This window comes from Mustelus asterias, chromosome 1 (genome assembly GCF_964213995.1).
Source record: "Mustelus asterias chromosome 1, sMusAst1.hap1.1, whole genome shotgun sequence".
NCBI lineage: Eukaryota > Metazoa > Chordata > Chondrichthyes > Carcharhiniformes > Triakidae > Mustelus > Mustelus asterias.
Genome location: NC_135801.1, coordinates 133,189,838 through 133,261,926, shown reverse-complemented (window position 1 = coordinate 133,261,926; position 72,089 = coordinate 133,189,838). Strand labels below are relative to the sequence as shown.

Genomic DNA, 72,089 nt, shown 5'->3' with positions numbered 1-72,089 from the left:
CTCAAACCACTGAACTCGATTACTCTCTCCACAATAGTGCCAGATGTGCTCGGTGGGATTTTATGGCATCGCTTGTCCCGAAACCGTAAAATCTCGCCCGAGGTCAATGGACCTTTCCATGGTCCGCCCCTCGCCCGCTCCGATTCTCGTGGCGGGCAAGGCGGTAAAATTCCAGCCGCTGAGTATTTCCAGCATTTTCTGTTTTTGTAACTATGTTATCATCATCCAACTCATAGCTTAAAGCTTAAAAATTTGATAAACTGGGTTGAAACTGAACACTCCAGCCCACAGTTAATGGAGGAGGCTGGCAACTAGCCCAGAGTCCAGAAGTGTAGCCATGCACTCCTTAGTGATTTTTTAACTGAGCCACGTTACTTGCATCTGATTTCTGGGTTGGAAACATGAATAGCATAGCATATTCAGGTAGAAATCCATCACTGTACCTTCCTCAACCGTCTCTCGCACATCACTCCTCAAACTAGCACATCTTGCAGGTGAACCCATCGCGCTCTTCCTAGCGACCTGTTCAAATCCCCATCTAATCAGCTATCACTGACACTCACCCATAACTTAATGCAATGTCACATCCATCCATCGCATTGAGCCTCCACAAGTATTGTCCTCCCGTCCTCTCAAAACATTCTACAACTCACACTCACACTTTTTTCACCCACTGCAGGAAAAAGACACCTTCGAACACCGGGGAGAAACAGAGAACCAGGGGTGGCCCTCCACTCAAATCCCCCCAGACAGCAACAGAGGAGGCAGCCAGCCTCTGCTGAAGCCTCAGAAACCATAGAAACCCTACATTGCAGAAAGAGGCCATTTGGTCCATCGAGTTGGCACCGACTCTCCGAAAGAGCATCTTACCCGGGCCCACACTGCACTCCCCCACCACACCACCACCCCCCCGCCCCCCACACCCCATCCCCGTAGCCCCGTGCATTTCCATCGCTAATCCACCTAACAAACACATCCTTGGACACTAAGAGATAAGTTAGCGTGGCCAATCCACCTAACCTGCACATCTTTGGACTGTAGGAGGAAACCGCAACACCCAGAGGAAACTCACGCAGACACGGGGAGAATGTGCAAACTCCACATAGTCATTCAAGGCTGGTATCGAACCTAGGTTCCCAGTGCTGTGAGGCAGCAGTGCTAACCACTGTGCTGATCCAATGAGAGGAAAAGAAAAAGGCTTTGTAATTGCACATGGGTATTCAGTTGAGTGTTTAAAACTGTTAAAATGACATATTTCTGTTCGAAGTGAACATAAGAACATAAGAACTAGGAGCAGGAGTAGGCCATTTAGCCCGTCAAGCCTGCTCTGCCATTCAATAAGATCATGGCAGATCTTTTCATGGACTCAGCTCCACTTACCCGTCCGCTCACCATAACCCTTAATTCCTTTATTGTTCAAAAATGTATCTATCCTTGCCTTAAAAACATTCAATGAGGTAGCCTCAACTGCTTCACTGGGGAGGGAATTCCACAGATTCACAACCATTTGTGTGAAGAAGTTCCTCCTCAACTCAGTCCTAAATCTGCTCCCTCTTATTTTGAGGCCATGGCTCCTAGTTCTGGTTTCATCTGCCAGTGGATCAACCTCCCTGCTTCTATCTGATCTATTCCCTTCATAATCTTATATGTTTCTATAAGATATCCCCTCATTCTTCTGAATTCCAATGAGTATAGCCCCAGGCTATTCAGTCTCTCCTCATAAGCTAACCCTCTCAACTCCGGAATCAACCTAGTGAATCTCTTCTGTACCTCCTCCAGTGCCAGTGTATCCTTTCTGAAGTAAGGAGACCAAAACTGTACACAATACTCTAGGTGTGGCCTCACCAGAATCTTATACAGCTGCAACATAACCTCACTGTTTTTAAACTCCATCCCTCTAGCAATGAAGGTCAACATTCCATTGCCTTCTTAATTACCTGCTGTATCTTCAAACCAACTTTTTGTGATTCATGCACAAGGACACCCAGGCCCCTCTGCACAGCATCATACTGCAATTTTTTATCATTTAAATAATAGTCCATTTTGCTGTTATTCCTACCAAAATGGATGACCTCACATTTATCAGCATTGTACTCCATCTGCCAGACCCTTGCCCACTCACTTAGACTATCTGTATCCCTTTGCAAACTTTCAGCGTCCTGAGCACACTTTGCTCTGCCACTCATCTTAGTGTCATCTGTGAATTTTGACATAGTACACTTGGTCCCCAACTCCAAATTATCGTTGTAAATGGTAAACAATTGCGGTCCCAACACTGATCCCTGAGGCACACCACAAGTCACTGATCGCCAGCCAGAAAAATACCCATGTTGCTCTTTGCTTTCTGTTAATTAACCTATCTCTATCCATGCTAATACATTACCCGTAACATGGGTTAAGTTAATCATGCATTGGCTTTATTTCAAAGCTTGATTGTTCCATCCCCGTCATTATTGTCTGCCAATTGCCAAGTGGACTTCTGCTTGTTGAAACGCAGACTAGAGTGAAAGATAAACAGCTGGGTGATTGTGAGAAGGGTGGGTTATTGATTGTGACACTGCTATGTGCTGGGGCAGGGGAAGCTCACTCAGTTCGGAACTGGTGTGCCTGGCGACTGCATTGCTGCAGACTATCTATCTGAGTCAGTTAGGTGTGTGGTTAGAGGTTCCCTCACCATATCAGGCTCCTCCTCCTGCTGCTCTCCCTGTTGATCTTCATCCTTTTTAAGATGCAGAGTACTGATCACTTTCCTCACCCTGCAGTTCCAGTCCACTCTGTTGTATAACACTTTGCAAAGTGCAACATGCCACTACCATTGCAGGCACCCTTCATGATACAAACTGAGGGGGATCTGTCCACAGGCAACTGCAGCCCCCATCCCTGTTGCAGCTTTGTGCAGACAGGTCACCTGCTCCTCTACACTTCCTATGAAGCTGCGGTAGCAATCCCTGCCAAATTCAGGAACTTACCACAACACGCCACTTGCAGAGACGTTACAATAACAGAAATGTTCTAAATTTTGCGACGTCAACAAAATGGTGTCTGGCCCTTTAAATGATGCTCATGCTGAGCTTCTCTTGCAGTTGAGCACATGCCCTTTGGTGAATGACATGCAAAGACATTGGATGAAACTTGTGTGATCTAAATTTGTCAGTTGAGTATTAGTTCAGCAGATACAGCTGTTTGATATCAAGGCAGCAGAGTTGGGCGGCTCCAGCATGGAGCACCCATTTGAGTGCCCTTCCAAGCAGGCTGATCTGGAATTGGCTGGAATTGCTGTGTGCCCGAAGCAGACATAGAAACATAGAAGATAGCAGCAGGAGGAAGCCATTCGGCCCTTCGTGCCCACTCCACCATTCATCGCGATCATGGCTGATCATCCAATTCAAAAGCCTCATCCTGCTTTCTCCCTATAACCTTTGATCCCATTCACCCCAAGTCTTGAATACATTCAATGTTTTGGCATCAACTACTTCTTGTGGTAATGAATTCCATAGGCTCACCACTCTTTGGGTGAAGAAATGTCTCCTCATCTCTGACCTAAATGGTCTATCCTGTATCCTCAGACTGTGATCCTTGATTCTGGACACCCCCACCATCGGGAACATTCTTCCTGCATCTACCCTGTCTAGTCTTGTTAGAAATTTATAAGTCTCAATGAGATCTCCCCTCATTCATCTGAACTCCAGTGAAAACAATCCTAACCTAGTCAATCCTCATACATCAGTCCCACCATCCCCGGAATCAGCCTGGTAAACCTTCGCTGCACTCCCTTGAGAGCAAGAATATCCTCAGGATATTCTAGGTGTGGCCTCACCAAGGCCCTGTATGATTGCAACGACACATCCCTGCTCCTGTACTCAAAACCTCTCACAATGAAGGCCAACATATCATTTGCCTTCTTTACTGTCTGCTGCACCTGTCTGCTTATCTTCAGTAATGCTATTAATCCAAATTCTGCACCCATAGAATCCTATCTTGTTTTTGTGCAAGATCTGGAAAGGTCTCAGTTAGAATATTGTGTCCAATTCTGGTCTCCTCATCTGCTGAGTGACAATTGGAAAGAATGCAGAGACAGGTCACTTGATGAATTCCCAGTTGAAGAACCTTAAATCAACAATATGAACTAAAAGATCTGGGACTCTACACTTTAGAGAAGTGTAACCTTCGAGGTAATCTGATTGCGGTTAATAAGAAATAAAGAGAGCAAGTGGTGTTCTAGTTGACAGGTTTGTTCCAGTTAAATAAGTTAGGGAGAACTAAGTTTTAAGTTGTTTGAGGCCGGTTCTAGGTTAGTTGTTAAAAGACGAACCTTTTCCCAGAGCATAATGGGCATTGGGAACAAGCTGCCAACTCAGGCGATGGACACTGATTTGCTAAATTCTTCCAACTGAGTGCTCAACCTGATTCCCGCTGCAACTGCTTCCTACACAAGATACGTGTGCAGAGAATTATTAAAGTCAGTGTGATCTCTTGGTCTTACTTTCATCTACTAGGGGAACTAAAAAGGAATTTCTTAACAGGATCCAAATCAATTGTGAAGCCAAGGTCAAGACACAGATCTTTATTGACTTGTCTCACAGCTCTCCTCTCTCACACACAGTGCCACAGCTGGTCCCTATTATTCTTTGAATTAAACAACTAACAAAAAAGGGGAACAAATGAACAAAAGGTGAAATGAACAAATTAAAGGGCCAACCCCTTAAAGGGAAACTGCAACCAAAAAGTAAAAACACAAAGGAAATGTATAAACATCAAATTAAAATGTGCTTGTGGGCTCAATAAAGCACCCAACCCCTGTGGTACCCATCAGGCATGGAAGGCCTTGATTGTGCCAGCGGATATTGGGTATAACGGAGTGTGATAGTCTAGTGGTATTATCGCTAGCTGAGTTTCTGGATTAATAGTCTAATGTTCTGGGGACATGGGTTCAAATCCAAAGCAGCTGGTGGAATTTGAATTCAATAAAAACAAATTGGTATTAGGAGTCTACTGATGACCGTGAAACCATTGTCGAATGTCGGAAAAACCCATCTGGTTCACGAATGTCCTTTAGGGAAGGAAATCTGCTGTCCTTACCTGGTCTGGCCTATGTGACTCCAGAGCCACAGCAATGTGGTTGACTGTCAACTAGGGATGGGCAATAAATGCTGGCCTGCCAGCAATGTTTATGTCCCATGAATGAATAAAAAAACTCACTCTCTAATGACACTCAGAAATGCACATAGCCACGGAAGAGGGGCAAACAATTAGGTCAGCAGAGCCCCTCAGTAGCCCAATCTCCTATTTATAGGTGCTGAAAGACAATTAATACCATCACCTGTTTCTCTTAACTATAACAATGTAATTGACAAGACTTAAGCAGAATTTCCTATTTATTCCCTATTTTGGCCTGAGTTTTTAATCTGTTTCCATCTCTTTCAGGTTTCAGGTGGAGTGAACAGTGCATATGTTGTGATTCATAGCCGTATTACAATTGTGTGGGATGGATCAGAGGGTCTTTATCTGTCCATTGTTGCTTATACTCTGCGCTGGCAGCTTTTTGACAAATCAATTCAGTAAGTATCCAGCCTCCCAGCAATGAGTCCAGCTGGAAATGATCCCAATCAACATGCTTGAACCCCAGCATCTACCCTCTCCTCCCCCATACACCGCTACCCAGTCTCAGAAACAAATACAAACAAGTTGCCAACTGGAAAAGCAAGTGATATGAGGTTTATGTTGCTGTTCTGTCTGCAAGTTATCTTCAGTGCTAAGGTCCAACCTTTGGCAGCATACTTCAATATTAAGTTCAGCCAGTGACATAAGAACTAGAGTTTTCCATAGCTTTGATGCTTTCATTAGGATTAGAATGCTATAGCAGTTTCTACAACCGCAACTTGTTTGTTGCTTCATTTTATTCTAAAACATTTTTTCTTTTATTTGTTCATGGTATATGAGCATCGCTGGCAAGGCCAACATTTGTTGCCCATTCCAAATTGCCCTCAAGAAGGTGGTGGTGAACTGTCTTCTAGCACCGCTGCAGTCGGTGTTGCGTAGGTGCACCCAGAGCACTGTTCAGAAAGGATTTTGGCCTAGTAAAATGGAAGGAACAGCAATACAGTTCCAAGTAAGAATGCTTGTGGTTTTATAAGTGTCAATATGTGTCTGCTACTTGTGCTTCTAGGTGATAAAGTTGTGGGGTTTGGAAGGTGGCCTGACAAGTTGCTGCAAACACTGTGTACCAGTGTTGGAGAGAGTGAATGTTTAAGTGCACGGTGTGTCAATCTAGTAGGTTGCTGATAACATTTGGAAGGTATAGTCAGTTACTGCATTTACTAATGACACAAAGTGCTATCTCAGGCTGCAGGTGTGAAAGTTATGTTTTCTTTACTTGAGTGTTGCTCCCCTTTAATTTGTGTTTTGGTATAAACTGTGAAAAGAAGTGTTAAATGAAAAAGTTTCTCAAACGCACATAAAGGATCTCACATGACTTCCACATCATTCTGTAAGAACTTGTTTTTACATTTATCCCGAATGCTAAAAATATTAAGCTTCTGGACCAGGGGTTGGAATTCTCCAGTCTAGTGCATGGCAGGCACGCTGCGAGCGAGAACGGAAAATTTGATGTTCCCGCAAAAACCCCATTAACTTTCATTGGCACCGGAAAATCCCAACCGTGAACGAGGACAGAGAATTTTGGCCAGAAAACAACAATTTTCTGCAAGCATTAGTTAATGTATTTCTAATCCTTTTCTTAAATCCATCAATTAGTAAGTATATAAGTGATCTCTTTTATCCATGAGGTTAACAGTTCCTAACAAAAGTTTGAATTCTTTATTTTCTGTTACAATTGTCTGACTGAAAATAAACTGGGTCAAGATATTAAACCTCATTAGAGATCTTACATGGTGTCTGTTGTAATATGTGTTTAAGGAATAGCAGCATCATTTTAAGAGAAGCATGTCATGTGGTCCAGCCTCAGTTTCATTTTGACCTGCAGCAGAGCACAGAACCACAGCTTTGCAACTCTGATGTCTTCAAATTTTCTGTCCATGTCTATCTGTCCGCATGTACCTAGAATTAATAATGAACCCATGACGTTCATTATGAGTGATTCGTGCCTTTATATCATTGCAACACACACAAAAGCCTTCCATCCATTGACTCTGTCTACATTTCCTGCTGCCTGGGAAAAGCTTGCAACATAACCAAGGACCCCCATGCACCCTGGACGTACTCTCATAGAACATAGAACATTACAGCACAGTACGGGCCCTTTGGCCCTCGATGTTGCGCCGACCAGTGGAACCAATCTAAAGCCCCTCTAATCTACACTATTCCAATATCATCCATATGTTTATCCAATAACCATTTGAATGCTCTTAATGTTGACGAGTCCACTACTGCTGCAGGTAGGGCATTCCACGCCCGTACTACTCTCTGAGTAAAGAAACTACCTCTGACATCAGTCCTATATCTATCACCCCTCAATTTAAAACTATGTCCCCTCATGCTAGCCATCACCATCTGAGGAAAAAGGCTCTCACTATCCACCCTATCTAATCCTCTGATCATCTTGTATGCCTCTATTAAGTCACCTCTTAATCTTCTTCTCTCTAACGAAAACAACCTCAAGCCCCTCAGCCTTTCCTCATACAATTTTCCCACCATACCAGGCAACATCCTGGTAAATCTCCTCTGCACCCTTTCCAACACTTCCACGTCTTTCCTATAATACGGTGACTAGAACTGTACGCAATACTCCAAATGCGGCCGCACCAGAGTTTTGAACAGTTGCAGCATGACCTCCTGGCTCCGAAACTCAATCCCTCTACCAATAAAAGCTAACACACCGTACACTTTCTTAACAACCCTATCAACCTGGGTGCCAACTTTCAGGGATCTATGCACATGGACACCCAGATCCCTCTGTTCATCCACACTACCAAGTACCTTACCATTAGCCCAGTACTCTGTATTCCTGTTACTCCTTCCAAAGTGAATCACCTCACACTTTTCCGCACTAAACTCCATTTGCCACCTCTCAGCCCAGCTCTGCAGCTTATCTATGTCCCTCTGTAACCTGCCACTTCCCTCCGCACTGTCTACAACTCCACCGACTTTAGTGTCATCCGCAAATTTACTAATCCATCCTTCCACGCCCTCATCCAGGTCATTAATGAAAATGACAAATAGCAGTGGCCCCAAAACAGATCCTTGTGGTACACCACTAGTAACTGAACTCCAGGATGAATATTTCCCATCAACCACGACCCTCTGTTTTCTTACAGCTAGCCAATTCCTCATCCAAACCACTAAATCACCTTCAATCCCATGCGTCCGTATTTTCTGCAAAAGCTTACCATGGGGAACCTTATCAAATGCTTTGCTGAAATCCATATACACCACATCAACCGCTTTACCCTCATCCACCTCTTTGGTCACCTTCTCAAAGAACTCAATAAGGTTTGTGAGGCACGACCTACCCTTCACAAAACTGTGCTGACTACCCCTAATCAAATTATTCCTTTCTAGGTGATTATAAATCCTATCTCTTATAATTCTTTCCAATACTTTGCCTACAACAGAAGTAAGACTCACCGGTCTATAATTACCAGGGTTGTCCCTACTCCCCTTCTTGAACAAAGTGACAACATTTGCTATCCTCCAGTCTTCTGGCACTGTTCCTGTAGACAATGATGACACAAAGATCAAAGCCAAAGGCTCTGCAATCTGCTCTCTAGCCTCCCAGAGAATCCTAGGATAAATCCCATCAGGCCCAGGAGACTTATCTATTTTTACCCTTTCCAGAATTGCTAACACCTCCTCCTTATGAACATCAATCCCATCCAGTCCAACAGCCTGCATCTCAGTACTCCCCTCGACAACACTGTCCCTCTCCAGTATGAATACCGACGAAAAATATTCATTTAGTGCCTCTCCTATCTCTTCAGACTCCACGCACAATTTCCCACTACTGTCCTTGACTGGCCCTAATCTTACCCTCGTCATTCTTTTACTCCTGACATACTTATAGAAAGCTTCAGGGTTTTCCTTGATCCGACCTGCCAAAGACTTCTCATGTCCCCTCCTGGCTCTTCTTAACTCTTTCTTTAGGTCCTTCCTGGCTAACTTGTAACTCTCAAGTGCCCTAACTGAGCCTTCATGTTTCATCTTAACATAAGTCGTCTCCTTCCTCTTCACAAGAGATTCAACCTCCTTAGTAAACCACGGTTCCCTCACATGTCTGCTTCCTCCCTGCCTGACAGGTACATATTTATCAAGGACGCGTAGTAGCTGTTCCTTGAACAAGTTCCACATTACAATTGTGTCCATCCCCTGCAGTTTCCTTCCCCAACCTATGCCAGCTAAATCTCGCCTCATCGCATCATAATTTCCTTTCCCCCAGCTATAACTCTTGCCCTTTGGTATATACCTATCCTTTTCCATTGCGAATTGTGGTCACTGTCACCAAAGTGCTCACTTACCTCCAAATCTAACACCTGGCCTGGTTCATTACCCAGTACCAAATCCAATGTGGCCTCGCCTCTTGTTGGTCTATCTACATACTGCGTCAGGAAGCCTTCCTGCACACATTGGACAAAAACCGACCCCTCTAAAGTACTCGAACTATAGCTTTTCCAGTCAATATTTGTAAAGTTAAAGTCCCCCAGTACAAAGAACAGTACAGCACAGGAAACAGGCCCTTCGGCCCTCCAAAACTACCCTGTTACTTTCGCTCCTATCCAGAATCACCTTTGCAATCTTTTCCTCTACATCTCTGGAACTTTTCGGAGGTCTATAAAAAACTCCCAACAGGGTGACCTCTCCTTTCCTGTTTCTAACCTCAGCCCAAACTACCTCAGTAGATGAGTCCTCATCAAATGTCCTTTCTGCCACCATAATACTGTCCTTGACTAACAATGCCACACCTCCCCCTCTTTTACCACCTTCCCTGCACTTACTGAAACATCTAAACCCTGGAACCTGCAACAACCATTCCTGTCCCTGCTCTATCCATGTCTCCGAGATGGCCACAACATCAAAATCCCAGGTACCAACCCATGCTGCAAGCTCATCTACCTTATTCCGGATGCTCCTGGCATTGAAGTATACACACTTCAAACCGCCTTCCTGCCTGCCAGTACACTCCTGCGACTCTGAAACGTCATCCATGACCTCACTACTCTCAACCTCCTGTACACCGGAGCTACAATTCAGGTACCCACCCCGCTGCTGAATTAGTTTAAACCCTCCCGAAGAACATTAGCAAATTTCCCCCCCAAGATATTGGTACCCCTCTGGTTCAAGTGCAGACCATCCTGTTTGTAAAGGTCCCACCTACCCCAGAAAGAGCCCCAATTGTCCAGGTATCTGAATCCCTCCCTCCTGCACCACCTCTGTAACCACGTGTTCAACTGCTCTCTCTCCCTATTCCTCTCCTCACTATCACGTGGCACGGGTAACAAACCAGAGATAACAACTTTGTTTGTTCTAGCCCTAAGCTTCCACCCTAACTCCCTGACTTTCTGCCTTACATCCCCATCCCTTTTCCTACCTATGTCACATTCTTTCTTCACACTCTTCCACATTCTTTCGTCGGGAAAAAAATACAAAAGTTTGAAGACACATACCAGCCAACACAAAAACAGCTTCTTCCCTGCTGCCATCAGACTCTTATTGGACCGACCATATATAAGTTCTTTACACCCTATCTGTAGCTGCAACACTATATTCTGCACCCTCTCTTTTCCTGGAATGTGCTGCCTAGGAGGGTGGCAGAGATGGGTTGCCTCTCATCCTTTAAAAAGTATCTGGATGAGCACTTGGCAGAGCACAACATTCAGGGCTATGGGCCAAGTGCTGGCAGATGAGATTAGGTGGGAGTTCAGGCGTTTCTAAGGTGTCAGTGCAGACTTGATGAGCCGAAGAGCCTCTTCTGCTCTGTATGATTCTATGATTTTATGATCCTTCTCCGCTATGAACTCTATGAACGGTATGCTTTATCTATATAGTGCACAAGAAACAATACTTTTCACTGTATCCCAATACATGTGACAATAATAAATCAAATCAAACATGGTGTACAGCAGTGATCCCTTCTAAACAACATAGTGCACAGCCTGGCAGCAAGATTCAGTACAGATGCGACATGGTGAGCAGTTTTAGGTCATGCTATGTGGCACGAGATGACCTTCTGCTCAGACTGCAACAGAGTCACAGTGTTGGAAATTGTTGAAACTGCAGCATTTGTAACTGCATAGAAAAGCTTTGAAGACACAGTGCAGAGATAGTGCTGTAATAAAAAAGTGGTGAGCAAACAGATCCCTGGTGATGAGTAGGATAGAATGTCATGAGGACCAGCACTGGGTTAGCTCAGTCAGGAAAGGCGAGTGACCAGGGTGTGGGCTGAATCGATAGTGAGAGAGGGAGAGACAAACAAAACAAAAAAAAAATCAGAGAAAGTCATCATAAAGCCGGAGTAGAGAAGGTTGCGATTATCACAGAAAGGGCTTCAGAAAAGCACATGAAAGTGGCCACAGCAAAACTCATCCCAAGTCAAAAGGATAATGTCAAATTGTCCACAGAATCACATAACTCCCTAGTTTGAACTAGGTTGCAACTGACCTACCATCCAAATTCAGCATCTTTAAATGGTGCACAGAGCTATAGTTGCTTGACCCCGATGCATCTGAATCAGAAAAGCAAGGCATAAACATTCACCTCGCTCCTGGGAATAAAGGCCCATGCAGGAGGAACAGGTCAAGATTAACAACAGAACAATGAAAGGGTCCCCAAAAGATATGGACTACATTTGAAGATAGGTTCAGAATCAGGTTAAACCTCTGTATTCATTGACTCGTGTCCATGTCACTTCTATAAGAGCCTACAGAATCCATAGACCACTTTGTCAGCTGATACAGAGAAAAGGGTGATTTTTCAAACATAGAACTAGCAGACGGAATTATTAAGTTGGTGATCGCATCCTCTCCCATGGAAGAATTCCAGAAAGACCTGCCAAACAAACCCAAAGCATAAAGCATCAGAGAACTACTCAAGGAGAGACATAAGCACAAAGTGATCCTCACAGATTGATGAAGCTTACATGCCCAAAGCACAACCTCAATTATTGAAGCATTCACTAAAACATCTAACCTAGTAAACCGTGTGGAAGGTGCGGCCTTCTGCATGCAGCAAGGAAATGCCCAGCTTTCCAACAATTACGCAAAACATTGGCGATGGCAGTGAGCAAAAGCTGGTGTAGCTACAAAGAGCCATGCACAAATCAAAACATATGCAACAAGTACCTTCAAGCAATAAGAAACAGTATCTCATATCTGGTATCCCATCAGAAACATGTACACAAGGTGACTGACAAACTAGAAAATGACAACGATGTGCACGCTGAGATGAAGAAGGGCTAACACAGATTTCACACCATCAATCTCATGGAAAACATAAACACTCTCATCTTATCCAAAGTGTTTGTCAAGATTCAAATTATTTTTCCTAAGAAAGTTGGTAACTACTGGTTATTGGCCAAGATTCACACAGGGCAAGTGCTAACATACTACCCCTGTGAATTCTAAGACATGTATCCACAGATGTGAAAGACCATAATGAAATCTACTGCCGTGAAACTTGCACCGTACAATGGTTCACAAATACCATGCACAGAATCCTTAATCTTAGGGTGCAAGTACAATCAATCCTCCTGGGTGCCTCAGATGTTCTACATTATGGAAGCTAAAGGCCCAACGAATGTAGGTCTACTGGCAGGCCAATACCTCATTCTACTGACAATCCATGGAATTAGTTAGCCATTATAATTATACCTCAGTTCATGACCTAACGTAGAAATATCCAAGATGCTTCAACAAAATTGACAATTAAAGGGAGCTGCAACATTACGCTGGCAGGAGAATGCAAGTCCGTCAACTGATCTGGCACGTTTTGTCCAATGCAAACGCCAACAGCTACAAAAAAGAAATGGCCAAAAGATTCTACACGACTGAAACAGTGGAAAACCAGCATTGAAAGATGATCTGATTCAATTTAGCATGTCCCTGAACAAATGAGAACATTTCAGTCTTACCATTTTGATTTTATTTGATTTATTATTGTCACGTGTATTAACATACAGTGAAAAGTATTGTTTCTTGCGCGCTATACAGATAAAGCATACCATTCATAGAGAAGGAAATGAGAGAGTGCAGAATGTAGTGTTACAGTCACAGCTAGGGTATAGAGAAAGATCAACTTAATGCAAGGTAAATCCATTCAAAAGTCTGATAGCAGCAGGGAAGAAGATGTTCTTGAGTCAGTTGGTACGTGACCTCAGACCTTTGTATCTTTTTCCTGACGGAGGAAAGTGGGAGAGAGAATGTCCGGGGTGCATGGGATCCTTAATTAAGCTGGCTACTTTGCCGAGGCAGCGGGAAGTGTAGACAGAGTCAATGGATGGGAGGTTGGTTTGCGTGATGGGTCGGACTACATTCACGACCTTTTGTAGTTCCTTGCGGTCTTGGGCAGAGCAGGAGTCATACCAAGCTGTGATATGACCAGAAAGAATGCCTTCTATGGTGTGTCTGTAAAGGTTGGTGAGAGTTGTAGCCGACATGCCAAATTTTATTCATCTTTTGAGAAAGTAGAGGTGTTGGTGGGCTTTAGCGTTGGCAAGGGGGGCGGGGGTGGGAGGGCGGGGGGGGAGGCTGGTGCTAGGAATCTGGACACCTAAAAACGTGAACCAAGATGGGCTAGGCATCTCCCAGGGAGTTATTTTTGCTTGCCTCCTGGACTTGCAGAATCTCACTGGCTGTCCCATCTGGAGACAATACACATCGCTTTAACCTGTGCTTCATGCTCCCTCCACTCACATTGTCTGTATCTTTAAGACCTGGTTGGCTGTAGAGATTCGCATTCTAATCAGTATTCTGTAACTTGATTTTGTGTATCTGTGTGCCCTGTTTGAGAGCAGATATCCAATCCATCTGACGAAGGAGCAGCGCTCCAAAAGCTAATGGCATTTGCTACCAAATAAACCTGTTGGACTTTAACCTGGTGTTGTTAAAATTCTTACTGTGTTATTTTTAAAGACAGGCATTTCCTCATACTGGAGTCTTTGTGAGCTGATATTCTTCAGCAATTTTGTCACTCACACATGGGCATAGATTAGACGAGAAGACTCACAAGAGAAACAGTTTCCTGGCCGAGTATGAACACTAACATTAAAGTTGTTGTCAAAAACATGTCAAGGAATATGCCATGTCAGAACAAAGAACCACTGGTTCCAGATGAAGCTCCTACCCATCCTTGATTCAAAATTGTATCTAACTGTTTTCATGTTCATGGGATTGACGCCATCACCATCGTCAACTACTTTACCCTCATACCCCATTTTTCAACCATTGCACAATACATCAAGCACAACTGTCTCATACACGCTAAGTGTTATTTTCAATTTATCTGATGTACCTCAAGAGATCATTAAAGGTAATGGTCCATAATGTACTGGCAACTCATTTCAGGACATGTGTGAGAAGTGGAATTTCAATCATACTATGTCTTCTCCTAAATCTAATGGCTTGCTGAACAAAGATGGGCAGGTGGATTGGCCATGCAAAATTGATCCTTAGTGTCCCAAGATAAGGGAATTAGCAGGGTAAATATGTGGGGTTACGGGGATAGGGCCTGGGTCTGATGGGCCTCTTTCCACACTGTAGAGATTCTTTGATTTTATGATTCTATATGATTTGCATGGTAAAATTCGTCATTCTCAAATGTAGACAATTGAGCAAGATATACACATTGCAATGTTACATTTGAGAGCGATACTTTAAGTGCAACTGTTTCATCACCAGCAAAGCTAATGTGGGGTAGACCACTGTGTACCAATTTACTTATTCTCTCAAAATTGGAGTGCAATTTTTGAAACAAGAGAGGATGACCAAGGTGTATGATAAAAAAATGAGTACAGAATTGTTTACAGTTTACAGTTGGGAAAACAAGCTTACATCCAGTGTAGAGGGAAAAATACAAGAGAGCACACTTTAAAATGGCTGTTTGGCACATAAAGGGTTAACTGGGAAAGAAGCCAAAAGGCAGACCGACCCCCACTGTTCAGAAATCACTTTAAATCAAAACCTAACAGACAAGCCATTTCCAAATCACAGACAGTGACTCATAGCAAACAAACACCTCAGGAAGCCAAACCAAGGGTCAAGACATATTTTAAGATAAGGAAAACCCAAAACAAAGAGGATAGATTAACCTTAAGGAAGGCGGGAAAATATGAATGCGAGGAAACCAATTAACACCTGAATGAGCCGAAACTAACCATTGATAGATACAGACATGAGGAAATGTACCCATTTATATAAGAACAATACCATGTTAAATGTCTATATCTGTTTGTACTTGCTTAAACGATGTGATAATGTTTGAATCATCGGTTTACCCATTCTGTAAAGGGTATAAAAATGGACCGCTCCCGACATTCTAGTGAGAAAAGGTGTTCTACGAACTTGTGCCTTATCTCCCGGAGCTCCGTTTAATAAATCGTATTTTCTGAATCTCGAAGTCTGACTACTAGTGGATTTTCCCCACAACATCCAGGATCCTACAGAAGTTACCAGCCAAGGTGACAAGGATTTGTTCAGAACTAAGGTCCAATTGAGTTATTACACACAAAGGTGCAACAGTGAGGGTAACCAAGACCAAATCAGATCCATTCCAGCTCCTCAACCTCTGTACAGTCCTATTGCATCAAGGACTAGATCCCAAATACAACCAGGAGCAACAGTCACAATGACAATGAAACAGATCATTGTGAGCAATTAAAGACACCTCTGGACAAGGTTACCATCATAAAATCTGAGTGTACCAGCAGATTCCCTCTACACTTTAGCGGCTCATAGACTGACCAGGAGTATACACTAATGTAACCTAGCTCAACATGGACATGTATTGTAAATAGTTATACTTGCACATTAGCTTTGCTGGTGATGAAACAGTTGCACTTAAAGTATCGCTCTCAAATGTAACATTGCAATGTGTATATCTTGCTCAATTGTCTACATTTGAGAATTACGTATTTTACCATGCAAATCATTTAGAATCATAAAATCATAGATACCCTACAGTGTGGAAAGAGGCCCATCAGACCCAGGCCCTATCCCTGTAGCCCCACATATTTACCCTGCTAATTCTCTTATCATTAAAAAGAAAGAGGGTTGTTGTAATGTGCCTTTAAGAGGTAGAAGCATGTCATCACTCTTCTGGAAAGTATGTCATGCGATCCAGTCTCAGCTTCATTTTGGCCTGGAGCAGAAAACAGATCCACAGCTCTACAACTCAAGTTTTCTGCCCATGTCTATCTGTTCACATGTACCGAGAATTAATAAATGAACCCATGGCATGTTTGCACAATCCCTAATGTGTGATTGGTGCCTGTTTTCATTACAACACACATGGCATTATCTATTCAGATTAATGACTAGCCTCTGTGCATAAGAGCTTAATTAATTTGGGTCTTCATTGAAAGACACACAAACAAAATATTGCATCCACTTAACTTCATCCGAGCAAAGGACTCTTTTCCATATTTGGTCTGAAGTTTTTTTTGAGGTTTTGAAAACCAATGAATGCTTCTTTGAAATAACCATGAGCTGCAAAGCAAGAGTTGACAATTGAACAGGGTGCATGGCATAATACTGAGTAATAAAGACCAAAAATGTCTCAGAGCCAGTCTCAGCTTTGTACTGAGCTGGTAGGCCTCAACCAGGTGTTGGCATTGTCCTCTGTACCCTATGTTAGAAAGAGGGAAAACGGCCCAGCTTTCCACACCCAATGATTCCTCCAGTGTGTGTGCATTTAGATCTTTATTTAAGACAGGATAGGGCTCAGCTGAGATGCCTCGTGGGTGAATAACCTGCTTAACAATTTCCTCTCTAACAGCACTGTGGGTGTACCAACACCACATGGACTGCAGCAGTTCAAGAAAGCAGCTCATCACTACCTTCTCAAGGACAATAAATGCTGGCCTAGCCAGTGACGCCCATGTTTTGTGAAAGAATATAAAACAATTCCTGACCTCAGGTTACACACAAAGGATGTTCACTTGGGTGTGGCAACAAATAGCTGATGGTATTTGTTCTACTGTCTCATAGCAAGGAGAAGGAAACCAATCCCCAAAACCTATTAACAAATAAAAAAACCTGATAAAACTCTGGAAGTATTTTTTTATTTATTCTGAAAGAGGCCACGTTTGGTGAGGTATGTACTGGTATGTGAATGTAACGCTCCGAACCTGTGAAGTAACAAAGATGCTGAAGGTGCTGCAAGAAATACTGCAAAGCTAGTAGTGATCCATTAGAGGTATATATGTGTTTGTGTACCAGTGAAGGGAGTACGGTATTTGTTAAAAGTGACTGGCAAAACTATAGTTGTTTCTTTTAAAATCAAAATATAATCACCTTAAATGAGGCACCGAGTCTCACTCTGCAAATCAACTAAATTATCATCAGTGGAGACACAGTCATTAATATACATTGTGTACTTCAGCAAACTTGTGAGTTCAGCTGTTTGTGTTCATTTGTCTTCTCTCCACTAACATCATTTTGTAATTGCCTTTAATTTGGCCTTGTTTGTTTGAATTCCAGGAGTCTGGTATCCAGTAGCTGGTCCCTGACATTGCTAAATCTAACATTCCATCTTCAAGACTCTACTGCCAATGTATGGAAACAAAATTTAAGAATGGAACTGCCATGCCAAGAGCCATCCCAGCAATGCCAGACCCTCTATATTGGAATTGAAATAAGGCCAATACAAAAATAATCAGTTCTCTGATACAACTTCCCCTCAAGATGTCATCAACACTTCAAATTTAAATAAAATATTTTAACATAAATATACTCAAGAATGTTGAAGTGAATGATATTCCTCTGTTACTCTTTAAAGGGACCCTCTAGCTTACTGGAGAATGTTGGCACTCGCTTTTTAAAATAGAAGCTCTCTGATGGTGATCTGTTGGGATGGGACAAAGAAAATAGAGAAAGAGTCTGACTTGGGTCTGGAATAACACAACTTGTGATATCACATGGCCCTACCTGGCTACAGAGTACTACGCTCCTTCAATGACTTTTTATAAAGTAGAATACAGTAGGATAGTTATCTTCATCACTTTAAGTAAAATTCTAAATTATAGCGTCATTAAGTTCAGGTCAGGGTTGGGTGACAAGAATGTGTCTGTGGTTGGCAAAATATCAGTTGAAATTCGATGCAGATGTGGGTAAAGTAAGTTTCATGAGTGTGAAAGACTTTGAGGTTTAGATATGGAAAAACTGTGGCTTGAAACTGTGACACAAATACAGGTATACGTTGATCAGCTCCTTATGCAAAAATAAATGTAGCAAATGAAACAACACTTTAAGCAACTTATTGAAGAGAAGTGATAATTGTGTGACATCAATACGAAGTACTTTGCCTGTATCTACCCCTTCTTCAGCTCATCTGCTGCTGAAACCCTTATTCATGTCTTTGTTACTTGTAGATTCGCCTATTCCAATTTCTGCCGAATTCCACTTTGCACCATCAGTAACTTGACCCATCTAAGCTTTGTTGCCATTATTCTAAATTGCAGCAAACCCCTTTCACCCATCATCTTCCGTTACCACATCTCCAGTAGCACCCATCATCTCTGTGCTTGCTGTCATAGAGAATCACAGAATCACACAGTGCAGAAAAGGCCCTTTGGCCCATTGAGTCTGCATCGACACGAGAGGAACGCGGTTCCTGCTCCAGCAATGTCTTGATTTAAATTTTTTTCCCCTATTTTCAAATTTGTGTCTTAAGCTCCTGAGGCCCTGAGCTCTGGAATTCCCTTCCTAACCTTTTCTTCATCCTGACCTCTCTCTTTGTGTAATATGCTTCTTAAAACCCATTTTTTTTACCAGGGCTTTTGGTCAAATGTCTTAATGTCTTTTCCTGTGACTTGACGTCAAATTTTGTTTGTTAAGAATCCTGAAAAGCACCTTGGGACATTTTATATGACCAGATAGTTAAGATTGAAAGAAGTGGAATACAGTCCCATTCACATGGATGATAGCAGAGAGAAACAACCATGTCAAAGTTTGTAGTCAGTTCAGGGATAATTTACCACTGTCACAGTCACGTAAGATGCCATTTCTGTTCCTATAAAGGGGAAAAGGAAGAAACCCCAGTGAATATATTCAGACATGGGGCTCAATGCTATAGCTTCCATTAATCTGCACCAAAGTTACATCAGAAGGTCTGGAGGACTCCCCAGATATTTAAAACCAACAGTTTATTTTTTTTATTAGTGTCACAAGTAGGTTTGTATTCACACTGCAATGAAGTTATTGTGAAAATCCCCGAGTTGTCACACTCCAACACCAGTTCGGGTACATTGAGGGAAATATAACATGGCCAAGACACCTAACCAGCATGTCTTTCAGACTGTGGGAGGAAACAGGAGCACCCGGAGGAAACCCACGCAGACACAGGAAGAACATGCAAACTCTGCACAGACAGTGACCCAAGCCGGGAGTTGAACCCAGGTCCCTGGCACTGTGAGGCAGCAGTGCTAACCACTGTGCCACCATGCCGCCAGCAAATACTTCAGATGCTGGAATCTGGAACAAAAACAGAAAATGCTGGAAAATCACAGCAGCACTGACAGCATCTGCGGAGAGAATATAGTCGTCCAGACTTGAAACATTGGCCGCAATTCTCCCAAAAGTGCTGAATTGGTGGGAGAACTGTTCTAAATCCCGACTGTTCTGTCAATTCAGCTTCTCACCTTAATCTTCCCACTCTGTGCACTGCAGAGGTCCCAGTCGTGAATCTCATTAAAAACCCAGGGGGGGTGGGGCCTATTCGTGCCGGACTTTGACAGTTCTGGAACTCTGCACATGCGCAGTGGCCCCAAACTGTCAACCTCCCGTTTGCTGGCCAGCCCGGGACCCCCGCAGTGCACCCCCTCCAGCTCCCCCCACAGCCTGATCGCAGCCCCCACAGCAATTCCCGGGCCAGCCCTGACCCCCCACCCCCATCCCAGAGCGCCCCGATGCCCAGGCCCCACCCCCCAGCAGTGGCGATCCCGTCACCCCCCTCACCCCGGCAGACTGCCCCCCGCTGACCCCCCCCCCCGGGGTCAGACCCCCTCCCAGAGGCAGCCCTCCCCGGCAGACCCCCCACCCCCCTCCCCACCCTGCTTCATTCACTGCCCTCCCTCCAGCCCAGGTGCAGAGTGGCAGTGGGAGCTCCTACCCCTGCCGATTGCCCCAGGCCCCACCCACAATAGGCCCTGTCTCCTTGGCACTGCCCGATGCCCAATGGGCAGTGCCAAGGTGCTTCCTGGGCATGGGCACTTTGCCCCTTGGACAGTGCTGGGGGCACAGGCTGGCACTGCCATGGGTACCCATGCCCAGGGGGCACCACCCCCCGCTGCCCGACCCCCTGGGGGGCCCTGATTGCCCCTCCCTTCATTCCGGCGGGGTCTCCCGCTAGTTCCCCGAACTTGGGGAGCTAGTCTGAATGCTGTCGGAATGAAGTACTCCTGGCAGGGTGGGAGATTCAATTGGGACCTTAAAGATCCCGATAATTAACTCATATACATATTTAAAATAATGCAGGAAAGATTTAAATTACTTACCTGCCTTCCCGCCGGTTTCCAGCGTGATCTGGCCGGCGACCGTTCGCCGGGCTCTGGGAGATGCACATGCGTTCCAGCACATGCGCCAATCCCTGTTGAAGGCCGGAGACGCGCGTCTTCCACCACGACCCGACAGAAAAGTTGCAATGGGAGAATCGTGGCCGTTAACTCTGTTCTCTCTCCACAAATACTGTCAGACTTGCTGAGATTTTCCAGCATTTTCTGATGAAAGTGATGTTGACGGAGGGATACGCTCAGGAAGAAGAGTAGTCCAGAAGACCCAGTAGGGGACACCTTGGGGGAGAGCAACCTTTTTCCCCGTCCAACATACCCTCCACTCGACCCAAGTAAGCACAGCTGCTGTTGCCCTGACCTCCTCTGCAACACACCATAATAAGGGCTAACAATCCAAGAACGTTCACATCACTCTTTCAAGTCAACTCTCTAGGTACCCCAAGAGCGTCACCTAGGGCCCACAATCAACGAGATTAAATGCATTACCCCTCATCAGAGAACCCTCAACAACAGGTTAAAATTCCCACCGTACATTCCATGGGTGAAATAATCAAATAACCACTACTATTGCCTGTGCAGCAAATTCAAATAGAACCTGACAAGACTAGATATTCAAAGATTAGTCAGATATGCTCGGGCATGCACCAAAACATAACTCCCCCACTCCAAAACCACCAGAGACATCAATGACAGAGAAAATAAAAAGACCCAGGGCAGGATTTTCCAGCTGTGTTCGCACCTAAACCGGATTTTTTTGACTTAACTTGGGTCCCATTGCCAAAATCTAGCCAGGATCTTCTAGGAACGTAGTACAAATTATACACATCAGGATCAGATTATCATGGGTTGTGCATCAGGATAAAAAAGTGGATTAAATGATGAATAGTGCCAGAGCTCACGAAAACGCAGCCGCTCCTGAGCTTACATCATGTGATCCCCATAATTGAGTACTTAAAATGACAAACATGAGAATTACAGACCAATTGGCTTCAATCAATAGTGGGGAAGATGCTAGATTCTATTATAAAAGACATGATAAGAGAACATTATGGGATTGGACAAGGCCAGCATGAGTTTATGAAAGTCAAATGATGTTTAACAATCTACTTGCATTTTTTGAGTATGTAACCACTAGAATAGATAGAAGAGAGACAGTGGATGTGGTGTATTTGGACTTTCTGGAGGCATTTGATAAGGTCCCTCATAAGAGGTTAGTGGGCAATTTTAAAGCAAATGGAATAAGGGGTAATATATTTGCATGGATCAAGGATTGGTTAACAGACAGAAAACAGAGAGTGGGAATAAATAGATCTTTTTACAAGTGGCAGACAGTGACCTATGGGGTTCAGTGCCTGGCCCCAGCTGTTCATGATATATATAAATGACCTGGATGAGAGAATCATAATGTATCATTTCCAAGTTTGCTTACAACACAAAACTGGGTGAAATTGTGAGTTGTGAGGAGGATGCCAGGAGGCTTCAAGGTGATGTAGACCAGTTGAGTAAGTTGGCAAACACATAGCAGATGCAGGACAACATGGCTAAATGTGAAGTTATACATTTCAGTTTGAAAAACAGAAAGGAACAGTATTATATATTGGGAAGTATTGATGTACAAAGGGATCCAGGTGTCCTTAAATACCAGAAAATGAAAGTGGAGAGGCCGGTGCAGCAAGCAATGAAGAAGGCAAATGGCCTTCATTGCAAGAGGTTCAGAAGTAGAGATGTCTTACTGAAGTTATGCAGGGCCTTGGTGAGACTACAACTGGAATGTTGCGAACAGTTTTGGTCTCTCTACCTAAGTACCTAAGAAAGGATATACTTGGGTAAGAACATAAGAACATAAGAAATAGGAGCAGGAGTAGGCCATCTGGCCCTTCGAGCCTGCCCCGCCATTCAACAAGATCATGGCTGATCTGAAGCGAATCAGTTCCACTTACCCGCCTGCTCCCCATATCCCCTAATTCCCTTATCGATCAGAAAACTATCTACCCGTGATTTAAACATATTCAACGAGGAAGCCTCCACCACTTCAATGGGCAGAGAATTCCAGAGATTCACTACCCTCTGAGAGAAGAAGTTCCCCCTCAACTCTGTTCTGAACCGGCCCCCCCTTATTTTGAGGCTGTGCCCTCTAGTTCTGGTTTCCCTTCTAAGTGGAAAGAATCTCTCCACCTCTACCCTATCCAGCCCCTTCATTATCTTATATGTCTCTATAAGATCACCCCTCATCCTTCTAAACTCCAACGAGTACAGACCCAATCTGTTTAATCTCTCCTCATAAGCTACACCCCTCATCTCTGGTATCAACCTGGTGAACCTTCTCTGCACTCCCTCCAAGGCCAATATATCCTTTCGCAAATACGGGGACCAAAACTGCACACAGTACTCCAGTTGCGGCCTCACCAGTGCCTTGTACAGTTGCAGCAAGACCTCCCTGCTTTTATATTCTATCCCCCTTGCGATAAAGGCCAACATTCCATTCGCCTTCTTGATCACCTGCTGCACCTGCAGACTGAGTTTTTGCGATTCGTGCACAAGGACCCCCAGGTCCCTCTGCATAGTCGCACGATGTAATTTTTCTCCATTTAAATAATATTCCAATTTACTATTATTTCTTCCAAAGTGGATAACCTCACATTTGCACGGGTATATAGCAGAGATTCACTAGACTGATACCGGGGTTGGTGGGATTGTCCTATGAGGAGAGATTTGTTTGACTGGGCCTGTATTCACTAGAGTTCAGAAGGATGAGAGGAGATCTGATTGAAACGTATAAAATTCTAACAAGGCTGGATCGACTGGATGCAGGGAGGATATTTTCCCTGGTGAGGAATCTGGATGTGGAGATGCCGGTGTTGGACTGGGGTAAACACAGTAAGAAGTTTAACAACACCAGGTTAAAGTCCAACAGGTTTATTTGGGAGCAAAAGCCACACCTGTGTGCTTTTGCTACCAAATAAACCTGTTGGACTTTAACCTGGTGTTGTTAAACTTCTTACTGAGGAATCTGGAACCAGAGGACCCTGTCTCAGGATATGGGGTAGACCATTTATGACTGAGATGAGGAAAGATTTCTCACCCAAAAGGTTATGAATATGTGGAATTCTCCACCACAGAAGGTTGCCAAGGCCAAGTTACTAAATGTATTCAAGAACAAGGTAGTTTCTTTAGATTTTAATAGCATTAAGGGGTTTGGAGAGAAAGTGGAAATATGACATTGAGATCAAAGATCAGCCATGCTTACATTGAATGGCAGAACAGGCTCGAAGGGCCGAATGACCTACTTCTGCTTCTAGTTTTTATGTTTGATAGGGTAGTTGCAGAGGAACTATTTCCTGAACAAGGAGAGACTAATCTTAAAATAACAGTTAGGTAATTCAGGAGTGAAATCAGGAAGCAATTCTTCACACAGAGGTCAACAGAAGTCTCGCCAAATTTTGGACGTTGGATCAATTCAAACTTTCAAGTGAAACCGAATTAACCCTACAGTTGTGTTTGAAGGTGAGGGGGCTTGTAAAATGCAACACATGTTCTACCCGACACCTTCCGGGAGAGGTGGGGGTGCAGAGCCTGGGTACATAGAACATAGAACAGTACAGCACAGAACAGGCCCTTCGGCCCACGATGTTGTGCCGAACTTTATCTGAAACCAAGATCAAGCTATCCCACTCCCTATCATCCTGGTGTGCTCCATGTGCCTATCCAATAACCGCTTAAATGTTCCTGAAGTGTCTGACTCCACTATCACTGCAGGCAGTCCATTCCACACCCCAACCACTCTCTGCGTAAAGAACCTACCTCTGATATCCTTCCTATATCTCCCACCATGAACCCTATAGTTATGCCCCCTTGTAATAGCTCCATCCACCCGAGGAAATAGTCTTTGAACGTTCACTCTATCTATCCCCTTCATCATTTTATACACCTCTATTAAGTCTCCCCTCAGCCTCCTCCGCTCCAGAGAGAACAGCCCTAGCTCCCTCAACCTTTCCTCATAAGACCTACCCTCCAAACCAGGCAGCATCCTGGTAAATCTCCTCTGCACTCTTTCCAGCGCTTCCACATCCTTCTTATAGTGAGGTGACCAGAACTGCACACAATATTCCAAATGTGGTCTCACCAAAGTCCTGTACAGTTGCAGCATAACCCCACAGCTCTTAAACTCCAACCCCCTGTTAATAAAAGCTAACACACTATAGGCCTTCTTCACAGCTCTATCCACTTGAGTGGCAACCTTTAGAGATCTGTGGATATGGACCCCAAAATCTCTCTGTTCCTCCACAGTCTTCAGAACCCTACCTTTGACCCTGTAATCCACATTTAAATTAGTCCTACCAAAATGAATCACCTCACATTTATCAGGGTTAAACTCCATTTGCCATTTTTCAGCCCAGCTTTGCATCCTATCTATGTCTCTTTGCAGCCTACAACAGCCCTCCACCTCATCCACTACTCCACCAATCTTGGTGTCATCAGCAAATTTACTGATCCACCCTTCAGCCCCCTCCTCTAAGTCATTAATAAAAATCACAAAGAGCAGAGGACCAAGCACTGATCCCTGTGGCACTCCGCTAGCAACCTGCCTCCAGTCCGAAAAGTTTCCATCCACCACCACCCTCTGTCTTCGATCAGATAGCTAGTTACCTATCCAATCGGCCAACTTTCCCTCTATCCCACACCTCCTTACTTTCATCATAAGCCGACCATGGGGGACCTTATCAAACGCCTTACTAAAATCCATGTATATGACATCAATGTAGAATGCTCTTTCAGAGAGTCGGTGCAGACACAATGGGCTGAATGGCCTCTTTCTGCAATATAGGGATTCTATGAAATAGGAGGCATTTTAAGATGTTTCTTTACCTGAAACATGCTGTATAAATTCAGATTATTATACTCGCATGCTGCAGGATAGCACAAATGGGAACACCCATGATTAATTCTGAGTAATTCAGCAGGAAACACGATATAGCAAGAAAGTTACTGCTAAAGTAATATTTTTGTGGTGTGTTTAGTTTTGTACATTCTGTTTAATATTCTAGCTTTCTTTTTCTTTTGATGTGGGTTGCCACCTACTGTGCAGATTAAAACAATAGGTGTTTATTAACACTTCTTCATTTGGGGACAGTTGAGAAGTTTCCAACCAACCGAACATTAATGCTCAGCCAATCAAACGTATCTGTCCTGGACCATGATCCAAATTAAAGTTTGAATTGAAAGAGTAACAGTGCAGATAATGTAAGAAAACATGAAGCATAGTTCACTTCCTCCAAAAAAGAGTTGTATTTCTTCACTCGAATGTGAATTGATGTTTGTTTCAGAAAGATTTAAAACACCCTGGTAATTTTGAGATACAGCTCAGCAGTCTGGAATATAAAATCATCTCTGAATACAACAGTTACTTAGATTTTTTTTGTCTGTAAAGAACTCCAAGCTGCCAGCAAGGATTTATGATCCACATCTAGGTTTTGCCTTATATATCCATTAGCTTTCAAATTGTGCCATGTGAATCTAGAATGTGAACATCTACCATGGTCATTTGAGATTCCTCTCCATCATTTCAGGTGTAAACTTATTTATTTTAAACCATTAATGGTTCTGCCAAAGATGAATTTCAGATGGCTGCATTCAGTGTTTGTACTATGGAATTTAAGCACATGATCTATTAATCACTACCAAATGTAAATCTTGTTTTTTTATTAAAAAGAAGCCAGTTGATTTCAATTTCCTGATAGCTGCAATGGTGAAACATTGTTACCGGCTGCCACATTTTTTACACCTATGGAATTTTCACTTCCCAATCGTGAGCACTCATTGGGCCGTGTTTCAGTGCCCCCTGCCCCCTACCTTCTCTGTCCCCCAGACAGGAACAGGATGGCAAGTGTAACTGCCTATTCTTGCTGGCATTTGGGTCACCACTATTTTCTTGGAGTTGTTGATGTTGGGCCAATCAGGTGTCAGCCAGATACAGCTGAGAATGCCATTATTCAATGTAAATTTAGGTCCTATGATATGAATGGAACCCAATTAATTTTTTACGTACTGATGGCCACTCTAATAGTACGTCATTTTGAAAGGCCTAACCAGTGGTTCTTAAACTGAATATATAGGAGGCAGTGGCATAGTAGGGGAGGTGGTGGTGTCATGGTATTGTCACTGGACTAACAACCCCGAGACCCAGGGTAATGCTCTGAGGACCCGGCTTTGAATCCCACCATGACAGACGGTGAAACTTGAATTCAATTTAAAAAACGGAAAGTCTAATGGTGACCATAAATTGATTGATGCAAAAACTCATCTGGTTCAGTAATGTTCCTTTAAGGAAGGAAATCTGCTGTCTTTACCTGGTCTGGCCTATATGCCCTCCTAACAATTCAAGATGGGCAATAAATGGTGGCCCAGATAGTGACATCCAGATCCCATTAATAAATAAGAAACAATAAAGAAAAGGAAGCTGACCAAAAGGTTTCAAAACAATTTTTGTTGGTCTAGGTGTCTGACCTCCCCGCAGTCTGAACATTCTCTTTAACGTACCTGTATCGCCATTGTCCTGAAACTGAACTGGACCAGCCATATATATATATATGTATTGCGGTAAGTCAGAGACTGCGAATTTTGTGACGAGTGATTCACCTACTGATGCTCTAACATCTACAAAGCACAAGTCAGGAATGTGATGGAATACCTACCACTTAGCTGGAAGAATGCAGCACCAACAATAATCATAGAATCATAGAAACCCTACAGTACAGAAAGGGGCCATTCGGCCCATCGAGTCTGCACCGACCACAATCCCACCCAGGCCCTACCCCCATATCTACCCACTAATCCCTCCAACCTACGCATCTCAGGACACTAAGGGCAATTTTTAGCATGGCCAATCAACCTAACCCGCACATTTTTGGACTGTGGGAGGAAACCGGAGCACCCGGAGGAAACCCACGCAGACACGAGGAGAATGTGCAAACTCCACACAGACAGTGACCCAAGCCGGGAATCGAACCCAGGTCCCTGGAGCTGTGAAGCAGCAGTGCTAACCACTGTGCTACCGTGCCGCCCTCAACAACAACACTCAAGTTAATTGACATCATTGAAGTCAAAGCAGCCTACTTGGTCAGCACCCCACTTTAAACATCCATGCCCTTCATCAGTAGCACACGGCAGTAACGGAATGTACCATCTTTAGCAACCTTTTAACAATTTACCAAAGCTCCTTCATCAGCACCTTCTAAAACCACAAAGTACTATCTAGAAGGACAAAGGCAGCAGACACATGGGAACACATACAAACATACATTTTTTCTTATTCATTCATGGGACATGGACGTCGCTGGCTGGACCAGTATTTCTTGCTCATCCCCAATTGCCCTTGAGGGCAGTTAAGAGTCAACCACATAGCTATGGATTTGGAGTTACATGTGAGCCTGACCAGGTAAGGATGGTAGATTTCCTCCCTTGAAGGATACTATTAAACCAGATGGGTTTTTACAACAATCGGCAATGGTTTCATGAAGTGGTGGCATAATGGTATTGTTACTGGCCTAGTAATCCAGAGACATGGGGCAATGCTGTGGGGACCGAGCTTCAAATTCTGCCATTGGAGATGGTGAAATTTTAATTTAATAAATATCTGGAATTGAAAGTCTAATGATTATGAAACCATTGTCGATTGTCGTAAAAATACATCTGGTTCACGAATGTCCTTCAGGGAAGGAAATCTGCCATCCTTACCTGTTCTGGCCTACATGTGACTCCAGGTCTACAGCAATGTGGTTGACTCTTAACTGCCCCCTCAATGGCAATTAGGGATGGGCAATAAATGTTAGCCTTGCCACTGATACTTATATCCCAAGAATGGATTGAAAAAATCTGCAGCTACTCAGCTACAGCAGGTATATTATCCAAATACAGTGCGACACTATCACTGACCCCTTCCCTTCTCACCTGTAGGACAAGATGGCACACAACAGAGGGAAGAAAGCAGAAGCAGCTCTAGACAAGGATGCCTATATCTCTTCAACGTGACAGAGCGAATGGTCTCGACATTATGGGGCTGACAACAACGGAGTGCATGTCACCCAGCTTCACTGAGACCATTCATGATGATGGTAAGTTCCTGCCTCATGCTCCTTCTCAGCTCTCAGCTCACTCTCAGTGCTATCAGCAGTGATGTGCAGTTAGCAACTGTAATGATTATAGACATCTCGCTTTAAACCCCATTCCCCTTTCTTGACATCAACTTTCTTTTCTGACTCTTTGCTTTCTGGGCAAATACTGGGGTGCATTGAAGATTGAAGGTATTTCCCAGTGGGGATATAGAACTTGCATGTATTTTCTGGCTGGCAAGGAGATGAGAAATTAGTATTTGAAATCTTGATGTCAGCCAATTTTAATAAACAAAGGCAAGTAAGAATGGAATGAAGAAATATCAATCCAAATTTAGATCTGACTTCCTTTGTTGTAGACAGTATTTATGCCATCCTTTTTATATGCCCTTGGAGAGCAGGAACTTTGCATATTATGGCAAATTGTGAGTTGCTATCACTTTTTAATGTCAGTGTTGGTGTAATGTTGTTTCCAGAGCAGTATTTATAACATTAAAAAATTTGATAAAGCTAGTAAGAAAAATAACAGCTTATCACTGTAAGAACACAAAGTGTCACTTCAGTCGAAATCTGGATAAAACCACATCCTCCACGAACACTACAAGAGCTGCTCGTGGACTAAACTTCTGCATTTGAACAAAACGTTCAGAATGCTTCAGGTGGCATTCTTTGTTTCAGTAATCAGTGTCTTGGCTAACCAGGGCTGTGAGTATATGATAAAGTGGGTCTTTAAATTCACTAAAATCAATGCTCACTGTGATATTTATGTTATTTTTCCCTCCTATAGGCAACTGCCTGGAAATCATTGGAGGTCGTGATGTTAAACTTCACTCAAAACCTTATATGGTGTCCATCCAGGTTGACAACAGGCATGTATGTGGAGGCACTCTGATCCAAACAAAATGGGTGCTGACTGCGGCAAACTGCCAACCGTAAGATGTTTTGTTCATTTTATTTTTATTTTCCTGGACAACTGAAAGGGAATAGTACTAATTTTCAGGCTGTAGATTAGTAGTTTAATTCCAGCCTGGTGCGAGACTGGGTTTGCAAGTTTATTAGTCAAGACTAGCATGGTTTATTTTAATGATTACTGGAACTTCAGTGGTTAATAGTTAACAGATAGAAAGCAGAGAGTGAACATAAATTGGCCGTTTTCAAGTGGCAGCTGTGAATAGTGGAGTGTTGGAAGGATCAGTGCTGTGGCCTCAGCTGTTAAACTCTATATAATCTTTGATGAAGAGACAGAGCGTGAAGTAAATATATGCGGAAATAATGGTGTAGTGATAATATCACTGGACTCGTAATCAAGAGACTTGGGTTTGAATCCCACCGTGATGGTGAAATTAAAAGTCTAACCATGAATCCATTGTTGTAAAAAGTCCAACTGATTCACCAATGTCCTTTAGAGAAGGAAATTTGCCATCCTTATCTGCTCTCATGTGACACACACAGCAATGTGGTTGACTCTTAACAATGGCCTCTGAGCGAATGCATAGCCAGTGATGCCCACATCCTGTCAATGAATTTAAAAATGCTAAGCTCTGAGGAGGACACAGAAAAGCTGCAAAAAGATAGGATAGGTGAATGGGCATTGTGCAAGAAAGACAGTACAGGGTTTTGCTGAGACCATGTCTGGAGTGCTGAGTGTAATTTTGGTCTCCACATTTAAGAAAGGATATACTTACATTGAAGGAATGGAAAAAGTTTCAAGAGTTTACTGGGAATTATCGATTGATCTGATAATAGTGATGAAGTAACAGGATGAATAATAACAGAGATAAATAAGTAGCATGGAATCCACTTTTATAGAGTACTGCAATTTGATAAGTGAGAGAAACCTGTGCAGTAATGGAAAAGATAAAGTTCTAGTAAAATGAACAGTCCGAGAGAGGGAGCAAAGGCAATGAACATTGAGAGCTGAGGCCTAAAGGCATTAATTAACATTAATAATTTAAACAAGGTACTAACTAGATTAAAAAAGAAGATATAGATTTCGGCAGCTGAGACCTGTTGCTGTTTTTGAGCCATCTGGGACATTTTCATGTTTCTTGCAGGAAGCATGAATGTAGAAACTATCTCTAGAAGCCTGACCTTGAGATGCAGCTAGAGTCACTGCACAGCATGAGGGAGGCTCAAAAGTTTCTTAGAGGACTCAACCACCTAACAGAGGTAGAGAATTCAGGATAGCAGTGGGGTGGCCATTCAGAAGATGCAGCAAGTGTGTCAATTTCAAATGGTTACTCAGTACTGGTGACTGCTGGGAATGATGACTCCTTGGAAGAGTGCAATTCAGACCATGGCATTTATGGGCAAGGGATTAGCTACAGAGGAGGGAATAACAAACTGTAGGAATGCTGTTGTTATTGGAGATTCCATAGTTAGGGGGACAGACAAGCATTTCTGTCATTGCCTGCAGGGATAGTGGAGTCAGAAACTTTAGGAACATTTAAGAAGCTATTGGATAGGCACATGGAGCACTTCGGGATGATAGGGAGGAAATAGCTTGATCTGGGTTTCAGACAAAGCTCGGCACAACATCGTGGGCCGAAGGGCCTGTTCTGTGCTGTACTGTTCTATGTTCTATGTTCTATTGTCATCATGAATCCCACATGATGTATTGCCTTCCTGGTGTTACTGTAAAGGATATCATGGAGAGGATGCCGAATATTCTGCAGGGGGAAGGGAATGAGCCAGCTGTTGTGACACACATTGGTGACAATAACCTAGAGAGAGTACTTTTTTTAGGAGCTAGTGAGGAAATTAAAAAGTAGGAACTTGAAGGTAGTATTATCTAGATTGCTACTAGTGCTATACACTAGCCGCAGTAGAAATAGAAAGATAGGAAAGGTCAATGAATGGCTTGCAACATGATACAGGAGGGAAAGCTTCAGATTCTTGAGACTTTAGGACAAGTTCTGGGGCAGGGGGCTCATATTCAAAAGGGACAGGTTGATCCTCAACAAGGCTGGCACCAATGGGTAGCACAGTGGTGCAGTGGTTAGCACTGCTGCCTCACAGAGCCAGGGACCCGGGTTCAATTCCAGCCTTGGGTGACTGTCTGTGTGGAGTTCACATGTTCTCTCCGTGTCTGCATGAGTTTCCTCCGGGTACTCCGGTTTCCTCCCCAAGTCCAAAGATGTGCAGGTTAGGTTGATTGGCCATGCTATGTTGCCCCTCAGTGTCAGGGGGACTGGTAGGGTAAATTTGTGGGGTTAAGGGGATAGGACATGGGTGGGATTGTTGTTGGTGCAGGCTCAATGGGCTAATGGCCTCCTTCTGCACTGTAGGGATTCTACGATTCAATGTCTTCGTAGGGGAGGTTCAGTAGTCAGTTGGGGAGAGTTTAAACTAAATTGGCAGATGCGTATGCATCAACATATAGAAGTAGAAAAGACCTGTAGTAACAATAACACTAGACTGGTAATCCAAAGGCCCAGGCTAAGCACTGAGGATCTGGGTTCAAATCTCACCATGATGGAATTTAAATTTAAGAAATAAATCTGGAATATAAAGCTAGTCTCAGTAATTCTGATCATTGAATCATCATTGATTATCGTAAAACCCTTCTGGTTCACTGTCCTTTAGGGAAGAAAATCTGCCATCCTTACCTGATCTGGTCTACATGTGACTCCAGATCCACAGCAATGTGATTGTCTCTTAATTGCCCTCAGAAATGGCCGAGCAAGTCACTCAGTTCAAGGATAATCAGGGGTTTAGCAGCAAATGCTCACATCGTGCAGAAGAATAAGGAAGACAAAAACTTTGTGAGAGTTCTTTGGATGTTTTTTGACATTAAAGGTTCTATCTATATGCAAGTTGTTGTTAATTCACCAAGTAATGTTTCACAATTCAAAATCCGCAGGCTGATGAAGGGAAAGAAAACCACAGTGATTCTCGGAGCTCAGTCACTCCAAAAGAAAGATAAGATTAAGCAAAAAATTTCTGTTAAATCACATTTCCCATTCCCCGAATTCAAGAACAAAGTAGACAATGACATCATGCTTCTGGAGGTGATTATTGTTCAAGAAACTATCTGTAAATATCTTCAATGTGTGGGAACTAGCAACCTACCCCGACTTTAAAAAAAAGGGTAGGACTTTTGCAGGGCTTTCCTAATATAATTTGGGCAGATCATTGGTGGAAAATTCAGCTATAAACATATTGTAAATAAATATCAACATAATGATATCAGGACATTGTAAACCCTGTTACATTTCTTCTTACAATGTGACGTTCCCAGCAATTGATACTTTACTTGCTACACGCAACCAACACAACTTTCTTCTCCTGACTGGACCTTTCCACCTTCAGTACTTTATATCTGAATAAAATAAATGGCACAATAAAATTGATTTTATTTGCTTGATTGTCAGTACTCAGAAACAAATAAAGACAATAACATTTTTTCTCATTTTTCCAGTTAGCGAAAGCTGTAAATATTAAGAAGAAGATGATAGAAATCCTGAACCTGCCAACTTCCACAAAGGACCTTAAATCTGGAGTGAAATGCACCATAATTGGATGGGGACACATTAGTCCCAGTGATAAAACAATGTCTGACACCTTGAAAGAGGCATCGGTATCTGTGATTGATCGGAAAAGCTGCAATAGTAAAAAATATTACAATGGGAACCCACTTATAACAGACAACATGATTTGTGCAGGTGATAAAAAGGGCAGAAAAGATTCCTGCCTGGTAAGTTACACACTATCATTTTAGGATTTTTAGAAATGAGTCTCATCATCTGTGGAGTGGCAGTCACTGTCGGATAGGGTAGCACAGTGACATAGTGATCAGCACTGCTGCCTCGCAGCACCAGGGACTCGGGTTCAATTCCAGCCTTCGGTTTGTGTGGAGTTTGCATGTCCTCCCCGGGTCTGCATGGGTTTCCTCCGGGTGCTCCGGTTTCCTCCCACACTCCAAAGATGTGCAGGTTAGGTTGATTGGCCATACTAAATTGCCCCTTCAAGTCCCAAGATATATAGATTAGGGGATTAGCGGGGTAAATATGTGGGGTTGGGGTAAGCATGGGTAAGAGTGGGTACAGACTCGATGGGCTGAATGGCCTCCTTCTGCACTACAGGGATTCTATCATTCCTCTTCTATTTTCGTACCCGATTTCTCACCAGACTCCCAACCAGGCCTTGCTGAGAAATGTGGAGTACCTACCCCTGCAGTCTTTCCCTCGGGCTATAGGATCATTAGGGAAGTCCAGTCATGCCTCATTTTATAGCACTAGCTGTCATATTGTGCTAAGTTTAAATGCCACAGCACCTTTGTCAAGCGAGGGGAGAAGGCAATTGTCAAGATAAGTGAGTGAGAGAGTAGGGTGGATTGAGTGGTTGGTGGGGAGTTGGGGGGTTAGTGGAGGGTGTGGGGTCTCGGGTGGTTGGGAACTGTCGGCATGGTGGAGAGTTGGGTGTTGTGGATAGGGGTTAGTTGGGGAGGGGTATAGAGGGAGTAGTTGGGGGTGTGAGTGTGTTTGGAGGTAGGGTTGGGGGTAGTCAGGGGATGTGGGGGCAGTTGGAATTGGGGAGATGGAATGGGTAGGGGCTGGGCTGGTAGTTAGGTGGTGTGGAGTAGTTGGGGGTGGGGAGGTCAGTATCTGAGCATTCGGGAGGTTAGTCGGGGCAGTGAAGATTGGGGACTGTCAGTAGCATAGTTTAGTTAGATTTGGTTTTAATCCTTCCAACTTTTCCTGGACAAGCCTGCTAAATTGGAACAATCTGAAGTCTTCAAATTGGAGTTTTGGAGGGTTACAGGTGCAGGGTAACTGCCCAAAGGAAGATATGGCAATTCTATGGCAATTCCCATACCGTTAGTGCACAGGAATGTCAGAGGGGTCCCCTAGCACATCTTCCAGAGTAAGACTAGATTATGCACTGGCTGAGCTGTGATAGTTAATCACTGTGATAGAGGCCATAGAGAAGGAATAAAACATCTAAGAACCTGCATTTATATACTGCCTTTTACAATCTCAGGATATCTCAAAGTGCATTACAATGAAGTATAGTTGAAGTGTAGTCACTAGTCAAATGTTAGAAACACAGCAGCTTATTTTTGCACAGCAAGATGATAATGACCAGAAACTCTGTTTTTGTGATGTTGATTGAGAGACAGATATTGGCCATAGATAATTTTTGTTTTTATCACCATAGATAACTAACCTTCTTCTTGATTAGTATCATAGATCTTTTTACATCCAAATGAGAGGGCAGGCATAACTAACTTGTTTGTAAGACAATGAATCACATGGATGGGCTTAAACATGTACTTGCTACTTTAAAAAAAGCAAGAGTCTGTACTCTAACTTTCAGTTTTCCGGCTTAGCTGCTTAGTTTGTGGGTGTGAATCTTCCATTCTTACACCCTCGACTCTGAGCCACTACACTTTTGGGTAAGTCTGCCACCAACTGTGGTGCCAATGAGAACAGGGTACATTTGATTAGGAATATTTTCACACATGGAGGGTAAGCACCAATACGTATTGGGTCAAAAAGGTTTCTCCATGTGTTGTAATGTTCTACATATCTCTAAGTAAGTTGAGTCGATGAAAATTTTATACAGCCCAAATTTTGTCATTAACTTCAGACCATTTTGCGAAGACTTACATACTATGTAAAAGTATGTTTCGGATGATTGTTTTATTCTTTTACCGCAGGGCGATGCTGGAGGCCCATTAATGTGCAAAACAAAGACCCTGAGTCGTAAGGAGGTGCTTGTTGGGATTTCTTCAGCTGGGAAAGGCTGTGGGATTGCCAGGCACCCTGGCATTTATACGCGGCTAACAGACAAATACTTAACCTGGATCAAGAGCAAAATTGGAGTTGTAAATTTTAATGAAACGAGTGAACAAATCTAACAGAAAGTGGCTGCCCTTTTGTTTGTTGCTATTTAGATTGCAATTTGCTTGCGCTTGGGTCAATCAAAGGGAACCTGACACACAAAATATATGTTACTGAAATAGTTCGGTCACTTGAAATTTTAGAGAAACTGAATATGTTCATTTCTAGTCATAAATGTAAAACAAAAACTGCTCAGCATCCTCAGGCATAGTGGTGGCTTGTGCTTTTGAAAGACCTGGTCACATAGTTTTTCTGTTTTAGCAGGTTTTAGCACCTGTCTCCTCTACAACTCTTGTCCCTATATCATATCAACATTGTTTTCACTCAGTCCAGCTTGTGGACAAGTCATTGGACATTTCTGAATTTATTTCTTCTTGGTGATGTTCCCCACCCAGTGTGTTATCAACATCGTGGCTCCATCAGTTATTGTTGCCAAAGAGACGGAAACACTGTAAAGTTTTAGTTAACAACCGTCAACACAAATTGTCACTACAGCATGTCAAATCCCACCACTCCAGACTGTGCAACTGGTCAGAGATGTGAGTGACCAGGAAAAGGCAAATCATACCTGAATCTTGGCTCACTGATCAATAAATGATTTGCACAATGGAAATAGAATGGGTTTGATGTTTATGCTGCTTTTATTGCAAATTCACTTTCTGTGAAGCTTGAGAAACTTTCTCCTGTCAATTTAACAACATTTATTTGTGGATTTGTGATAAATGACCTGGTACACAATGTGAAAATTGACAGTGATGATGGAAATCTGTGTATATTTTCTTTCGTTGAGTTGACCATTGATCACATTATTTGGAACATGTTTAAACTATTACAATATCCTTTTTTACCGAAAAGTAACAATGTCAATTGTAAAGATTGAATTGTAATTTTCAGGAAAACTGAAACTGAATCCTTAAAATTTTGCTGGCGATGAGCTTTGATGATTCATGTATAATTTTTTTTAAAATGTGCTGAATACTACTTTTGTGGTGGTTTAATTACTGAAAGAATATTATGAATTATTGTGAATATTCCAGGAGAAATAACCAAAAGAAAAGTACAGCCAATTTTGATTTAGTCCTCCTGGGTGAGATCAGGGCGGTGACATGCTTAAAATCAGACTGTTCCTGGATCAGTCCACACTCTGCTACTTTTCCCAGAATCACCTATGCAGCAGCATTATTGAGGCACTAGTATCATTCAGTTGTGCAGATTGACTTATTTTGCACTTTATCCCTGAAACTTCTGCAAAATCATAGAATACCTGCAGTGCAGAAGGAGGCCATTTGGCCCATCAAGTCTGCACTAACTGTCTGACAGAGCATCTTACCCAGGCCCATTTCCCGTAATCCCATGTATGTACCCCACTAATCCCCCAACCTACACATTTTTGGTTGCTAAGGAGCAATTTAGCATTGCCAATCCACCTAACCTGCACATCTTTGGAAACTCAGGGGGAACTTAACATGACCAATCCACCTACCATGTACATGTTTGGACTGTGGGAGGAAACTAGAGCACTCAGAGGAAATCCATGCAAACATGGGGAGAACGTGCAAACTCTACACAGTCACCCAAGGCATTAATCGAGCCCGGATCCTTGGTGCTGTGATATACAGCAGTGCCAACCACTGTGTCACCATGCAGCCCATTAAACGTGTACATGCGACGGTGAGTATTCTAACCGATACTTCTTAAACAGTTGGCCAAAGGACATTTATAATTGTCTACTTCTTTGGATGTGGCTAGGAGGACCATTAGTGAGTCCACAAAACCATCAATGCCACTGACTACCATTCCATGCTGCTGCAGGAAAGACTCCCACAGCAGAGGCTGCATTTTACAGGGTGGTGGAGTGCGGTCGGTGGGGCAGAGGGGGTTGGTCGAATCCCCCCAACTTGCAATCAGCTTGCGTCCTGTTCCCCACCCCCCCCCAAATCCCCGGAAGGGAAGTTAGCTAGAAGTCAACTCGCTCCATGCCAGCTAGCCTGTAGCCAAACTCTATGTCAATCCAGTTGGCTGACAGATCTAACAAGGCCAAGAGCTCATTAATGACCACTGCCGGGACTGCAACCTGTCCCAAGAAGAAGGCCCAGTGGATTCTGGAGTGTGGGAAGTCCAGAGTATTGGGCAGGGAAGTTTTGGCCAACCGTGGAAGGGGGACAGTGGGATCGCAGGGAGATGGGTTTCAGAGAACAGGCGGGTAGGAAGAAAGGGAGATTTGCAAATGGCGCTCTCCCACTCTGAATATAGTACCCCCTGTTCTCCATCCCTCCCTTTTAGAATAATTTTTACAAAAACCACCTTCCCCCACCCCCCCACCCCCCACCCCCCACTAGCCCAACTGGGAAGAGAGGGAGGGAAGGAAAGGAGGAAGGGTGGGAAGGAAGGAAGGGAAGGTGAAAAGGAAGGGAGGGAGGGCAAGAGGGAAAGAAGGGAGGAAGGAAGGGAGGAAGGAAGGACTCAGTGGTACTGTCACTAGACTATTAATGCAGAACCCCCAACTTGCAATTGGCTTGCATCCTGCCCCACCAATCCCCGGAAGGAAAGTCAGCTAGAAGTCAACTTGCTCCATGCCAGCCTGCCCTGTAGCCAACTCTATGCCAATTAGCATGGCCAATCCATCTAATCTGTACATCCTTGGGCTGTGGGAGGAAACTGGAGCACCCAGAGTGAACCCACACAGACACGGGGAGAATATGCAAACTCCACCCAGTCACCCAGACCTGGGTCCCTGGCACTGTGAGGCAGCAGTGCTAGCCACTGTGCTACCGTGCCACACCTTTTGTTTAACACTTTAACCAGCAACATATCGATTTATAAAAATAAAACTGAATCAATAACTCTTATGCATTTTTTCAGTGCCTGTCCTGCAGGTGCCTTTGCCTATCTTAGTGCTCTTATGCAATGCTACCCCAACGGTTGCAGCCACATGTATGGTGAAAGGCTGCTGACATTCAGTGGAGAGACTGCAGGTGGCCTCACAGGACCACCTCAAGTAGCCCTGAGCCATCAAGGCCAAGTTTCAGATTGCACCACCTTAGTATGGACAGCAGCAATCTGGGCTGGTTGGTTGAAAGACACCAGCAGGGGAAGTGGTGGCGTAATGGTATTGTCGCTGCCTCAGTAATCCAGAGACCCAGGGTAATGCTCTGAGGATCCGGGTTCGAATCCCACGACAGCAGATGGTAAAATTTGAATTCAATAAAAATCTAGAATGAAAAGTGTAATGATGGCTCTGAAAGCATTGTCAATTGCTGTAATGGTTCACTACTGACCTTTAGAAAAAGAAATTGCCATCCTTACCTGGTCTGGCCTATATGTGATGCCAAATCCACAGTAATGTGGATGATTCTTAAATGCCATTTGAAATGGCCCAGCCAGTGATGCCCACATTGAAAACAAGAGCATTGGGTGGTGGAAGCATGAATGCCGTCATCCTGAGAAAGGGTGGGCTCAAGTTCCACAAATGCCTCCACTCCCCCGAGACTGCTGCACTGAGATGGTGGGTGGTTTCAGCCAGTGCTGCATTCGAAGCAAAGACATTGGCTCAGTTTCACTGCTGGGTCGACAAATGCTGCCATGGGGTTAGTCACCTTTTTCATGCCTGACAGGATGAGCTACAAGCTCTGCAAGATATCCTCTACCATGCTGGAGCCAGACTTCTTCACTCTTATTAACAGTGACAACAGGCTGCCTGACATCTTCATCAGGCTTCTCCTGTACACCACCCCATCTAAGCTCTCAACTCAGTCTCTAATAGCAGAACTCATTTGTGATCTCCAGTGAGCTGCCACATACATTATCCGTTTCCCCAAATTTATACCCACCTTTAAAGTTTGTGCAGCGCCAGTCTGAGCTGGTGGCTGCGGGTGTCAGATCAAGGAATTGCGTTTCTTCCTCAGAGGTCTGGTGAAACTCTCCCTCTTCTCCTGGGGCTGCTGTGGCTGGTCAGGCAGCAGTTTTAATAGCATAAAATCTGCAGGGGAGGGTTGACATGAGGAAAGGGCAATAGGCTGTAAAACAAGAAGTTCATGGTCACGCCAGCTGCAGTTTGAGCTTTGTGCCAGTTAGCAGGATGAAGGCAGAGGTATTGCTGGTGGAATTTCTCTAGTGCTCTTATGAGTTGCTACTAAACAATCCAGGTCTCACTAGTAATGGTGTGCAGTGACTGCTCTGCACAGACTTTGGTTGACTTGTGGAGGTCTGTGTTGTCAAACACTCACTGCTGTAGTTTGTAGAAGGCTGATTTAGTGCAGCAGCTCTGAAGGGTCATCCAGACTGGAAACGTTGGCTCTATTCTCCCTCCACAGATGCTGTCAGACCTGCTGAGATTTTCCAGCATTTTCTGTTTTTGTTGCAGACGATCCAGTGTTGGATCCCCTCATCATAGTAGCCTTTTGAGAGAGGTGGCTGTCAAGCTGTGGGAAGTGTTCAATACATTCTAGAGTCTCCTCTTCAACATATATGCAAATAATTGGCTGACCAGGTGTGGGTTAATATGTGAGTTGTGCTTTGGCATCATTCAAAGACAGGCCAAGTTTCTTGGATGTAGAATTGAAGAGATCAAAAGTGGCTTTGGAACAGGTGCAGAGTGGGCAACAACACTGCAATCATCTAAAATCTGTCGATCATGTTTACGGCTGGAGGTCAGTTTGCTTTTGGTATCGAGGCAACTGAAGTTAGTTTTCTATATAGGCAATATTTAATACTGCCACTAGATGGCAGTTATGAGGTGAATAGACACTGTCAGACTGTCAATAGGATTGGAGCTATCACACAGCCTTGCTTAGCGCCAGGGTCAGAGGTTAAAGGGGTTTCTGTCAGTTTCCCACTCAAGACAGTTACAGTCATATCACCATGCTGCAGTTGGAATACTGACCTGAAGTTTCATCGACATATAGGGGGCGATTCTCCCCAAAAAATTTTAAGTCTCGAAATCGCAAGAAAACTGGAGTAATTCACGCTGTTTTTTTCAGTGGGAGTTCAGACTAGAATCTCCCGCACTCTGTGCACTGCAGAGGCCACCAGCATGGATATCATTAAATTTCAGGGGGCGGGGTGTATTCACGCTGGAGAGGCTGAAATCAGTGGCCTCTGCGCATGCGCAGTGGCCCCGAAGTGTCAGCTTCTGGTTTGCTGGCCAGTTCGATCGCTGACCAGCCCAGGACCCCCGCTCAACTGTTCCCCCGAGCTCCCCCACAACCACATCACGCCCCCCCCCCATTCATTTGCGGGCTAACTACGAACCTGTCCTGGCCTTCACTAATCTCCACCTCTCCCCCCACAGTGACGATCCCCTGCAGGTAGACCCCCCCAACAGATCCCCCCCTGGCTGACACCCCCCTGGCAGACACCCCCCTGGCTGACACCCGCACCCCCCACCCAGCCCACCCTGATCGCTGACTTCCCTCCCACCCCCATTGATCCCAATGCAGAGTGGCAGCGGGGCCTCCCACCCTCACTAATTGTCCCCTAGGCCTACCCCCAGGTCCCCCAATAATTCCCGCCCCCTTGGCACTGCCCCATGCTTGGTGGGCAGTGCCAGGGTGCCCCTGGGCATGTGCACTTTGCCCCTTTGGCAGTGCCAGGGGGCACAGGCTGGCACTGCCTTAAGGGTCTAATGCAGGTCAAGGAATGCAATGAAGAGTTCCTGGTGTTGTTCCTTATATTTTTCTCGGATTTGTTTGGCAACAAAGACCATGTCAGAGGCTCCTCTAAAGGTCTGAACCCAAATTATGAGTGAAACTTTTCCAAAATGACTTTTGGAAATCATTTTGGGTCCAAAAACCAGTGTGATCGCAATCTTCCCACACTTAGTGGTGCAGACCCGATGGGCTGAATGGCCTCTTCTGCACTTATGATTTTATGTATTGTTCTATGAAATGAATCCCCACAAGAATCACGCTGAGTTGGAGGCCCCAGGCATCTAGGTGGCCCAAACCGGGGCTCAGCTGCGTATTGTTAACCTGGGGGAGCTGCATTTAAACACTCCCTCTGCACTCCTCTCAGTCAAGCCAGGAGAATGGCTGCAAGACCAGCTCCATGTTTCCTGGGGGCAGATCTCAACAAGCTGTTGGGCGCAGTGGAGAAGGGGCGAGCTATCCTTTACCCCCACGTGGGCAGTAGACCCAGAGCCGGGTAGACTAATCCCGCCTGGGATGTGGTGGCAGCATCAGTCAGTGCCAGCAGCTGGACAATGAGGACCAGTGTCAAATGCCAGGAAAAAAATGAAAGACCCCATTCGACTGCAAGTGTGAGTGACCACCTGTCACCCCCTGGCATCAGTCCCATCTCTCACCTCTGGAATGTCACCATTACTCCACTCTGGGACCTCTCCGTCTCCCAACATCCAAACCCCTAGCATCTTCCACAGAACCCTCCAGCAGTCCTCCTCACAACCCACATCTGCCACTTGCTGTAGATCCCAGACCTGCCAGGCTTCCAGATCACAATGTCCTCTCTGTGTCCCCACAGGAGAAGATAACCCATAATAAGAGGGCGAGGGAGAGGACGAGCCAGAGGATGTCCAAGTTGCGAGTCCTCACCCACTCTGAGGAAAGGGTGCTACAGATTGCTGGGGAGGGCACAGAGCAAGCCGTGACTGACAGTGAGATTGGCCTGTACCAGCCAAGTGAGTATCCACTGCAGCCTCATCTAGGTGACCAATCTCAAGTGAGTTGTCTTATTTCCCAGACCCTTGTCTCTGCCAGTTTCTGAGCCCATTTCCATTGTCCAGAACCATAATCAGATGAGGCCGGGCCATCCGGAGTCACCACTCCCCCTGCTACCCCGGAGAGCACCTCGGAGGAGAGATCCGAGGAGAACACAGATCAATTATCACAGGTATCATCACCCCTCTATCCACCAGCCCAGGGAGAGACACACCTCAGTGGGCAGAATTAGTAGACAGGCTTCTAGTTCATTATCTGGTGTGCATCACACAACTGCTGATATACATCAGGTGGAGGCAGGAACTTCCATGGGAACAGGCAGACAGAGGTCTGCAGGCCTCCAGGAAACAGTTAGCTCTGAGCCAGATGCTGAGCCTCTGGAAAGGTTTCTCCTAATGCTATTGGGTATGCAAAGGCAGAGTCAGGAAATCTAGGAGGGGGTGTCAACAACTTTCCAGCAACTGCAAGGCTGCTTGGAGGAGTCCCAGAGCCTTCAGGCGCAGGAGATGTTGCCGGTATTGTGTGGCACCCAGGCCAACACCGCAAGGGTGGCATCTGTGGTGGAAAGCCTGGGGCAGGACATCCGGATCATGAGTGATGGAGTCCAAGGCATGGCCAGGTCTCTGTGGACCATGGCTGAGGGCCTTGAGAACATGGCCCAGTCGCAGCAGGCATGGCTAAGAGCCTCACCTGAATTTTCCAGACAGAGGGTCATGGCTGAAGGCTTCAACACCATGGTGTAGGCCCTGCTGGGCCTCCAGAACTGCCAGGATCAGACTCTGAGGCCTCTGGAACTCACTCCAGCTGCTGCAAAGTTTCATGGAGCAGCCCTGGGGCCCATGAGCACCCGAGAGAGGAAGCGTTGGAGCCCATCCTGAGGCCTTCCACCAAGGAGATCCTTGGAAAAGACCTGCTACCTGAGCCTTTCCAGGCCCCAACCCAAGCCCCCTCTGCCCATGAGCTCCCTCCCTGAAAGAACCCCTAGGGAGCTGGAGGTAAGCGTAGGGAGGGTAATCACCGCCCCCCCCCCAACCCCCCCCCGCCTCCTCTCCACACTCTCTCTTAGAGTCCATCGCAACTGGACAACGCTTGTCAGGACCAGTAGTAATTGGCGCCCAGACGAAATCCTGGTGGGAAAATTGCACAAGGCTGGAAAATCTGACTCTAAACTCTCTAATGACATTAGAATGTTTTCAAATGCATGTGAATCACTTTCTCACCCTTTCTGGGTGTGATCCAGTGGGAATGGACTGGGAAGATCGCAAACTGAATGCACCCAGCACAAATCCTGTTTTTGGCCTCGCACGGAATTTTTCTGACTTAATGGGATTTTCACAACACTGCCAGACAATCGGCCCCCTGCATCTCTGAGAGAATTTCCTCAGCAACAGAATATAGGGAGTTCAAGAGAATGTGCGTCAAATTTTTTTCTGCTATGGAAAAGAGGGAAAGACATCGATAATTGCTATCAATGCATCTGTGGATCTTGAAGCCCTGTTTCTTCCCTGGAGCTCCACTGTCCTTCTCTCCGCTTGCAACAGTGAGAGTCAGTAGCAACCCCTTTTCATTCAGTGCAGCTTCTTTTTAAGAGGGACAGACTGTCTTTAAGAGTTGGAGGCGAGCTGAAACATGTGCTAGCCTGTTCCCCCATTGAGCATTCAGCCAGCTAACAGGGTGGATTAAACTGGGCTGCACAACAAAATTATTCAATTGAAAAGGCAGAATAAAGTTTGCTTGCTGCCTGTCTCAATGGGAACCACTGCAGGCCGATCATGATTTCCAACATCTGTGCCCAGAAACAGGTGCCAAATATTTGTTAGCCCATTATTCCCTTTATAATAGAGTGCCAAAAATGTGTACAACACTGTCGGTGAGTCCAAACAATTACCATTACTCTCATACTCTACACCCTATCATTAAACTCAAAATGCTATTGGTCTCCTACTGGGTTAATATGTTTAACTCAAGTGTATTATTGTGTTATGTGTCAATGTGGCAAGGCTCAATTTTGATTTTACTGATTACAACTATTGCTGGCAAGTCATTTTACTTATTCACGAAGTAGGTATGAAACATGTTCCTAATGGTAAAGTTGAAATTAGTGACTGTGAAACTGAGGGTCTAAGATTGACAGAAAGAGGCTTAATTTACTTAAAACCTTCTTCATATGTTTGAAAGTGCTTTAGATCCAAAGGTTTCAGTTTAAAGTAGTCAATGTTATGTACACCAATTCACGCACAGCAAAGTTGCATAAACACTGAATGAATGTATTACCAGGTAGGTGGTGCTAGTCCTGGGAGCAAACTTTGGCCAAGTGTAGCGGGATCTTTCTTTTTACTCCACTTGCGGGCCGGGATTTGGGGGTCTGCCGATAGCTGTGAGTGTCTCTCTCCTACAAATTTCAAAGGATCGAGGAATGCCGCACTGGGGCAACTCCGCAGGAGAGAGCGCTGAACCAGGCTCACCGTTTATACCTGACCGGTAGCCTGATCCTTATATCACACAGCTATACCAGAACCACCACCAAGGCCCGAGTGATTCTCTCCCTTGTCGGTGGGACAATAGCCACCCTGTACCCACACCACTCGAGTGGGTTCCCAAGAGAGAGAAACAGAGAGACTCGGATCCTTTATCTCCTGACCAGCAGTCTCCCTGGAGTGAGCGGGTTCGAATCGCTCAGATCACCCTCGGTTCTAGACTCCGGATTTATGGTAAGGGATATTGAAACTGTGACCTCACCAGAGTGCGTTGATGAGAGAACAAGAGGCAAGATGAACTCCAAACGAGTTTCAAAACTTACAGTGATTTATTTAACAATAAAATCAACCTCTCCAATGCTACACCACACGTGAATAAAACTTATGCTTTATGCTATCACTATGGGAGAAATGCTAACGGACACAAGTAAAATCTTACTTTACACAGTTCAAACAAGATTATTGAACTTTAAAATTACAGTACACCACCCCTCCCCTTTCCCTCAACCTCTATCCTATCCTCGGGAACTTCACAAGGTTGGCTGGGATACTCACAACTCTAAAAGGGGTTCCTTTGTGGTCGGCTCGAATGTCTCAGTGAAGGGTTGAAGCTGAAGAGAGCTCGGTCCTGCTTGTCTGCTTCTCAGCTTGCGATTCTGGAAGAGGGCTCCTTCTTGCTTGTCTGCTTCTCTTGCTCTCCCTGCTTTTCTTGCTTGCGATTCTGGAAGAGAGCTTGGTCCTGCTTGTCTGTGTCCCTAGTTGCGATTCTGGAAGAGCGTGCTTCTGCTTGTTTGACTCTCAGCTCAATTTACTTCTGCCCATTCAAACAGCCACACTCTCCAGCTAACTTTTCCAAAACGGCTTTCAAGCACCACAACTCTGAAAACAACTCTGCAGTACCTGTCAGACCTGAAGCACTGAAAACACTGAAAAACAAACACCTTCTGCCTTGAACCTGTATCCTTTAAATCTTGACTTTTCAAAAGGGTCCGAAAGACTCCGCCCCCCGTAGATGTTTTCACCGACAATGGGGCTTTCGGTCACCGGCAGTTTCAGTTTAAATTGAGTCAAGTCCAAACACAGAAGGCTGAAACTGCCTTGATTGATATTTTAATGTCCTTTTGATGTCCCTCTGTAGCTTCCTGAATGGTATCCCATTAGGGGGATGGGTCTTCTTGGCTTCTGGGGATGGGCTGATTTCCATTGCCATTGCCCCCCCCCCCCCCCCCCCGCCCCCGACCCCCGCTGATTTGTTTACTTATTCGTCTGCTGGCCTCCATCTGCCTTTGTTCCTCTGATGATCAGATCACTGGTGTGTCTGCCTTTCTGGCCACTTGCATATTCAGGGGGCTCACACCTTTTTCTTAGCACAGTCCACAGAGCAGGTTATGTTTGTCCTACCGAGCCTTCTGGGAAGCTTTCCATCAGGCAGCAGCCACAGAGTTGGTCACTTTTAAACTGTCAAGATTTCTTCTGAGTCCTTTAATGTATGGAGGATAGGATTGCCCTGAAACTTACACCAAGACAAATCCTGTTTTCTTTTAATTGTGTGCTTTTTGCTACCAAATAAACCTGTTGGAATTTAACCTGGTGTTGTTAAACTTCTTACTTCTTTCAATTGTGCCATGGGAACTTTTATAACCTCCTCAATATCCAGATGGTCTAGTACCTCTGACAAGTTGCATTTCCTCGGATCTGTTAGCCTGGGGTAAGTTAGTATTAGATGTGAAAACAAATCTTCCAATTTTCAGTGGAATTAACTTGGCTGAGTTGAGAATCAGAGAAACAGCGATTAGTAATTAAGGTTTTGCCCAGGAGGGCTGAGTTTATATTCTCTGTTTTTCTGAAGTGCAGGATTCTTCACTGATGGTCACTTTGATATTTGTCAAATCTTTAACTTTACAAGGAAAATATGCAATGCAATTGTTCAAATGTAACGCAGCAGAGCTCTTTTACAAGTTAAAATATATCTCTTCTTTACTTCGGCATGGCCCTTGGGAATTGCAAATTTTGTACAAAAAGTTAGATTCTTCTCATTGTGTGGGTGTAATTTTGAGCTTTTTTGGTTATTGCAATATGAATTATGACAAAACTGTTAAAAAAGTCGGTCTTACCACTAAGGGCATCATTTTTATGCTTCAGTTTGTAACTTGCTAATACCACATCCTCCCTGAACTGCTATAAGACAAAGCTGCTTTCACACAGTTGGGTACAATGAGCAAAATGCTTCAAGTGGCCTTCATTGTTTCAATAATCAACACCTTAGCAAGTCAAGGGTGTAAGTATATCTGGTGGTATTTGAAAATTTAAACAACTCAGTTCTAGCTTCGAGCTAGATTTGTAATAATAACGGTAAGATTTTATTGTAGGTTATTGTGTGGAAATCATCGGGGGTCATGATGTTAAACCTGGTTCTGGGTCTTACATGGCATCCATCCAAACTGCAAAAATGCATATATGTGGCGGAACTTTGATTCATGCCCGATGGGTTCTGACCTCAGCAAACTGTGCAAAGTGAGTATTGAAATAGTTTGCATTTAGTAATATCATACTTCATCAGAAACCATAGAATCAAAAATCTGTTTGACGACCCATTTCATCAATTGTGTGAACTATCCTGTCTAACCCCATTCCTCAGCCTTTCTTCTGTGTCCCTTTGTAAGTCCCCTTAAAAAAATAATTTATTTTTCATGTTAAATGATAGAAAATCTAGAATTTCATGTATTCTGTGCAGATTTTTAGAATTGTTTTTAGCAGAGTTTAGGAATAAAAAAGGGGCAGCCACATTGTTAGGTGTTTATTATAGACCCCCAGATAGTCTGAGGGATATTGAGGAGCAAATATGTGCTCAGTTTGTGGAGGTGTGTAAAAACTAGAACATTAGGGTTATTAGGTGATTTCAACTTTCCCAACATTAACTGGGATATACATAGTGAGATGAACTTTTTAAATCAATATGTGAAAGGTCCAAGAAGGGAGGGAGCTGTGCTGGACCTGATTCTGGGAAATGAAGCTGGACAGTTGGTTGAGGTAGTGATGGGGGAGCATTTTAGTGATAGTGATCACAACATGGTACAATTTATGCTTGTTTTGGACAAGGAAATAGACAAGCTGCAAAAAAAAGTTTTGGATTGGGGGAGAGCTGATTTCAGTAAAATAAGACAGGATCTGGCCAAGGTAGACTGGGAACAGCTTCTAATGGGAAAATCTACAGAAGAGCAGTGGGGGGAATTCAGAAAGGAAATGGGAAAGGTGCAAGCCCAGCTAGGGTTCCCTCTAGGGTGATAGGTAGGAATAACAAGCCCAGAGAACCATGGATGACCAGAGATATTCAGGATACAATGAGAAGGAAAAGAAAGGCTTTAAAAAAGTACAAGGGGAGCAAATCAGTGGAGGCATTCGTGCGGGATAGAAAGTGCAGGATGAAGCTTAAGAAAGAGTGGATAAGAGAAAGCTCTGGCAGGTAAAAGTAGGGAAAATCCCAAGATATTCTATAAGTATATCAATGGGAAGAGGATAACCAGAGAAAGAGTAGGGCCCATTAAGGACCAAGGGGGCAATCTGTGGGTGGAGCCGGAGCGTATTGGTGGAGTGTTGAATTAATACTTCACATCCATCTTCACCCAAGAGAATGAGGATAATGGTATGGAATTCAGGGAGAGAGACTGTGAGGTTCTTGAACAAATTGGCCTGGGGAAGGACAAGGTATTGGAGATGTTTGCAGCCTTAAAGAAAAGCCTTTGAGAAGGTCCCACATGGGAGACTTGTAAAGAAGGTAAATTCACATGGGATACAGGGTAATTTGATAAAGTAGATTCAAAATTGGCTCAGTTGTAGGAGACAGAGAGTGATGACAGAAGATTGCTTTAGTGACTGGAAGCCAGTGTCCAGCGTTGTGCCACAGGGATCTGTGTTAGGCCCCCTATTATTCGTTATTTATATAAATGACAATGATGACTATGTGGGGGTAGTATTAGTAAGTTGTAAATTTGTGGATGACACAAAAAGATTGGACGGGTGATTAACAGTGAGGCAGAGTGTCTTGGGCTACAAGAAGATATAGACGAAATGGTCAAATGGGCAGATAAGTGGCAGATGGAATTTAACCCTGAAAAGTGTGAGGTGGTACACTTTGGAAGGAGTCATTTGACAAGGAAGTATTCAATGAATGGTAGGACACTAGGAAGTTCTGTGGAACAAAGGGACCTTGGTGTGTTTGTGCACAGATCTCTGAAAGTGGAAGGGCATATTAATAGGGTGGTGAAAAGACATGTAGAACACTTGCCTTTATCAGTCGAGGCACAGATTACAAAAGCAGGGAAGTCATGTTGGAGTTGGATAGAACTTTGGTGAGGTCACAGCAGTTCTGGTTGCCAATTATTGGATGGACATGATTGCACTGGAAGGGGTGTAGAGGAGATTCACCAGGATGCTGCCAGGGATGGAACATTTAAGTTATGAAGAAAGGTTGCGTAGGCTTGTTTTCGTTGGAGCAGAGAAGACTGAAGGGCGACCTTTTCGAGGTGTACAAGATTATGAGAGACATGGACAGAGTAGATAAAGAGCAGCTGTTCCCCTTAGTTGAAGGGTCAGTCATGAGGTGACATAAGTTCAAGGTGAGGGGCAGGAGGATTAGCGGGGATGTGAGGAAAACGTTTTTACCCAGAAGGTGGCGACGGTCTGGAATCTGGGAGGATGGTAGAGGTGGGTTGCCTCACATCCATTAAACAGTACCTGGATGAGCACTTGGCACATTATAACATTCCAAGCTATGGGTCAAGTGCTAGCAGATGGGATTAGGTGGGAGTTCGGGTGTTATTAATGTGTTGGAGTGGACTCGATGTGCTGAAGGATCTCTTCTGCGCTATATGATTCTATGATTCTAAAAGTTTGCAGAATTATCTTTGAACAATTGGCTCCTTTACATCTTTCAGGTCTGATTTTGGATCCAGTACAGGCTGATAGTTTAAACCTGTGTCCAATTGTTCCCTGGGGTTACACCATATATAACTTGAGCATCCTTTGCAGAAATCCAGACTGACTTCAGCAGGGTAAATTAGTACGGATATACAAAATCATAAGGATAGCTGATTTGGAAAATAAAAGTATTTTTACGATACAAGTCTTGTCTAAGAATGCGTAATAGTACGCATCTTCTTAAAATACACAACAGAACCATCACATTTCTGTAAAGATATATAAACGCTGCTGGGTACCCTATTCCTATTAATGTGTATTTTACATGAGATGTTTGTTTTCCACTTTTGGGTGGAACTCTCCCATTCGAGAGTAAATCCTGTGTCGGGGGTGAGGGCGGGGAATGTTTCCTACTGTGGACAGCAATGAGAAACCACAACATATCCTGCAATTCCAACATAAGTAGTGGTTTGCAAAGTCTTCCATGACAGGGTGGGCTTGTTGTAGGGAAAAATCCCTTGTACCAGTGCATTCAAGGAGGTCGAGTCGCAAGGCAAGGTTCAAAGCGTTTTTCTTTATTGTACAATTACTGGGATCCCAGGGAGACCCCCGTAGCCAGCTTAGAAACAGTGGCTTGGCCACGTTGATCTCAACAGTTACACATTTGCTCTGGATATTTATAGGAATCCAAATTCGAGCGGGAACATTTGCTCATACATTTTTACAATACCTAAAAAGTGGCCTATCTGGTCAGGAAGTTCCCTGGTAGACTTTGTCAATTTGCATCTGTATGGTGTGTGTCCATCGGTGTTTTAATGTGTTTCCCATTATCCTCTCGATGTGTCCCCTTATCTAAATCGACCTCCGATGTTTGTGTCTGTATTCTATGCTTGCGAGATTAGATGTTAATGTCATTTTGTCCTGCTGTGTGTAGGGGGATTTAATCTAATCTTTTATTCTTTTTATCCTGGTTTATTAAGTTTCTTTGCCTGCCTTGGCCATTTTATTCCCATAATATTTTATTTACAGTACAGTTATGCCATATATCCCACTGCCAGGTCTTGACTCGCAGATATCCCGATCTTCTGGCCAAGAGCCGTTTTTAAAATGTAGCTTCGTGCTGTTGCTGGGCAGAATAAGGATCTTCCATCGGCTTTGAATTAAAGGTCTCTCAGCTGTGCAGAAGGGGATTTAAACGAATGTCCATTCGGGTGTTCCCCTCTGCATTGTGGGCACGTTATGAATGGTGCCAATCAGTCCAATGAATGAATATGTTTAATGAGGTGAATATTGATGAGATAATAATAAAAATATGGCTTTGGAAAATGGCCTACTTCAGGCTTTATGGCACATATTTATCAGGCACCTGCATATCCTTATTGTCGGCAGTTACCTAATGAGAGATGCCAGGAGGGGAAGGTGAAGGTCCTGTGGCGAGATGTAGTGCTAACTCCCTACGCATTCTCCTTGACCTTGTCCAGGCCAGGAGGGATATTCCTAATTAATGGTAGGAGGAGGTTCAGCAGTGAAAACAATGCAGTATGGGCACAGGTGACCCGTGCTGTATGTGCTCAGGGGATGCATAGGAGGTTGGCGAACCAGTGCCACAAGAGGATGAACAATCTTATTTATTCCACCAGGATAAGTCTCCTCCATGGTCACACAATCCACAAAGGCACCAGTCGTCAGGGTCCAAGGACCAGTGACAACAGGATTGCCAGCCTCAGCCCCACCTCACTGCACCCACGCTGTGGTAGAGTGATCACTGTGCCTCCTTCACCTTTCATCAGACATGGGATCCTGCATGGAATGCAGTGGGGGTTGGGTGGGGGGGACCCATAGACGCGGACAGAACGAGCAGCTTCCCCATCACATGTATGTATGAAGCTTCCCCTTGCATATGGGTGTGCTCTGAACTCTGGAAGGAACTGGGCCACAACCTCTGCCCAAATCACACCAGTCATGACCTGTCATGTCACACTGAAATGGCCTATCTTATGAGGAGAGAAATGATCAATGAACCAAATTCCAATGCTCCAACCGATGTGACATGCAATTCCTCTCAAGAATCCTCTTCCTTTTTCCTTAGAGTAGGGAAGGTTGAGGGGCGACCTGATTGAGATGCTCAAAGTTTTGAGGGATATAGAGAGGGCAGATAGGAAAAAGCTTTTCCCCTTAGCAGAGGGTTCAATGACCAGGGGCATCAATTTAAGGCAAAGGGCAAGAGGATGGTGGGAATTTGGAACTTACTGCCTGAAAGGCTGGCAGAGGTGGGAACCCTCACAACAGTTAAGAAGCACTTAGAGGAGCACTTGAAACGCCATAGCATACAAGGCTATGGGCCAAGTGTTAGAAAATGGGATTAGAATAGAAATGTGCTTGAAGGCCAGTGCCGACATGATGGACTGAAGGGCCTTTTCCTGTGCTGTAAAGCTTTATGACTCTATGACTTTCAACAGGAGAAACTTTGACACAAACGGGAGAACGGTGCTGTGGGATGGGGGAGCGGGGACGGGGGGAGGGGGGGGGGGGGAGGGGTAGCAACCTTCTCTGAGGGCTCTCATGGAGTTTGACGAACTCAAGGGAGTCAAGTGTGAAAGAAACATTGGTGATAGGGAGTTTGGCCTTGGCAAGGATTCATCCATTCAATGCAAATCTTTTGTGACGCGTTCTATGATTTCCAGCAATTGCTGAAAACCAAATTTATAGTTGTAACTTTTTTTACATGCCCAAGAAAGTTAGGTTTAGAAATATGCAAGTCTTGGAAAAGTTCAAATTTCTCACATTTCACCCCACCAGCCTTTGCATGCAAAACATAATCCTCCGCCATTTTCGCCTCCACTGAACACATCTTCCCTTCACTCCCTCTGTCAGTATTCCGCAGAGACCATTCCCTCCGGGATAACCTAGTCCACTCCACCACTACACCCAACACCTCTCCCGTCACTCATGTCACCTTCCCATGCAATCGCAGAAAGTGACCATGATGTGGAGATACCGGCGTTGGACTGGGGTGGGCACACTAAGAAGTCTCACAACACCAGGTTAAAGTCCAACACATTTATTTGGTAGCACAGGCTTTTGGAGCGCTGCTCCTTCATCAGGTGAGTGCTACCAAATAAAGCTGTTGGGCTTTAACCTGGTTGTGAAACTTCTTACTGAATCGCAGAAGGTGTAACACCTACTCCTTTACCCCTTCATGCTTACCATCCAAAGTCCAAAACACTCGTTCCAGGTTAAACAGCGTTTCACTTGTACCTCTTTCAATTTGGTGTATTGCATTCGCTGCTCCCAATGTGGTCTCCTCTATATTGGAGAGACCAAGTTTATACTGGGTGATGACTTTGCTCAGCACCTTTGGTCTGTGCGCAGTCAGGATCCTGACCTTCCCGTTGCTTGCCATTTTAACACACGATCCTGCTCCAATGCCCACATGTCTGTCCTTGGCCTGCTGCAATGTTCCAGTGAAGCTCAACGCAAACTGGAGAAACAGTATCTCATCTTCCTGCTAGGAACTTAACAACCTTCCGGTCTCAACAGCCAATTCAACAACTTCAGATGATTTTCTCTACCCCACCTTGACCCCTTTGTTTTCATTTTATTTAATTTTACACCGTTCTCAATTTTTTATTTCTTCATTGTCTTTTTTTATTTTTCTTTCCCCATATTTTGTCCCCCCTCTTCTTACCTTTCCTCCCCCTTTGCTTCCATTTTCCTCCCTTTTTCTCAATTTTACCTCTCTCCCACCCATATCCCCTTCCCCCCACTTCTTCATCTGTCACAGTTTACCCTCTGATTTCAGCTTCTCTGCTGTTTGGCCATTCACACCTTCTATTCTCTCTATGGCCTGCCGTTAGCAAGTCTTAGCCTTGCCCCTTGTTTTGTGGCTATGACTTATCTTTCATTCCCTCGCCCTACAGCATAAATATCTCCCACTTTCTATGTCTTTTATCTTTGACAAAGAGTCATCTGGACTCGAAACATCAGCTCTTTTCTCTGCTTATGACTTGCTGCCAGACCTGCTGAGATTTTCCAGCATTTTATCTTTTGGTTTTAGAAATATGCAATAAATTTAAAATAAGATGTTTTTAATCCCAAAATTCAATTGAATTAATTCAACCTGTTATAAAGTGATGATTTTCTAGGGAAATACTTCAGAGTTGTTCTTGGGATCCGCTCCTTGAAGGAAAATAAGACAGCACAAGAATTTGAAGTCATTAAAGCTATACCACACCCCCACTTTGACAAGAAGACAGAACGGGACAACTTAGCACTACTCAAGGTATGAAATGTTAGATGTGCGAATGTATATACATCTAATAATGTAGGGATTAGGTAGAAGTCTATGGCTTAAATATTCAATTTAAATAGAATTACTGGCCCAAAACATGTTTTGGGCTTTTATACAAACTCTTGACGTGAGACTTTCACTAATCATAGGGAAGATCTGACAAAGAGTCATTCAGATTTGAAACGTTAGCTCTGTCCTCTCTCCACAGATGCTGTTAGACCTGCTGCTCTGTTTAACATAGAGTCCTGATGTGGAGATGCCGGCGTTGGACTGGGGTGAACACAGTAAGAGTTTTAACAACACCAGGTTAAAGTCCAACAGGTTTATTTGGTAGCAAATACCATGTATTTGCTACCAAATAAACCTGCTGGACTTTAACCTGGTGTTGTTAAAACTCTTACAACATAGAGTCATACAGCACAGAAACAGGCCCTTCAGCCCACCATGTCTATGCTGACCTTCTAATACCAATCTATGCTCTTCCCATTTATCAGCACTTGGGCCATTGCCTACTATGCTTTGGTGATTAAAGTGCTCATCCAGATGCTTCTTAAATGTTGAGAGTGCCTGCCTCCACCACACTCTCAGGCAGCATGTTCCATTTTTCCATCACCCTCTGGGTGAAAAAATATTTCCTCAATTTGCTGCTAAACAAATTACTCCTCACATTAAACCTATGTCCTCTGGTCTTAGACACCTCTGCCATGGGCAAAAGATTCTTATGATCTACCCTATCTATGTCTCTTGTAATTTTGTATATCTCTATAAGATCCCCTCTCAGCCTCCTCTGCTCCAAGTAAAACAAACCCAGCTTATCCACTCTCTCCTCATAGCTGAAACTTTCCATCCCAGGCAACATCCTGGTGAATCTCATATCCACCCTCTCCAGTGCAAGCATGTCCTTCCAATAATATGGCAACCAGAACTGCACACAATACTCCATTTGTGGCCTAACCAATGTTTTATTAAGCTGTACCAAGACCTCCCTCCTTCTATATTCTATGCCCTGGCTAATGAAGACAACCATTTCCTATGCTTTCCTCACCACCCTAGCTACCTGTGATGTCACCGTCAGGTATCCCTGGGCTTTTACACCAAGGTCTCTTTGTTCCTCAATACTCCCTAGAGACCAAGGGCCTGATTTTACCATTTTGAGTCTAAGTGCTGAATCTGGGCATCAAATAGATCCGCGCCTGGAATCCTTTTTCCAGCGCGCCCATACACGTTTTGCCGGCTCCGGTCCGATTCGCGCTGTGGGCGGGGCTTAGCGCTGGTGGACCGATCAGAGCTGTGAACTGCGCATGCGCAGATCGAAAAAAATCTGACAGAGCGCGCCTGGGTGCGAAAGAAAAAAAACGCAGAAAGCGGAGAGAGCGGCTCTCTGACGATCATCCTCTGGTTCGGGGGGGGCGGCGGGGAGGAGGAGGGGGGGGCGGGACCCAGATCATCCTCTGGTCGGGGGGTGGTCCGCTGCCAGTCTGCGGCCGATCCCTCCTCCCGGAGTGGACGTGCGGCCATGCCATCCCACAAAACCTTCAGGATGAAGCGATTCCTCGCTAAGAAGATGAAGCAGAACCGGCCGATTCCACAGTGGATCCGCATGAAAACCGGCTACAAGATCAGTACAAGTCCAAGAGGAGACACTGGAGAAGGACCAAGCTGGGCCTGTAAAGGGATACACCATCACTGGTACACTACCAGCCACAGCCATGTGGATCCACTGTGGAATCGGCCGGTTCTGCTTCATCTTCTTTGCGAGGAATCGCTTCATCCTAAAAGTTTTGTGGGATGGCATGGCCGCACGTCCACTCCGGGAGGAGGGATCGGCCGCAGACTGGCAGCGGACCACCCCCCGACCAGAGGATGATCTGGGTCCCGCCCCCCCTCCTCCCACCAGCCTTATCTAAGACTTATCTAGATAGCCACATGAACGGAGTGGGAATGGAGGGATACAAAAGAATGGTCTAGTTTGGACCAGGGAGCGGCACGGGCTTGGAGGGTCGAAGGGCCTGTTCCTTTGCTGTATTGTTCTTTGTTCTTTGTTCAACCCCCGGCCCCCCCAAACCAGAGGATGACCTGGGTCAGAGAGCCACTGGAGGCTCTGACCCCGCTCTTCGGAAGCTGCAGCGATGACTTCAGACTTTTATTTTGCAGGTCGGTTACAGCGTGGATGCAGATCGGGCCAGAAGACGGTAAAGTGGGATTGGGTGGTAGAGTTGGGTGCGAGGTTCATTAAGTCGATTTAAATGCATGCAAATGCATTTAAGTCGTCGGGCCACCTGATTTGGGCGCGGGCCGGACCCACGCCCGAATCGGGTGTCGGTAAAGCTGCGATCTGCTTGGAATCGGGTGCAGATTGCGGTATAGGCCCGACGCCCAACTTTACCGCGATTTCGTGCCCGTTTTCGGGCGTGAAGGTTTGGTAAAATCGGGCCCCTACCATTCTTTGTGTATATCCTACCCTTTATTAGACCTCCCAAAATGTATCATCTCACAATTATTACAATTAAATTCCATCTGCCATTGCTCTGCCCAATTTACTAGCTGATCAATATCAGTCTGATAGCCTCCTCACTATCAATAACACCAACAATTTTCATGCGATCTGCAAATTTACTAATTGTACCTTCTGCATTCACCTCCAAGTTATTAATGTATGTAACAAACAGCAAAGGTCCCAGCAGCAATTCCTATGGTACACCACTGGTCACAGGCTCCCAATCACAAAAGCAGCCCTCCACCATCACCCTTTGCCTCCTATTAGCAAGCCAATTTTGGATCCAATCTGCCAACTTGCCTTGGATCCCATGGGCTCTCACCTTTTGGACTAGCCTTTCATGTGGGACCTTGTCAAAGGCCTTACCGAAGTCCACGTAAACGACAATAATAATAATTTTTCTCAATAATGCAATGTCCCTACTCTTACATCCTCCCTATCACACCTGAAATGTCTATACCTTGGAATGTTGAGATGCCAATCCTGTCCTTCTTTGAACCATGTCTCAGATTTATATTATATTTCCACATGCTGATCAACACTCTTAAATTCATTTGCCTTATCAAACAGGCTGCTTATATTAAAATAGATGCAATTTAGCCTTCCAATCCTCCCATGCACCTTATCATGCCCAGGTCTTCTCTGCCTGCTGGACTGACCTAGCCGCTTAGTACTAATCTTCTTTCTCCATTCTTTAGTTGCATCGAGCTGCAAAACTGAACAAGTTTGTAAAGGTTCTCAAACTGCCAAAATCAACAAAGGCCATCAAATATGGAGCAAAATGCAAATCTCTCGGATGGGGACATACAACTGATGATGATGATGCTGATCCATCTGACATTTTGCAAGAAATAAGTCTAACTGTCATTAAGCAGGAAACCTGCAACAGCAAGAGCTATTATAATCATGATCCAGTCATAACTGATGATATGATATGTGCTGGTGACAAAAAGGGTCGAGCTAAAATGTGCCGGGTAAGTAATAAACTCCATTAATATATATGTATTAAGTATATGTCATGTGCATAAGTGATATGAATACAATAGGAGGAAGTGGCAGCAAAGTTAGGCAAAGCAGTAGGAGTCGGATTTAGCCAGAATTCCTGACTAACATCAGATCATAGGGAAGGAAATGGCTAGCAAAACTCTTTATCAACATCCACAGCACAGGCACCATTCCAAGTATCTGGTGCCAATCCAAGATAGTGGCGATTGTAGACCCAGTGGTCATGTCAGAATGTGATGACGCGGCTATATAGGAGGTCAGGTGACAGGAGGGTGGGAGTCATCCCTGGAATCTCAGGCAGAGCTCAAGTACTGTATATAGCTGTTGAGCCTAGTAATAAACTACCTTTGTTTGAAGTCCTTGATGTCGGTGATTTGAGGAATCCACAACATTCTACATAGTGTCAGATTAGCAGTATGGCATATGGATTTCGCCGCATCGACCCTCTTCTTTCTAATCAAAACATTGTGAATAGTTATGAAAAGATCCAGAAAGAGTGACTATGGTGCTGCACTCTCTGACAAGTTAAAAAAGGTACAGGCTTTTACCCTATTAAACCCTGCAGACCCCAAAACCGTCAGTAAATTTCAGTAATTTGTCTTCCAGACAGAGGAGCAGGAAGAATACCCCAAGATAATCTTGAAACATTGAGAGCATTTGCCTCCCGATAAAAAACTTAATCCTGGATAGATATGTGGTCAAATCCATGAAGCAGAAAGCAGATGAGTCAATGCAATCTTACACAGCCATCCTAAAAATATTAGCAAAGAAATGTGCATTCAGAACTATCACTGAAGACCTGATCAGAGATCTAGTCGTCTGTGGAATATATAGTGAGTTAGTCAGCAAGCAGCTGCCGTGAGAGAAAAAGACTTAATGTTACAAGCGATTAGCACTGCTGACTCATAGCACCAGGGTCCTGGGTTCAATTCCCGGCTTGGGTCACTATCTGTGTGGAGTCTGCACATTCTCCCCATGTCTGCGTGGGTTTCCTCCAGGTGCTCCGGTTTCCTCCCACAGTCTGAAAGATGTGCTGGTTATGTGCATTGGCCATGCTAAATTTTCCCTCGGTGCACCCGAGCAGGCGCTAGAGTGTGGTGACTAGGGGATTTTCACAGTAACTTCATTGCAGTGTTAATGTAAGCCTACTTGTGACTAAAAAATAAGCATTAACTTTAACTGATCAAATTTTTTAGGCGTGACCTCCCTCTGACAAAGCCATGCTGATTATCCCTGATCAAGCTTTGCCTCTCCAAGTGGAGATAGATGTTCTCCTTCAGATCTTTCTCTAATAGTTTCCCTACCACTGACGTGAGACTCACTGGTCTATAGATCCCTGGTTTATCTCTATGATCCTTCTTAAATAGCGGAACCACATTAGCTGTTCTCCAGTCGTCTGGCACTTCCCCCGTGGCCAGAGAGGAATTGAAAATTTGGGTCAGAGCCCCTGCAATCTCCTCCCTTGCCTCCCACAGCAGCCTAGGGCACAATTCATCTGGACCTGGAGATTTATCCACTTTTAAGGCTGCCAATACCTCCAATACCTTGTCCTTTCCTTTGCCAATTTGCTCAAGAACCTCACAGTCTCTCTCCCTGAATTCAATACCATATGGCGATTAGGGGATTTTCACAGTAACTTAAGCCTACTTGTGACAATAATAAATAAGCTTAAACTTTAAACAATATCTGTGTGTTAAGCAAGCGGGGAGGTGATGGCCTAGTGGTATTATTGCAAGACTATTAATCCAGGAAAATCAGCAAATGTTCTGGGGACCTGGATTGAATCCTGCCACGGCAGATTGTGGAATTAAATTCAATAAAAAATATCTGGAATTACGAATCTACTGATGACCATGAAAACATTGTCAATTGTCAGAAGTAGTCATTTGGTTCACTAATGTCCTTTAGGGAAGGAAATCTACCGTTTTTACCTGGTCTGGCCTACATGTGACTCCAGAGCCACAGCAATGTGGTTGACTCTCAACTGCCCTCTGAAATAGCTGAGCAAACCACTCAGTTCGAGGGCATCTAGGGATGGGCAATAAATGTTGGCCAGCCGCGATGCCCATGTCCCACGAAAGAATAAAAAAAGATCTGAGAAACGAAGCTGAGATTTTAGGTGGAGAGCTAAAGTGTTTGTCGTTCAGGGGGCACCCTGCTCCAACTGTAGCAGCCAACAAGCGCTGAACACAACAGCTTGGTTTGCCTCAGGTAAAATATGTAATGAATGTGGAAAATTGAACCATTTTGCTCAATGCTGCAGATGGAAAGCTCAGCAGTCCCACTCTGCCATCAGCAACATGGCAGCAGCATTAGTAAATGAATTGGAATGCAACCAAAGTAGTGAAGTTACAGAGCTAACAACAACAAAGTAGTGAAGTTACAGAGCTCACAACAAGGGCGGCACAGTAGCACAGTGGTTAGCAATGCTGCTTCACAGCTCCAGGGACCTGGGTTCAATTCCCGGCTTGGGTCACTGTCTGTGTGGAGTTTGCACATTCTCCTTGTGTCTGCGTGGTGTTGTAGGGAATTGTTGTAGGGAAATATCCCTTACCAGTGCAGAATAGAAGTTGAGTCGCAAATCAAGGTTCAAAGCGTGTCTTTATTGTACAATTACTGGGATCCCAGGGAGACCCCCGTAGCCAGCTCAGAAACAGTGGCTTGGCCACGTTGATCTCAATTAAATCACATCAGCTCTGGATCTTTATAGGGATCCAAAATTCGCGCGGGAACATTTGATTATGCCTTTTTTTACACAATGTATAAAGTGGTCTGTCAGTTTCAAAAGTCCCTAGGAAGTTTCATGGATTAGCATTTGTATGGTGTGTGTTCGTGTTAATGGGATTACTTGGTCCTGCCCCGGTGTCTAAATGCGTTTCCCATTACCATCTCTATGTGTCCTCTTATTTAAATTGATCCTATTGTTCCGTGTCTGTGTTTCCTGCTTGTGAGATTGAGTGTTAATGTCATCCTGTCCTGTTGGGTGTCTGGGGTATTTCATTCTTAACCTTTTATCCTTATCTCTTAGTTTATCAGATTTTTATGTCTGCCTTGGCCAGTTTAAAAATGCAGCTACGTGCTGTTGCTAGGCAGATTAGGGATCTTCCGTAGTTTCTGAAATTCGTGAGTCTCTCAGCTGTGCAGGGGGAGACCCGATCGAATATCCATCCGGGGGTGCCCCTCTGCATTGTTGGCCCGTTATGAGTGGTGCCAATTAGTCCAATAAAAATATGTTTGATGATGCAAATATGGTTTTCTGGAAAATTTCCTCCTTCAGTCCCTCCTCTCGTCCAAGGGGTGCCATTCATGGCTGACCCCCCATGGACGACCTTCAGAGGAACAGTGATTTGTACAGCTGTTGTCCTTGCCGTTGTTCCTCCTCTTCTGGGTCGTTGTTAAGTTCTTGCATCTGGATACTGGCAGTGGGTAGCATTCTTGATGTAATATTTGCACATATCACTTTAATACAGGTTAGGCCAAGGCAGAGTGTGAACAGGATGGCTACTACTAGGATTAATCCCTTCATAATATATGCTCCCCAAACTGTGTTAAACAGCCATCCTAACCACCCATCAGTCCCTGTTAACCCCTGTTTAAAGTTATCCAATTGCTTTTGTATCCCGGACATGGCTGCTGTTATGTTTAGTGTCTCGTCGTGTACGTATGTGATGCATTTTTCCTTGATGATGGTGCATACCCCCCCTTGTCTGGCTAGCTGATAGTCCACCGCATATCTCGTTTGTTGTGTGTATAGTCTGAGTTCTGCGAGTTCTTGGTCAATTGCGCCTAATGCTTGTAGGGTGTTGTTTCCTAAAATGGTCAGTCCACATATGAAGAAGTTCCTATTACTGGCACTGATCACCCCTGCGGCGCCTCCCAGGGATAGTGTCCCCAGAAATCCATATCCTAAAGAAGACCCTAGTGTGACAGGGGCCTGCCAGTCGGAGCAAAATTCTGCGCTGATGGCCCTGGTCACTATGCGTTTCTGGACATGCCCTTCACTTGGGCATGGAACCGTGAGAGGTCTGATTGTCCCTACGGAAAAGAACCTTGGAGGCCTGTCTGTGGCCGTTATATATACATTTTTAAATAAAAACACGTACCCGTCTTTAACCCGATAACATGCATTACCCTGGGGTCGTTTGACCGCATGGCCCCATCTTGTGGAACCTTCCCTCCCCCTGGACTGTCCACTTGATTGTACCTCTTGGTGAGAATCAAATGGATATGTCCCTGAGGCTGAGCTTACGTGGGTGCTGTTGCACTTGCCACACATAAGCTGCCTACCCGCGGTGACTGCAATGCATTTTTGTTGCTTGCAGTCACAAGTGAAGTGTCCTTCCCGGACCCGGCACTCCTGGAGAGCACAATGTGCCTCAGCGCACGAATCATTTTTAGGGACAAAGGCATGCACGCACCCCCATCCCTCTCCCTTAAAACATTGTGGGTAGTTCCCATGTGTCTCCTCCGGTTGGGGTCCCGTCCCCCTTAGAATTCCCGGCTCAGTGAGCTCTACACACCCTCCTTGTATCCCTTGCTTAAAGTACCCAATATGTTCTTTGCAGGGTGCCCCCGATGTGTCAATAGTGAATAACTCTTGTGGGAGCCACCCTGGTGTTGCGATGAATAGGGAGTTTACTGATCGCGCTGAGGGGTAACAAGCGGTCCTATTCCCATAGATCTGGATGTGTGTTTTCAGGAATAGGTTTCCTTCCATGATTGGTGGTTCTGCTCCCCTAACCCCCATATGTTGGAGTGTATTTACAATGGTCAGGGTTATTATCAGATATGTCCCTGTTCCCATATCGCTCTTTTTTTTTTTTCAACAGTATTTTACAATTACAGTATATACAGAAAATAAACAGGCAATCAAATTAAAAGTAGTTGGTTCCGACGTCTTGATAGTAGATCTGGTCCTGGTTCCTGTGGAAGTTGAATGAGCAAAACGGTATTTTTTAGTTCATTTGTCCTCATATAGTTTTAATTGGGTCCAGTGTTTCCAGACCCCCTGTCCCCTTATATCTATACAGGCACAGGTATCTCCGCTAATAATGACCTCGTAAGGTCCGTGCCATCTTGGGGCAAATCCTGGTTTTGCAGGAAGCACTTTTGTTAATACCCGGCTCCCGGCCTTTGGGACTTCTGGTAATATTTCTGAGTCCCCCTCTGCGTCGACCTGTGCCTGATTAGAAATTACGGACCGGCGCATCCCCTTCAATTGGGTGCTAAGGTCTCGGATGTATTGTCGGATCCTATCTTTTATCGGACCCACATCTGTCCAGCCTGTAATAATGTTTTCGGGTAAGTGCATTGCTCGCCCGGTCATCAGCTCGTATGGAGTCAAGCCGGTAGTTCGATTTGTGGTCGCCCTAAGCCTCATCAGAACTGCAGGTAGGACTTCTGTCCAATTTCTACCTGAGGATTGCATTGCTTTTGCCATGGTTATTTTTAGAGTCCGATTCATCCTCTCCACCATCCCGGAACTTTGTGGGTGATAGGGGATGTGAAATTTCTGTTTTATTCCTAATAGTTGGCAAATGTTTTTCATAACCTTTCCTGTGAAATGTGTTCCCTGGTCCGAATCAACTTGGAATTGGCATCCCCCATCCATAGCAAGCTTAGTGTGAATTAAATAACACTTTGTACTGGCCCTTTTTGGCTGCAATTGGACATCCATTCATTTGTATGTAATCTTATCAAAAGACATCGCTTTCCCCATTAAAATCACATGCCATACAGTTCCGATCTTTATATGAGTACTCTTACACTATCTCTAATTTGATCATTTGTTTGCGTGCAAGCGCTACACCACAGTACTTCACAAAATAATTATGTCTTTATCAATGCCCAATATAGTATATGAATATATCATACAAAGTTGGTTAAGGCTTTTCAGGATTTGATGTTATTCTTGTGTCTATATGGCAGTGCTATACTGTATAATAAAAATAATCAAGCGGCAGTTGTATCATACCACTTTACACATCGTAACCGTGATATCCAAACCCTTTTAATTCAAGCCGTTTCTTTTTTTTTTTTAAACTGAGCTCCAGATCGAAACCCCCGCACTCTAGGAAAAGTAACAGGCGCCGAATCAAAATCAAAGCAGGTACAATACATACCAGTTATTTGATTAGGAACATTTTGGTTTCTTAACTGGCTAGGTTTTAAGCTTTGCAGTGCTTTTATATTTGGCAAACCTTGAACCTTGATGGCTCATGAAATTCCGACGGCAGTACATAATTTTAACTAGTTCCGAATACTAAACTATCTGACGTTCGCAAATCGCGATATTCTGCGATTAATACTGTATTTCACTGACTTGATATACTTTAAACTAATTCATAGACCTCAGTCTTTTGTTCCTGCTTTTCTACCTTTCCACAAAATAACTTATTTTCTTCTCTTAACTCCTCAACTAACTCTTATAATTTCTACTTCAAGACAAAGGAAAGAGCACATGCTTCCTTCCAAGGTTTAAATCCTTTCTTAACATTAAAACAAACAACAACAAAGCATCCACGCAACCACTTTGTTTAAACACACACACACACACATGGAAGCTTCCAAAAGTCATTCCACAGTACATCCTTTTTCATTCAAACTTATCATTTCAGACTGGGATGAGTGTAAAACATTCAAAGAGAATACAGAACATTGATTAAGACAATCGCTTTTATTCTTCTTTCTTCCAAACTGTAATTAACTCAAAACAGAAGTAAATTCAAGAAATCCTATCACTTTAATCTTTAACAGTTTTAACACTCTCCCAGCCCCCTGAGGCTAAACCAAGGTGCAATGTACTGCACCCACTGCCTGTAGCAAACATTCCACAGGAACAAAGAGCTCCCTGCTCTCAATCTAATTACAACAACAACCACCTACATTCGACAAGCTACCAGATCTCACAAACACACTGAAATACAAAAACTAAGATCTCTCCTATCCATCTGCTGCCTTTCCCCTGGCGTAAAAGGCTTATAGGTTGCCTTTGGTTGTGCTAACGTCCCTCCTCTCGTGACTGGCGCTAGATTATAATTGTCTATGTTTTCTTTTGATGCTGGAGTGGCTGTATGTTTCTGCACTGACTCGTATGGGCGCCGAGGGTCCGTTTCCTCTGATCTCTGCGTTATCTCCGCAGTGTGGTTTCTGTATTCTAATTCCCTCACTCTCTCCTGTAATACTTTAATTTGCTCTGTCTCTTTGTGTCTCTCCTCCATAGAGGCATTTACTTCCTCAATTAGTCCAGCTAACTGGGTCACTAATATTACTCCCATTACTTTTGTTTTGTCCCGTTTAACTCCGTCTACCCACTTTCTTTGATCTTCTAAAGTTTGTGATGCGTTCCACCCATTCCGTTTCATCTTTGCAACAATCGCTTCTCTGGCTAACAGATACTTCAAAATGAGAGCTACTGCAGTTTCTCCCTTAACAACGTGGTCTGCCATTTTTCTGTCTAGCAGTCCTGCAACCCCCGTATGCTGGCTGCTACAGTAAAAGTGCCTCAACTCTCTCCCTTATCTCCTGTCACTGATACTGCCCCAGCACCGTCTGTATTGCTGTAGGTTCTCGTAGTGAGGTTCCAGTGGGTCTCTTTCCCCTGGGCTCCCCCAACTATTCCTGACACCTCACGCTTGGACTATTTTGTGTTGTCTTATTGGGATGTGTGCTGGTTGTTTAGTGGGTTTGTCCGCCCCTGTTCCCAGCCCCTCTAAGTACAACGCCTCCCGCTCGGCCACCACCCCCACTAGCAGGGTTGATCCGTTACCCCCCAAAACCGGGTATCCTGCTATGGGCTGTGGTGTTCCCTACAGACGAACAAGGTTATCAAACTCCGCCCGGGTCCCTAATGGATCCTCCGTCGTCGTGTCTCTTGGTCAGGATGGATCGGGTCCCCTTTTCCTCAACACTTACACACATGTATTCTGTTATCAAAGCCCCTGTTATAGTTAGTAACTGTATCGACTCTGAGGTTGTTCGTCCCTTCAGAGTCAGTGTTGTTACCCGATTTACACTGTCCGTGCCTTGCACCCTGAGTGCCTGTGCCTCTTAGCGCCCGCTTCAAAACCCAACCTTAGCGTGGGAGATTTCTCCTCTTAACGTCCAGTTTAGGGTAGGGCACCTTGAGTCAAGCACTCCCTTGTCCTATTGCCTTGGCACAGACAGCGGTTTCATTTACAATCCTGGGTTAGTTACACCAATTAGTTCTGCATGCGGTACTTATCTTTATATTAGTCTTAATTCCTGTTATCAAATAGCCCAAAACCTGTTATCTTTACCTCTGGTCCTTTACTCCTATTAAAGTTAAAAGTTACTTACCTTTTTCCACGCGGTCGTTCTGACCTGTACCTCTTTAGTGCGGACTTCTGTTTCAATTTAAAAACTTAGGCAAGATTATACAGTTCTACAAGACAACAATACTTAAAACAGACAAACCCTAACCCTTAAAGGTACCTCACTTTGAACGGAGACCTGCACTCGCCTTTGACTGCTCTGGATTTGTATCAGATTCGTTTAAATTTGATCCCGACTTTCAAACTGTGGCCATCAGTCAGAAGTCAGATATCAAATCCTGCCGTGACTACGCCATTTTGTTGTAGGGAAATATCCCTTACCAGTGCAGAATAGAAGTTGAGTCGCAAATCAAGGTTCAAAGCGTGTCTTTATTGTACAATTACTGGGATCCCAGGGAGACCCCCGTAGCCAGCTCAGAAACAGTGGCTTGGCCACGTTGATCTCAATTAAATCACATCAGCTCTGGATCTTTATAGGGATCCAAAATTCGCGCGGGAACATTTGATTATGCCTTTTTTTACACAATGTATAAAGTGGTCTGTCAGTTTCAAAAGTCCCTAGGAAGTTTCATGGATTAGCATTTGTATGGTGTGTGTTCGTGTTAATGGGATTACTTGGTCCTGCCCCGGTGTCTAAATGCGTTTCCCATTACCATCTCTATGTGTCCTCTTATTTAAATTGATCCTATTGTTCCGTGTCTGTGTTTCCTGCTTGTGAGATTGAGTGTTAATGTCATCCTGTCCTGTTGGGTGTCTGGGGTATTTCATTCTTAACCTTTTATCCTTATCTCTTAGTTTATCAGATTTTTATGTCTGCCTTGGCCAGTTTAAAAATGGCGCTACGTGCTGTTGCTAGGCAGATTAGGGATCTTCCGTAGTTTCTGAAATTCGTGAGTCTCTCAGCTGTGCAGGGGGAGACCCGATCGAATATCCATCCGGGGGTGCCCCTCTGCATTGTTGGCCCGTTATGAGTGGTGCCAATTAGTCCAATAAAAATATGTTTGATGATGCAAATATGGTTTTCTGGAAAATTTCCTCCTTCAGTGGGTTTCCTCCGGGTGCTCCAGTTTCCTCCCACAGTCCAAAGATGTGTGGGTTAGGTTGATTGGCCATGCTAAAATTGCCCTTACTGTCCTGGGATGCGTAGGTTAGAGGGATTGGTGGGTAAATATATGGGGGTAGGGCCTGGGTGGGATTGTGGTCGGTGCAGACTCGATGGACCGAATGGCCTCTTTCTGTACTGTAGGGATTCTGAGAACACTATTGTGGCAGCGTTGACACAGGAAAGGGTGAGGTCTTCACCCCCCTCAACACTATTAACAGCAACACCAGGGCCGGAACTCGCCCAAAAAAATTCTAAGTGTCAAATTCGCATGAAAACTGAGTAATTCACGCTTTTCTTTCAGTGGGAGTTCAGAGAAGAATCTCCCACACTCTGTACACTGCAGAGGTCACCAGCGTGAATATCATTAAATTTCAGGAGGCGGGGTCTATCCCTGCTGGAGAGGCTGAAATCAGCGCGCTGGGCGGGCCACTGCACATACGCTGATCAGTCAGTGCTGAGATCAGTGCATGCGCAGTGGCCCCTTACTGATGGCTTTCCGATTGTTGGTTAGCTCAATCGCTGGCCAGTCCCGAGACCCCCGCAACGCTGGCTCTCTGCGCCACGCACCCACCCCCCCCGCCCTCACCCCACCAGGCCCAGCCCAGAATCCATGGCTCCCCCACCAACAGTTACCACCCCCCCACACCCAATGGAACACTATATTCTGCACTCTCTCCTTTCCTTCTCTATGTATGGTATGCTTTGTCGGTATAGCGCGTAAGAAACAATACTTTTCACTGTATACTAATACATGTGACAATAATGAATCAAATCAAATCAACCTCGCAGTGCTGACCCCCGCAGCAGTGCTGACCGCCACTTCCCACCCCCGCCCCCCCTCCCCCCTCCAATCGCTGGTCTCCCTCCTTCCCCCACTGATCCTGGTGCGGAGTGGCAGCAGGACATCCACTCCCACCAACTGCCACCTATGCCTTGTTCCCCTAGGCCTGCTGCCACTCTGCACAGGGATCAGTGGGGGGAAGAGGGAGGCCAGCTATTGGGGGGGTTGGCAGTCAGCACTGCTAAGGGGGTCAGCATGACGGGGTTGATTTGATTTGATTCGATTTATTATTGTCACATGTAGTCGTATACAGTGAAAAGTATTGTTTCTTGCGCGCTATACAGACAAAGCATTCCGTTCATAGAGAAGTAAAGGAGAACTCCCCCATATGCCCGGCCCCACTGGCACTGCCCCATATCTGATGGGCAGTGCCAAGGTGCCCCCTGGGCATTGGCACTTTGCCCTTTGGGCAGTGCCAGGGGGCACAGGATGACACTGCCAGTGGACATGCAGACTCCTATAGAGGCCAACGCAATGAATCCTGTCCCCGATGAACACAAGGACGACACATCCCGTGTTGTTACTAGTCAGGACCCTGTTCACAGTAAGATCACAACACCACTTTCTCAGTAACAAGATCCTGGCATGTCTCTTCCTAAGCAGACAGAATCCCACCCTAGAAGCAGCAAAGACACCCCCCCACCCACCCAACTCCCACCCTCTGCATCATTCAGGTTTTCACACAGGCCACAATTACTCCAAGATCTCAGGGGGAGTTCTCTGGCCTCCCAACCACATGTTTCTCGGCAGCAGGAGATAGCAAGCTATTCACTGGCAGTGGGATTCTGTGGTCCCGCCGCTGTCAATGGAATTTTCCATTGATGTCATCCCACACTGTCACGAAAACTTCAGGAGGAGGTGCGCTGCCAGTGGGACCGGAGAATCCCGCCGGCATGAACGCAGGAGAATTCTCCCCCACACATATATTGAAGCCAGTTTGCAGAAAGGCCCCATGGTGTTTGGCCCCTTTAATGGGCGATCTTCTGCTAGGGTTACATGATCCAGAAATCCAATCAGGAACCAGGTTGGGGGATCGCATGAGTCGAGCGTGGACCTTTGCCTCAGTTCCATCCAGAAGGCAGACTGACAGTATTGAAGCTGTTCCACACTATAAATAGCACGTTGTGTAAATAAATGTCCATTGTTTGTACCTAACTGGTGGAGCAAAGATATTACATTGGCGATGAGGAAAAAGCAGCGTTTGTGGTTCCAAGACATAAAGTACACAACCCTGTGAGTTCAAAGTCAGTTTGTGAAATAGAAGTGAGCTACAGAGGTGTCTTTATTTAATGCCTTCAATGCCTCCATTGAAGATTGGATATAGTGTATTGAGTAGTTAGGATATTATTCATGGCAAATGGAATAGAAGAGGAGGAGAAGATGGCGGCAATCCTGTTAAGCATATGTAGGACCCAGGTCTATAATCTAATCCATAACCTCATCTCTCTGAATGCACCCGATTCAAATTCGTTTGCAGAAATAGTGGATTTGGTAAAAGGGCACTATCACCCAAAGCCCTCAGTGACTCTGTTTTAAATTCAATTCCACGTGGAGAGCCCCAGGGGAGACCATTGCCGCCTACATTACTAAGCGTAGACAAATTTGCAGTGTAAAAATCCAACTAATTAGCCCCATGTGCACCTTGGAGCTCAAATCAACCCCCACACTTAATTCAACAATGGGATCAGTCCTCACACTGGTTATCTTTAACAACTATACCAGAGACCTCCCTCCTTCAAAGTCATAGCTCTTCATTCATCCAAGTTAAGGTCATTAATATATATTAAGCAAAGCAATGGTCCTAGTACCAATCCTGGTGAACCCCACTGTTTGCTTCCTCCAGTCTGCGAAATAACTGTTCACCATGACCTTGTTTTCTGTCACTCAGCCAACTTTGTAATATGCTGCCACTGTCGCTTTTATTCCATGACCTTCAACTTTGCTGACAAGCCTGTTAAGTGTCACTTTATTAAATACCTTTTGGAAGTCCATGTGCCCATATCAACCCTCCCATTTACATCATCACAAATCTCAATCAAGTTATTTAACGACTTGTCTTTAACAAATCTGTACTAGCTTTCCTTAAATGATCTACACCAGAGTTTGTTAACTTTGTCCCAGATGATCATTTCTGAAAGCTTTCCCGACAGCAAGATTAAACTGACTGGCCTGAATTTGCTGTGTTTATCCTTACACCCTTTTTTGAACATGAGTGTAACATTCGCAACTGTCCAGTCCTCTGGTGTTGACAGCTGTATCGAAGAGGACCAGAAGAGTACAATCTCCTCCAGTAAACCATATTTATCAATTTGTAGCCTACCCAGTATCTCAACTACCTCCTATTTTTCAGGTTTAACTCAGTTATGTTTTGGGCCTCTCACCCTATGCACACAGTCTGATTTAAAAGATCAGTTCACTTTGACTTTTGTTTAAACCGTTTTGCAGTTTGAGTTGATGTGAGATGAATCACATTGATATATGCATTGCAATCCAACGCTAGTTTGGAACAATTGATTTGGATTGGATTTTCAAACAGTTGGAGGGAAATTTATGACAGAATTATTGTCAGTGCTCCAATAGTAATAATGCTGATGGTAATACTAATAGTAAAGAATTACAGTTATAAAGCTGGGCTGCAACGATAGACTGACCATCAGCAGCTTCTGGATTGAAATGTTTGGCTGTAAACTAAGGGCAGTAGAGCTTTGTTTTTTAGGTATATTAATCCTTTAAGGCTGGGGAATAAAAGTTGCATGAAATATTTGCAGAATCATCTAATCAGTAACCTACATTTGTCAGTTTGAAGCGTCCTATTGATCATCGCTGTTCTTCAATGGCTAAAACTGTAAACAACACCCAATACAAACCATTGGTTTGAATACACTGAGCACAAGCTGGAAAAAAAAGTTGCTGCATTGGATCATCATAATAATGTTGTTGCCTTTTGCAACAACCTTGTTTCTATCATAGATATATTTGTATCATGTGTATAGAGATAATATTCTTATCTGTTTTGTCACAGGGGGATGCAGGTGGGCCGTTGATATGTCTGAAAACGAAAATGTTAACTGGCATTGATGCTTTTGGAAAGGGCTGTGACACAGTGGACAAACCTGGCATTTATACACGTCTATCGGATCATTACCTCAAGTGGATAAAGACAATAATGAAAGGCAAACTCGACAACTTCACAGTTGAGCAAAATTAGTGAGGAATAACAGGCCACTTGCTTGAAAAAGAAAGCCTGTGTACTTTAATAATGATATTGAAAATTAAGCATAAGTAGTTGGCCAGTGATCCCCAAATAAACATGTTAAAATGCCTCTTCATTTGATTAAGGTTTTCCAAGTCGGTTTTAAAATTAAATGGTTCTTTTGGTGCGAGGAAATTAATAGACACATTCTCAAATCTTTTCATGTCATTATTTTAAATTTATCGAGAAACTGATGATTATACCTCAACATAACAAACAAATGGTTCTATGTGAAGAATTCATTTAATGTTGGGTTGTGCACAGACAACAGGTTGATCCTGTCATTACAATGTTTCTTTGTTTTGATAAACTCATTTTCAGCTGTACCAATCAATCTGCACAGTTACCAGTCTTAAATATATCAAGGCACATTTCACAAAGCATTTTTTTGTAGGTTACCAAGCTGTCTATTTGTGTTGGGGTTTATGGTAAATTTCACAAGCAGCAATGTTCAAATGAGTTTGAGTGAAGGCTCAAGAGAAATGTTTCTCACAATGGGCCCAATTCTGGGGCGTGATTTGCACACGGACTTGTATTCTGCCCAATACTCTATCCCTTACTGTCCATTAACTCAGTCTGTTACATCAATCATGATTGCTCTAGTTCGGAGGTAATCTGTTGTACAATGAAATGAATTTAGTAATTTCTACAGAGAGTTTTAAAATAGCACAGACTCATTTTCCTCCCAGTGCCATGTGCTAATGAGAATAGAACTAAGATAATATGGCAGCATAAGTTTCTATGAGATTCCCTCTCACTCTTTTAAACTCCAGTGAGTACAATCCTAACCGACTTAGTCTCTCCTCATATGACAGACATGGCATCCCAGGAATCAGCCTGGTAAACCTTCGCTGTACTCCCTCTACAGCAAGGACATCCACAGGTAACGACACCAAAACTGCACACAATACTCCAGGTGTGACCACACCAATGCTCTATACAATTGCAGCAAAACATCCTTATCCTCAGTTCCCATTGGCCTCTCAAGTTATGTAACCCACTTCTGCTGTACTGTCTTAAAGGCAGTAAGAAGTCTCACAACACCAGGTTAAAGTCCAACAGGTTTATTTGGTAGCAAATACCATAAGCTTTCGGAGCTTGCTGCTTCTTC

General features: G+C 44.3%; 2 protein-coding genes across 2 annotated transcripts; both read left to right on the top strand.

The window, feature by feature from the left end:
* Window positions 1-29,419: 29,419 nt before the first annotated feature.
* LOC144497812 (granzyme K-like) lies at window positions 29,420-36,604 on the top strand. The gene is made up of 5 exons (XM_078219251.1): window positions 29,420-29,484; window positions 29,567-29,711; window positions 32,642-32,789; window positions 33,200-33,475; window positions 35,441-36,604. The coding sequence occupies exons 1-5, from the start codon at window positions 29,430-29,432 to the stop codon at window positions 35,639-35,641; spliced, it is 825 nt and encodes a 274-aa protein (XP_078075377.1). The 5' UTR covers window positions 29,420-29,429; the 3' UTR covers window positions 35,642-36,604.
* A 10,359-nt stretch (window positions 36,605-46,963) lies between these two features.
* On the top strand, window positions 46,964-71,310 carry LOC144497822 (granzyme K-like). Its single transcript, XM_078219264.1, has 5 exons — window positions 46,964-47,053; window positions 47,145-47,289; window positions 53,824-53,974; window positions 57,179-57,454; window positions 70,748-71,310. The coding sequence occupies exons 1-5, from the start codon at window positions 46,990-46,992 to the stop codon at window positions 70,931-70,933; spliced, it is 822 nt and encodes a 273-aa protein (XP_078075390.1). The 5' UTR covers window positions 46,964-46,989; the 3' UTR covers window positions 70,934-71,310.
* Window positions 71,311-72,089: the final 779 nt, after the last annotated feature.

What these genes read in the sequence shown, in the direction of transcription:
- LOC144497812 (XM_078219251.1), top strand. Translation starts at nt 29,430, where the DNA reads ATGCTTCAGGTGGCATTCTTTGTTTCAGTAATCAGTGTCTTGGCTAAC. An exon ending in ACTGCGGCAAACTGCCAACC is followed by an intron (nt 29,712 to 32,641) that starts GTAAGATGTTTT and finishes CAAAATCCGCAG; the next exon opens with GCTGATGAAGGGAAAGAAAA. An exon ending in GCAGAAAAGATTCCTGCCTG is followed by an intron (nt 33,476 to 35,440) that starts GTAAGTTACACA and finishes CTTTTACCGCAG; the next exon opens with GGCGATGCTGGAGGCCCATT.
- LOC144497822 (XM_078219264.1), top strand. Translation starts at nt 46,990, where the DNA reads ATGAGCAAAATGCTTCAAGTGGCCTTCATTGTTTCAATAATCAACACC. An exon ending in ACAACTTAGCACTACTCAAG is followed by an intron (nt 53,975 to 57,178) that starts GTATGAAATGTT and finishes TCCATTCTTTAG; the next exon opens with TTGCATCGAGCTGCAAAACT. An exon ending in GTCGAGCTAAAATGTGCCGG is followed by an intron (nt 57,455 to 70,747) that starts GTAAGTAATAAA and finishes GTTTTGTCACAG; the next exon opens with GGGGATGCAGGTGGGCCGTT.